The sequence below is a fragment of the Zingiber officinale genome, chromosome 5A, assembly GCF_018446385.1.
Source record: "Zingiber officinale cultivar Zhangliang chromosome 5A, Zo_v1.1, whole genome shotgun sequence".
Taxonomy (NCBI): Eukaryota; Viridiplantae; Streptophyta; class Magnoliopsida; order Zingiberales; family Zingiberaceae; genus Zingiber; species Zingiber officinale.
Window position 1 is genome coordinate 130,720,318 of NC_055994.1, and position 66,796 is coordinate 130,787,113.

General features: G+C 36.8%; 4 protein-coding genes across 19 annotated transcripts; 3 read left to right on the top strand and 1 right to left on the bottom strand.

The window, feature by feature from the left end:
- The first annotated feature begins 17,714 nt into the window (after positions 1-17,714).
- Positions 17,715-33,495, top strand: LOC121981805. 2 transcript variants are annotated; one of them, XM_042534534.1, is made up of 6 exons: positions 17,715-17,959; positions 28,161-28,253; positions 28,595-28,718; positions 29,087-29,366; positions 32,241-32,295; positions 33,093-33,495. In XM_042534534.1, the coding sequence occupies exons 1-6, from the start codon at positions 17,837-17,839 to the stop codon at positions 33,165-33,167; spliced, it is 750 nt and encodes a 249-aa protein (XP_042390468.1). In that variant the 5' UTR covers positions 17,715-17,836; the 3' UTR covers positions 33,168-33,495. The 2 variants fall into 2 exon arrangements, with proteins under 2 accessions (XP_042390468.1, XP_042390469.1); XM_042534535.1 differs by lacking the exon at positions 17,715-17,959 and adding an exon at positions 24,530-25,114.
- Positions 33,496-35,362: 1,867 nt separating this feature from the next.
- On the top strand, positions 35,363-38,317 carry LOC121983244 (NAC domain-containing protein 86-like). The gene is made up of 7 exons (XM_042536196.1): positions 35,363-35,399; positions 35,501-35,690; positions 36,452-36,732; positions 36,798-37,058; positions 37,142-37,519; positions 37,604-37,661; positions 37,747-38,317. Exons 2-7 carry the CDS (start codon positions 35,534-35,536, stop codon positions 38,208-38,210), a joined length of 1,599 nt encoding a protein of 532 aa, XP_042392130.1. The 5' UTR covers positions 35,363-35,399; positions 35,501-35,533; the 3' UTR covers positions 38,211-38,317.
- Positions 38,318-44,501: 6,184 nt separating this feature from the next.
- Positions 44,502-46,495, top strand: LOC121981806 (heterogeneous nuclear ribonucleoprotein H2-like). Of its 3 annotated transcripts, XM_042534538.1 has the most exons (3): positions 44,504-44,598; positions 44,702-44,795; positions 45,565-46,495. In XM_042534538.1, the coding sequence occupies exon 3, from the start codon at positions 45,648-45,650 to the stop codon at positions 46,356-46,358; it is 711 nt and encodes a 236-aa protein (XP_042390472.1). In that variant the 5' UTR covers positions 44,504-44,598; positions 44,702-44,795; positions 45,565-45,647; the 3' UTR covers positions 46,359-46,495. The 3 variants fall into 3 exon arrangements, with proteins under 3 accessions (XP_042390471.1, XP_042390472.1, XP_042390470.1); XM_042534537.1 differs by lacking the exon at positions 44,702-44,795 and having other exon boundaries at positions 44,502-44,598; XM_042534536.1 differs by lacking the exon at positions 44,702-44,795 and having other exon boundaries at positions 44,506-44,598; positions 45,479-46,495.
- A 406-nt stretch (positions 46,496-46,901) lies between these two features.
- Positions 46,902-55,588, bottom strand: LOC121981807 (pentatricopeptide repeat-containing protein At5g13270, chloroplastic-like). 13 transcript variants are annotated; one of them, XM_042534550.1, is made up of 9 exons: positions 55,331-55,588; positions 55,197-55,251; positions 55,029-55,099; positions 53,800-54,365; positions 51,968-52,080; positions 49,037-51,825; positions 47,715-47,829; positions 47,431-47,523; positions 46,902-47,348 (listed from the first exon to the last, which is right to left on the bottom strand). In XM_042534550.1, exons 4-6 carry the CDS (start codon positions 54,317-54,319, stop codon positions 49,315-49,317), a joined length of 3,144 nt encoding a protein of 1,047 aa, XP_042390484.1. In that variant the 5' UTR covers positions 54,320-54,365; positions 55,029-55,099; positions 55,197-55,251; positions 55,331-55,588; the 3' UTR covers positions 46,902-47,348; positions 47,431-47,523; positions 47,715-47,829; positions 49,037-49,314. The 13 variants fall into 13 exon arrangements, with proteins under 13 accessions (XP_042390484.1, XP_042390483.1, XP_042390482.1 ...); XM_042534549.1 differs by having other exon boundaries at positions 47,685-47,829; XM_042534548.1 differs by having other exon boundaries at positions 47,629-47,829.
- Between the last annotated feature and the right edge of the window lie 11,208 nt (positions 55,589-66,796).

Genomic DNA, 66,796 nt, shown 5'->3' on the forward strand with positions numbered 1-66,796 from the left:
TGTCCTTAATCTTGGACACCTCATCCTTGCTATAATTATATGCTACCCTAGCATATTCCTTCTTATTGGCCTTGGATGAATCTCCCTTATCCTTGGTAACACCTCCCATACCAATGTCATGTGCTACCTTAACACTTGACCTCCTTTTGGTCTTGGAAAAGATTTTTATGTTTTCAAAGAGTAACTCCCCCTAAAAATATGGTCAAACTTCTAACATTACACCAACAATGACTTGGGGTTCCTAAATAATTAGGAAAACCAAAACTCGAAGTTTTAAGGTTCAAAATTCAATAATTAACTAAACCTCAACCAAAACTTCACTTTGGTTTTTCTTAACCAATACATACTTGTTTTCATCATGAAAACTCATGTAGACATTATTTAGGGTATACTTTATCAGGGAAAAATAGTTTTCTATGAAAATACTTCCTATTTTCAAAGATTGACACAAATTTGAAAACTCTTGAAAATTTCAATGTTTTCTCCTAGTTTGTGTCTAACTTTTCAATGATGATTACTATCAAAAGATAGTCTTCACCAAGGTTTTTCAAAAGTATTTTGAAATCATTTTTAAAACCAATATCCAACCACTTTCTTTGGGCTCAATGCACATGACTTGTACATTAGCTTTCCCAATGATTGGAAGACACATAACTATATGTTTTGATGAACCTAAAACTCAACAAGATGCACTAGATCAACATCTTGAGTTTAGTTCACCATCTTAACATCTCACTTGTATCTAATGTGTATTAAAACACATATAAGTCACCTTATAGTTCTTTGTGAGATGTATATTTGGTCTTGCCCTAAACTAAGGGATCATGCATCTCTATCTAGACATTGTAAAAATCATGATCATCCATCTAGGATGTCACTTGATATGATCCCTCTTGTTGGGAGACTTCCATACATAATAAATGCCTTTTGTCCTTAATTATAAGGAAATTGACATACTGCATGATAATTAATGACATACATCAAAATAAGTAATTTTCAAAAGTAAAGCATGCTATAGCTACATGATGTATGTATGACATGACATGATATTTTTGTATATTTCATAATAAAATATGAATGCTAAATATGATGTCATGGCATATGATGGGCAAGCAAGTTAGCATAAATAAAATTTACCTAAATTACCTATCTAAGTATTCTTAACCCTAACTAACTCAAAATTTAACCCTAGATTGCCCAATTTCATCAAGAAAATATCAAATCCCAACTTGACATTTCTTTAATCTCTTGATTTATTTATGCCAATTAAAATTAAGCACATTCCTCAAATTTTGACATATTTATCCTTCCAAAGAGGCAATCACCTTATATTTTGAACCCCAGATTTTCCCTTGGTTCCCTAGGAACATACCAAAATCTCAACTTGGTAGTTCATATGATTCTTCAAATTGTGCCAATTTAATTCACACATAATTCCTTAAGATTTGGCACATGTTACTCTTCCAAGGAGTAATTACATTTAATTAAAGCATAGATTTTCTCTTAATTCCTTAAGAAAGTATCAAAGTTCTAACTTGATTTTTCTTATACTTTTCTTAAGTGTGCCAATTTAGATTAAGTTCAACTCTTCAAATTTTGGCGCATATATTACTCTTTCAAAGAGTAACCCCATAATCCTTTTCATTTTCAAAAGTTAACAATAACTTTGAAAATGCTCTCAAGTGTCAACTTTAACAAGGTTGGGTTAACTACCCTTCCAATTTGAGTTGACACTCTCTAAACCTATCTACGGTGTAGAGAATATGTTCCTAGGAACCCAAAACCTATTGGTGCTCCTTGGATGCTCTAGGTACTCACTAGGGATGACTTCCATAGATACCTTCCTAAGGACCTTTCGAGGCTTCTTAGAAGCCTTGGTCACTTCTACTAGGTTACTTCTAGAAATAACTTCCCTTGTAACCTTCTTTGTGACTTTGTTAGACTTCTTAGAAGTCTTAGTCACATTGGTCTTGCCAAAAGTACTTTTAGGGATTCCTTCCCTAGTATCTTTGACTTGACCTCTAAACCTATGATTGGTCCCATAACTATATGGAACCCTATGGAAGGAAGTCATATCCTTCTTGGCTTTAGGTTTGTATCACAAACCTCTATAGCCATTGGATGGATCTTGTCTAGCTTTTCCAAGGTTGTGCTCACTTTGCCCCTTAAGCAAGTTTTCCATTCTTGCTAAGGTTCTCTCTAAGTTATCAAGTCTTGACCTTAAGACTTGGTTTTGTTGGAACCCCAAGGTGTTTTGATGTGATCAAACAAGCTAAGTTAGGTCCTGCGTTTGTTTAACCCTTGTGTTTAAGTGTGCAGGAGCTTAGGAACACAGGAAGTCGAGCGGAAGACGCGGCTAGCGAGAAAGACGGCACGGGGAGAGAGCCGACGGGCTCGGTGCGTCCGAGGGACGAGGTGACCGCGGAAGAGTACACCGGTGGACGAGAAGAATGTGCGCGGCGTTCGAGGGACGAGAAACTGGGAAGGAAGGCTGCTCGAGGAGAAGGCCGGAATTTGGGTTCGGGTGAGTCCTATTCCGGATGGCCGAGATCACCCAAGTTAGCGGAGCCGGAGCGAACAAGACCCGGACCGAGACGAGCTGAGCCGGAGCGAAAAAAGTCAACTGTGTTGACTTCAGGGCTCAGGGCGCCCTGAGCAGTCCAGGGCGCCCTGAGCAGCCCAGGGCGCCCGGAACCCTTCCGGGCGCCCGAAGATGACTTTTTGACCAGGATCGAGATTTGACTCGATCCGACCGTTGGGGGATAAAATTTATCCCCCCAGGGCGCCCGGAACCCCTTCAGGGCGCCCCGACCAGTGCTATAAATATAGCACTGATCTGCACAGCTTAAAGAACTCACTTGTAATCAATTCTTTCTGTGCTTTCAATTCTGTTCTTTTCATTTGTGCTGTCAACGTTGTAAAGAGGCTACTCCGCCCAGAGGAGAATCAGATAGTGTGCTTACTTTCCTTGGATTAGCAATCCCCTGATTGCAAACCAAGTAAAACTCTAGTGTCTGCTTTTCTTTACTTAGTCTCTTTTATTTATTTATTACAAGTGTTCATTATATAGTTAAAATCCGAGAAAGGTTCAAGTTTTACTTTATAGGGCAATTCACCCCTCCCCTCTTGCCGGCCTCCAAAGGGACCAATAAGTGGTATCAGAGCAAGGCGCTTCAGGAGGACTAACCGCCGATCGAAGCAACAAGATGGTCGGACCAAGTATCGTCCCACCAAAATTCGAGGGGAACTTCGCAGACTGGAAGTGTCGTATGGAGGTATTCCTAAAAACAGATTTTGAAATTCGGTTTATTATGAAATATGGTTTTGTAGCTCCAATAGATAAAGATGAAAAAGAAAAAGAAGAGAGCGATTGGACAAAGAAGGAGCAGAATGAGTCGGTAGCAAACAGCCGTGCGGAACATCACCTGCTCAAGAGGTCAACCGCATCGGAAACTATTTATCTGCTAAAGAACTTTGGGAGAAGTTCTTGGAACTCCACGAAGGCACGTCCGAAGCAAAGCTCGCTAGAAGGGACATCCTCCACAACAAACTGATGAATATCTGTCTGGAGAAAGGTGAGAAAATAGCCGGTCTACATGCAAAGGTAAAAGAACTAGTTACTGGTCTCGAAAACCTTGATGAAACGGTAACAAACCGGGACACTATACGCTACGCGCTCAACGCGTTTCCAAGAACTCCGGAGTGGACATCAATCGTTGATGCTTACTACATCTCAAAAGACCTGGAGGTAAGTACTTTAGAAGAGTTGTTTTCTACCCTTGAATTACACGAAACTAGATATGCAGAGATATCAAAGGACACAACCCAGACTATGGCGCTGAACGCAACCAACAAGGATGAACCCGAGTCAGACTCCGAAGACGATCAAGAAGCGTACATGGTAAGAAACTTTAAAAAGTTTTTTAGATCTAATAAATTTAAAATATAGAATAAAAAGAATCAAAAAGGTAGAAGAAAGGTACGGTGCTACCAGTGTCAGAAGGAGGGACACCTAAGGGAAGACTGCCCAGAACTCAAGAAGGTCAAAATGAAGACACCCAAGAAACACAACCTAAAAGCAACTTGGGATGACACTTCTTCATCTGAATCAGAAGCTCAAGAATATGCGGGGATTGCACTGATGGCAAGCCACGAAGGACAAAGTACATCAGAACCCAGCATCGATGAAGGGGGAGCGACCTTAGATGGAAGTAGCGAAGCAGGGGGAGATTCAGGCTTCAAGTCTGATATGGTAAGTGAAGTATGCCTCTTACCCCCCGATGAACTTTACTTTGGTATCAAAGCTATGACTAAATCCATGTATAAATTAGAAAATAAAAATGCCAAATTAGAAAATGAAATTTTAGAAACAAAGAGAATTTTGGCAAAATCATGTCTTATAGAGGATTTTGAAAAATTGAAAATTAAAAATGAAAAACTAAAAGAAGAAATAGAAAGATTGAAAAAATCTAATGGTTCAAATATTTCTACTTTTAGAAATTATAAATGTTTAAATTGGTATTATAGATTTCATCAAAGTCAAATTAGAAATATATCAAAAATCTATATACCTAGGAAATACTTGGTTAATCCTATAGGTAGGAGCCTCTATTGGGTTCCAAAAACCTATTTAATTTAAAATTAAAATTAGACTTAGCATTTTCAACAAGGAAATTAAACAACTAATTTCTTTATGAGGCTTTGTCTGAGGAAGTGGTTGTTGTTCCAATAACCAAGAAGGCCTAGTGCCTCGCCACGACCTGGAAGCCAAGTATCGAAATGAAAAGTTTAATTGACTAACTGAAAAAGTATTAATTTAAATTACTTAATGCTTTAAAAGAGTTATTCAATTTGTGTTAGAAAATATTTAAAAAAATTTTTTTAACTTAACTTAGAAATTTTTTATTATCTTAGAAACTTTTATGAAAATTGACTTAGATTTTTTTTTATATAAAAGTTAACTTAGGGTTTTTTTTATAATATTGCCTTATCATTTTTTTAAAAAAATTGACTTAGAATTGTTTCTTATGAATATTCACTTAGAATTTTTTTAATTAGAATTTTTTTTATCTGAAAATGTTTTACTTAAATTTTTCTCGAAAGAAAAATTCTGAAGAGTGTCTTTACTTAGACATTTTTAATTATTTTACACTCAATGTTTTTTTTAATTTACCTTAGACTTGTTTATAACCTCAATTTTTATGTGATCAAAGGGGGAGAAGTAAGTATGTTAAGTCTAGGGGGAGGTAATATAATTTTTTTTGGAAAATATTTGGACTTATTTGGATATAAATTGTTTTTACTGCATATGTTTACCCTAACTTAACTTGGGTTGCCCACATCAAAAAGGGGGAGATTGTTGGAACCCCAAGGTGTTTTGATGTGATCAAACAAGCTAAGTTAGGTCCTGTGTTTGTTTAACCCTTGTGTCTAAGTGTGCAGGAGCTTAGGAACACAGGAAGTCGAGCGGAAGACGCGGCTAGCGAGAAGGACGGCACGGGGAGAGAGCCGACGGGCTCGGTGCGTCCGAGGGACGAGGTGACCGCGGAAGAGTACACCGGTGGACGAGAAGAACGTGTGCGGCGTTCGAGGGACGAGAAACCGGGAAGGAAGGCTGCTCGAGGAGAAGGCCGGAATTTGGGTTCGGGTGAGCCCTATTCCGGATGGCCGAGATCACCCAAGTTAGCGGAGCCGAAGCGAACAAGACCCGGACCGAGATGAGCTGAGCCGGAGTGAAAAAGTCAACTGTGTTGACTTCAGGGCTCAGGGCGCCCTGAGCAGTCCAGGGCGCCCTGAGCAACCTGGGGCGCCCGGAACCCTTCCGGGCGCCCGGAGATGACTTTTTGACCAGGATCGAGATTTGACTCGATCCGACCGTTGGGGGATAAAATTTATCCCCCCAGGGCGCTCGAAACCCCTTCGGGGCGCCCCGACCAGTGCTATAAATATAGCAATGATCTGCACAGCTTAAAGAACTCACTTGTAATCAATTCTTTCTGTGCTTTCAATTCTGTTCTTTTCATTTGTGTTGTCAACGTTGTAAAGAGGCTACTTCGCCCAGAGGAGAATCAGATAGTGTGCTTACTTTCCTTGGATTAGCAATCCCCTGATTGCAAACCAAGTAAAACTTTGATGTCTGCTTTTCTTTACTTAATCTCTTTTATTTATTTATTACAAGTGTTCATTATATAGTTGAAATCCAAGAAAGGTTCGAGTTTTACTTTGTAGGGCAATTCACCCCTCCCCTCTTGCCGGCCTCCAAAGGGACCAACAGGTTTTCCCTTACTAAATCCATAGATTTGGATTTTTGTTGATTCCTATGAGCATTGCTAGCCTTAGGCTTATATCTAAAGTCCTTAGAATTGTTGCCTAAGTAGTTATCTACCTTCCTAACCTTAGGTATGGTAGATCTAGCATGAGGAGGTATATATTTATCCTTAGGTTTATCATGCATTCTATTTTCATGATAAATAGCATTATAACAATTTAAATTTGAACTAGCATTCAAATTAGAGTTTACCTCCCTTACCCTTGAAGCTCGCTTCTTCTCCCACTTCTTCAAGTGCGCCAATTTCTTGAGCTCTCCTTTCCTTGGGCACTTTGTGTGGTAGTGACCCCACTCACCACATGTAAAGCACCTAATGTGCTTCTTCTCCTCCTTCTTCTTCCTCCTACAACTCACATTAGTTTCTAAATTAACTTTAGTGAGTTTAGGGTTTACCTCCTTTACCTTCTTGAGCGAAAGACACCTACTCTTGTAGTGCCTCATCTTACCACACTCAAAGCATTTGATGTGGTCCTTTGTGCTCTTCTTGGTAGTTGAGGTGGAGGGTTGAGCTTCCAAGATATCCTCTTCTTTGGATTGCTCTTCTTCCTCTTCACTTGAAGATGTGGACGGTTCTACGTCTTCCTCCCTTGATGATGTGGATGATACCTCCTCATCTTCCTTCTCCTCCTCGGATGTTGACCTTATGTCAACATCGGAATGGTCCTTCTCTTCTTGGACCAATGAACCCTTCTCCTTGGACTCCTCTACTCCTTGGAATTGTGACGGGTCTTCATGATAAGCAATGATCTTTTTCCAAAGATCACATGCACTTGTGCAGTCACCTACACTCACAATGATATTAGAAGGTAATAGATTTAACAAAATTTTTGTTACCTCCTTATCCGCCTCCGCTTGCTCCCTTTGTTCCTAGGTCCAATGTCGAGGTCGGAGGGACTTCCCCTTTTTATTCGTAGGAGCTTCAAATGGGTCACTCAAGACAACCCATTGGTTCCAATCTATTTGGAACCATGTCTCCAACCGCTTCCTCCAATAATTGAAGTATTCTTTGTCATACGGAGGTAGAATTCAGATATCCCATCCGAGCGGTCCTTCGGACTCCATCTTCTTCTTCCTCTAGCTTCTTGCTCTCTTGGCGGTTAGTCCGTAGAAGAGCGCCCTCGCTCTGATACCACTTGTTGGGACCTTGACGTCCGCTAGAGGGGGGTGAATAGCGTCTCACCCAAATTGATCGCTTCCTATAATGTTAGTGCACAGCGGAAATACAAAAACAAATACTAACAAGAGAAAGCAAACCTAACACGTTGATTTAACGTGGTTCGGAGATAAAGCTCCTACTCCACGGCTATCCGTAAGGTGGACGATCCCGATCCGTCGGTGGATGACTCCCCGGAAAACCTCCGGCTAGCTCAAGCTCCTTGTCGGTGGAGAAACCTCGCCACAAACACTTGAATACAAGCACACCGATCACACGAGGGCTTGGGAGACTCTAATAGGCTTTAACCAAGTCTATTTCGTCACTTTGCCCGGCCATCCCAAGCTCCTTCTTATAGAGCTTGGAGCAAATCAGTAAGCAGATTTGCCCGTTACCAGTCGACTGGTCCTTGCACCAATCGACTGGTGTCAGCCCAACGGCTCTCTACAGTGCACCAGTCGACTGCTACAGTACTGCTACAGTAACACTATAGTGCTGCTACAGTAACGCTACAGTACTGCTTTATTAAACCATAATTTTAGGATTTTACCTCGAGTACATTCACTCAGCGCTCGTTCTCGCATGATTAACCTAGACCTAGCCTTCTAGCCTCCTTCATTAGCCTTGCGAGGGATGCCTCCCCATCCTTCACGTCTTGCCTTCTGGAACTTCCATCGGCCTTGTCATTATTGCCGGGTCTTCCTTTGCCAAGAGGTCGCGCCTCTGGGACTTCATCCATTGTCAAGTCACACTTGGACTTACGTTGCCAAGACTACATACTTGGACTTACACCGCCAAGACTCATCCTTGGACTTTCCTTCTTTGCCAAGATCACACTTAGACTTTCCTTGTTGTACCTGTATCCTGCACACTCACAATGCATATCAAATACAACAATAAACCTAACTTAAACCTTTGTCCAAACATCAAAACCTAGAGCACCTAGATTGCTCCAACAATTAACCTTGACCGTCACCTTCTCTTGACTTTTGACTGTCACACCATCTATCATCTTGACTGTCATTTCTGTCTTTTTACCGAGGTCATCCACTGTTTCCTACATCAGACTACTTGAAGAGTCTATGTCGGACGAAAGAGTTGTTGAGAAAGTGTTAGTGAGCTTGCCAGTCAAGTTTGAATAAAAAATTTATTATTTCGAAGACTCGCGTGACCTGTCACAAGTAAGTATTGCTGAGCTGCTGAACTCTCTATGAGTAGTTGAATTGAGGAAAGAGAATAGAATTGGCCAAGCGACCGAGATGATGTTGGTGGCCAAATTCAAAGGCAAGGTGCAAGTATCAAAGTTCAAGGGTAACTTCATCGAAAAGAAAGGGGATTAGAAAGGAAAGGAATCTAAATGGAACTTCTAATTGGATCTGTTTTGTTCTAAGTGTAATAGAAAGGGACACTTAGAGAAATTTTGCGAGTAAACCACTTGCAAAATATTGCAACTGCAATAAACGAAGTCATTTAGCGAGAAATTGCATAAACAAATCTCAACCCTAAAATTTTCAAATCAAAAGAGATGATCAAGAGGATGAAGAAATAGTCTTGATGGCTAAACTAGAAGAGTATGGTACTGCTAAATGGAAAAAAGGCACCCGGCTGCTAGATAATGGCTGTACACATCACATGATGCCAAATAGATCTTTGTTTGATACCATTCATTCGTGCAGTTGCTCGAGAGTGAGATTGGGTGATGGAATGTTGGTTGGTGTACAAGGCAAAGACGACATTGAAGTATCGACACTTTTAGGTACAAAACTATTATAAATACACTTTTAGTTCTTGATCTTAAGCAAAGTCTTATTAGCATATGACAATTATTGGAAGATGATTATAAAGTTCATTTCTTTGATAAGAAGTGTGAAATTAAAAATGCTAAGAATTTGATTGATGTTATTAAAATGGTGAATAGGAGTTTTCTTATGAATTAGGGCGAAGTTTTGGCAAATGAAGTAGTTGCCAAACCAGATGAGAGTGAATTATGACATAGACGACTAGGACATTGTAATTATTAGTCGATAGCCAGTCTATTGATAAAACAACTGGTGAGAGGAATGCCTCAGATTAAGGAAAAGAACGGAATTTGTGAAATCTGTCAACTCAGAAAATTACACAGACAATCGTTCGACTCTAGCCAAATCTGGAGAGCTAAGGAGAGGCTCACAACTGGTGCACAGTGATATTTTTGGTCCTTTGAATGTACTTTCATTAAGTGGGAATTAATATTTTATGCTATTTGTTGATGGTTTTAGCAGATATACTTAGATTTATTTTATGAAGTTCAAGTTAGAAGTGTTCGGCCATTCAAGAACTTTAAGAAAATGGTAGAGACTCAAATGAATAAGAGAATTTGCACTTTCAGAAGTGACAACGACGGAGAGTATACCATATGATAGTTCAAATACATGCTGAGAGGAGCTAGAATTCATCACTAGCTAACCGTTCCTTACACTCCTCATCAAAATGAACTAAGTGAACGAAAGAATAGGACTATCCTAGGCATGGCAAGATGCGTGCTGCATAAGATTATAAGTAGTAAACACTACTATCTATTTGCAGAACCAAATAGAGTCTAAAGCTGTGGTAGGAAAGACGCCGTACAAAACCTAATTTGGTGAGAAGCCACAAGTGGGACATCTCAAAGTCTTCGGAAGTCCATGTTATGCTTGGGTTCTAGGGATTAGAAGAGACAAGTTGGATAGAGTAGAAATTTGTATTTTTGTTGGTTATGGCCTACATTCCAAAAGCTATAGACTCTACAATGTTGAAAGCCAGAAGATTATCGTGGCAAGAGATGTCAAGGTGGATGAGAATTCTGTATGGAATTGGGAGGACAAAAAAATTGTCCACACTGTAACATCTGTGCCAAATGTCATGCAAGATGAAGATGAAGAAGATAAGGAAGTAAACCAACCAGAATTAATTTTGGAAGAAGTCGAAGATGACATTCCAGTAAAAGGAACCCGAAGCCTCTAGGACATCTATGAAAGATGTAATATGGTTGTTGAAAAGCCATCTTGCTTTAAAGAGGTGTACGACATTCCTGAATGAGAACAAGCAATGAAATAAGAGCTTGAGATAATAGAGAAGAACGGAACTTGGAGTCTGGTGGGCAGACCAAGCAATAGGAAAGTTATAGGAGTGAAGTGAATATACAAGCTAAAGCTCAATTCAGTTGAAAGCTTGAATAAGAATATTGTCAAGGGCTATGCTTAAAGGGAAGGAATAGACTATTCTGAAACCTTTGTACTAGTGGCTAGGTATGATACCATATGACTTATCTTAGCTTTGGTTAATCATCATTCTTGGAAAATCTATCAAATGGATGTGAAGTCCAATTTCTTGAACGACCACCTCCAAGAACAGATATATGTAGAGCAGCCAAAAGGGTTCTACAAAGAAGGTAAGGAGGAGGTATATAAGCTGAAGAAAGCACTAAACGACTTAAAACAAGCGTTGAGAACTTGGTATGCAAAGATCAACGACTATTTGATCTCGCAAGGATTCAAGAGGAGTTGGAATGAAACAACTATCTACATAAAAAAAGGTGAACAAATACTCATAATCTCTATATATATCGATGATATTATGATCAATGCGCGCTACCAAGTTTAAATAAAAAATTTCCAAGCTGCTATGGAGGAGAAGTTTGAGATGAACAAGTTTAGAGAGTTGAATTATATTTTAGGCTTGGAGATCCAAAGATAAGAAAATGGTATTTTCTTATATCAACGAAAATATCTCTGCATGTCCTAAGGGCGCACGACATGGAGAAATGTAAGACATTCTCCACTCCTATGGTTTATGACCAAACTGATGACAATGAAGAAATGAGTTTGGTTGACGTAACAAAGTTCCAAAGTTTGATCGACAACCTACTATACTTAGCAAATAGTAGGCTGAATATTATATTTGCAACAAGCTACCTGCCCAGATATATGAGCAATCTGGTGCGTGGACATATGGTAGAAGCAAAGAGAATGTCGAGGTACTTGAAAAGTACTAGCAACCATGGAATATGGTACCGTAAGGCCATAGAGAATGAGAAGCTAGTGTTGTATGAGTATTTAAACAATGATTGAGGCGGCTCAAAGGAAGACATGAAGAGCACCTCAGGGCACTGCTTTAGTCTTAGTTCAGGGATGATCGCTTGGAACTCCCAGAAGCAAGAAGTTGTGGCCCAGTCTACTACTGAGGTCGAGTATGTTGTTGCAACAGCTGCTGCAAATCAAGCCATATGACTTAGGAAGATGCCGAACAACTTGAACTAGAATCAAGAAGCAACAATAATTTTGTGTGACAAGAAGTTTGTCATTACAATAAGTCAGAATCCCATTTTTCATAATAAAACAAAACACATGAAGATTAAGTTCTTTTATTTGAAGGAAATGGAGAAGGAAAAGTAGATACATATGGAACACATTTCAACGAAAGAGATGGTGGCCGACGTTCTTACGAAACCATTGCCAACAACAAGGTTTGAAAAACTTAGGGAAAGGCTTGGAATAACTTGCAACTATGATGTCAAGGAGGAGATTGTTGCAGTTTACATCAAACGCTGCATGACACCATCCAAAGTACTACAGTCTAAAGTAAATTGCTACACAACACATTTAGTGGAGATCACTGCATAAAGATAGGTGCTGTGTAGAGATACTGAGCAAGCCAACAAAGTGTCAAATGCACCATCAATTCTAAAGTCAATAAAGGATTAATAGTTGGTGATTTAATTTGCAGTCTCTTGGAGTACTATCATTTGTTAGTAATTGTGTGTTTAATATTAGTAATTATTAAACCTTTTTAGCTTTTGATAACTTAGTATAAATACCACATGAGGGTGCTTGTAATGGATAAATTCAATTCTTGAGTATCAATAGAGAGTTATAATTACAACTTAACTATATTTTGTTCTCTCCTTCCTCTCTACACATCAAAAAGACTTAACCTCAACATCCGTTCCTTCCAACAAACTGGGAATTATGGATACTCAATGAAGGTTGTGATGTTTGATGCTGAACTAGAGTTAAGACTTCTGCAAATCTCTCCATCTGAGATAAAAGGTGTTTATCTCTATAGTCCTGGAAAATCTAACTCGTGATTGTCAGTACTATGAATTCAAGTATGTTTCAGATTTAACATTCTCAATAATTCAAATATAATTAATAGATTTTGGCATGTCTTGATAATGATTAATTGATTTATCCCAACATATTCAACTTTGATGTATTTATTGTTGTTATAGGAGAGCACTAACATGATAATATATTTGCACCAAAATAACAAGTATGCAATAAACAGGTAAATAAAAAAGTAAGATTCAGAAATTGTTATCTTCCGGTTGAAGCGGGCATGCCGACTGTCTTTAGAGAATTTATTGCCGCCCACGGTGCAGAGGCTCTCTGGCAAAATTCTCCCAAGATCCGACAACCACTCGCGTCGTCCGTAGGTGCACTCCAAGATGAACGTCGCACTCAGACTCAACCTCAGATCGCGGAACCAAGCCTCAGGACAGCGTACGCACACACAGAGAGGGAAGAAGGAACCAAAATAGCAAGCATGCAATAAACAGGTAAATAAAAGAGTAAGATTCAGAAATTGTTATCTTCCGGTTGAAGCGTGCCGACTGTCTTTAGATAATTTATTACCGCCCACGGTGCAGAAGCTCTCCGGCAAAATTCTCCCAAGATCTGACAACCACTCGCGTCGTCAGTAGGTGCACTTGGACTCAACCTCAGATTGCGGAACCAAGTCTTAGGACAACGTACGCACACACAGAGAGGGATGAAGGAGAGCTACAGAACGAGGAACAGAGGCGCATCATTTATTCACTACGAAGTAGTAAGCACTGTTTCGCCAGCGAACCAAAGCGTCGGTTCCCTCACACGCGGGATATTGCTTTGCCAGCGAACCAAAGCATTGGTTCCCTCATGCGTCCAGGTCGCCTGTAAGCGTAAGACCCACGAGCTAGGGATTTGCAACCCTTCTTGCACGCGATGATCGCATGCGTCGCGCCCGGTTTATGGATTTCCGGCCCGAACCCCCCGAAATCACCTGATTTGGGCTCGGCCCGCGCATGCGTGTAGGTCTCCTTAACTTTGCTAAGCTAGCATGGAAGGGATCCATATATAAGGTCTTCCAACCTTCTTAGCTTAGCAATGTGAGACTAAATGCATACACATATGCATTACTAGCACAACAACAAAAAACCATAAAAAATAGTTTGAAATAAAAACACAGAACTCAACATTTATTACATGAACATCTCAAACATTTTAGCCTAAATGAGAACTTTTTCTTGCCTTTGCCTTGCTGAAATTTTGCAAAGTTATAGACGCAAGCATCCTGCTCTCTGTCTCTTCATTTTGTTCTAGTTGTTCTTTAAGCTGAGGAATGAATGCTGTCAAAACGGCCAGTCGCGTTCGATTGGAAACCGATGTTGATTCGAATGCATAGCTCATCCATGCCAGTGTCACCAAACTTGTTCTAACAAGATCTTGGTTTCCAGAATCTAAACACTTGGATAGAGCCCCTAGAAAAGATGCATTTCCATCACTAAGAATGACCAGACTTGCTTCTTTCACCCACTTCCACTCTAATTTTGCTTCATCTATCTGAAAATCAGTAGTTTCAAGTAACTCTTTTAGTGGTAGCTAAAGAAGGAATGGTAGAGAGCAAAAGAAAAGAGTGATTGTTCAATAACAACATACCGATAAATTTTCATCAACTTCATCATCGTCATCATCATGATAACTAGAGGTGTTGTTGGTACCATCAAGGAATCCTCCTTTCTCAAGAAGCCACGACTCTATCAAAATCTCTCCAAATGTGGAGAAGTGGCCCCTCAACACGAGAAGAGCTCTTTGAGTGTTTGGTATGACTTTCTTGTCGAACAAACAACAATTCAGAGCTAGAGCAATGGCTTCCATGGCCTCCTCTTTGTATACACTCTTCTTACTTCCTCCAATCTGCTTCCAATCAATTCAAGTATTCTACATCAAATGAAGTTAAGGTAAATGCAGAGAATTAAAATCATACCATAAGATCAAAATGAAGGAGAAGAACAGCAACTAGGGCTTTTTCCTCTGGTGCTGTTCTGTGAAGATACACAAGCAATGCATTCATAGTTTCTGCAATTCTCTCTCTCAACAAACCACTTAAGAATGATAGGACATCCCTTCTTCTGTCACATGAAGAAATAGGATCGATATCAAACAAATGGCAAACCTAAACACAAAAGTCTAGAGAATCATTAGGGTCTGTCATATAGAACAAACCTATCGAGACAAATCAGTTCAGAGAGCAGTTTCACTGCATTGGTTCTTGCATCAACTAGCTTACTGTGGAGCTGCTCAAGGATGCATGAGGCTTGAAGGTTCACTGCCAAATACTTCCTGCAATTGCCATTCGCCTTGATGCAACATAACAAAGATCGAACTACACGGGTCTTTCCGTGTGAGTTTCCTTTCTCGAACTGTTCTACCAGAAACTGCAAACCTCCAATAGCTATAAGGTTTCTAGCATTTTCCATTTGTTCTTCTTTGCTATGGCCTGTAAGAAGCCTATCCACTATGTCTAGTGCCAATTCATCCTTGGATTTGTAGTTTCTTTGCATTTCAATTTTAGCTGTTTGTGCTGTAAGAAACAAAACATGGCCAAAATTTTCTGATACTGAAATATCGATCATTTTCTCTGACACCAAGTTTGTAATTGCTAGATCACATTTCTTAGGCACAGAATCAATCCTTCGGAGTTCACTAAATGGCACCTAGATGCAATTAGCATATTATGCACCTGTTAGGAACCATATAATTTCAGAGTTAAGGTAAATGGGCATTTACTTACATTGTTTTTAAGGTAATCAGTGGCAATAGAGTTGGTTTGGAACTGCAAATCAACATTATTGAGTTGAAATATTGCTTCTGCTAGTTTGTTTAGAGTACACTCATTTTCTTTAACCTGTAGTACAAGAATGATGAAATGAATGATTTTTGATCTAAAATACAAGGTCACACTAATAGTTTCATCTAAATTAGAAAAGAGAGAGAAAAGAAAAACTAAATGACTACTTACATCTGAAGATTCATCCACCATATCGAAGAAAGTCCTTTTACTTCCATTTGCTTCCTCACCTTCATGTTCTTTTTTCAATTGGTCAGTGTCTTTGTCTAAAAGATTTTTGATACTTCTTAGATACATATCCAAATTGGCACCCTTTTCGATCACTTGGCACCCTTCTCGGCCATTAGCCTGCGACTTTTCTCTCCTAATTCGATGAAAATCAGCAGAAGGGAGATCGATCGAGGGAGGGAAAGGAGCTTTTGTCTCATCAATAAGCCATTCCCTGTAGTAGATTGCAAATTTTTGTGTTTCCTTATTCAGTGCACTGCCATACATCTTCAAGAGGATATCCGTGTTCTTCGCTCTACTTGGCACTCGAGAGATGGAATCCATTTCTTGATCATACCATTCCCTTATGTGAGCTAGATTTGGAAGGAATAGTTCTTCCCACAATGCCGGTAGCAAGATCGTCCGTGCTTCGAAAGGCGCAAAGCAGAAAACTTGGAGAAGATGGCTTGCTGCCATTCTGTCCTCCTTGTAAATCTTACAGATCACACTCAGGTAGAGATGTGCACATGCTACAAGACAAGAATTTGGAGCACCAAAATTAGACTCATTTTTCAGAGCAACTGAACTCAATCCAGTCATGATATTAAGTTTGGAAGAAGCCTTCTGCAATTCCTTTGTGCTTCTGCGCTCGACTGCCTTCTCTACGATCGTAATGGCCTTTTCGAGCTCGGCGAAGGCTCCATCCTCACCTCCTCTGTTCTCATCCTTCAGGCAAGCATCGAAAACCCCGCGACGCAATGCCCGAAAGCTTTCATCTACGAAAAAGACCCTGATGTGGCTTACCAAGATCGAAACCAAAGCCTGGATTGCAGCATCACAAACTGAAAATTGCAGGTCTTCCTCGCTCGGAGCATGATCATCCAAATTGAAGACATTGTTCCTGAGCTTGTCATCTCGATGCCGATCGAAATCCCACTCACCTTGTGATCCTCGAGGGAAGAAGTTCTCACACGCTGCTCCCTCCCTGCTTAAGCTTGAGCCAGCTGCGTTGGTCAGCGACCTTCCGGGGAGTACTTGGCTTCTGGATTTGAGAAAGGTGGCATTTTTATTCGTGTTGGTGTCAGAGTAGAGCGGCATGCTCACAGCTCGAGGAGCTGCTGCCTTCGCCTTCCTCGAGCTCGCCTTCCTCGTGAAGCCGTCCTCCGCGAGGAGCTCGCCGAGGGAAGCCATGGCGTATAGCTCCGTGCTGCTGCAGGATTTGCGGATGGATGGAGTTGGGTGGAGGAGATGATGGAGAGGAAGCCATAGAGGGAGAAGATGAAGAAGGGGGAAGGCGACAAATGGAGGCGAGAGACGAAGCCGACAGGGTTCGTTAAGTCTTCCCGCGCCTCCGCCGGCTATTCGTTGTGTCCTGAGCGAAATGGAACCGCGCGGAATCTAATAGAATTATCAAATTTGATAGTTACATATTTGTATTTAGTATTTGATTTCTGACGTATCATATAAAATTATAACTTCGATAAAAATTAACAAAATGCCTCTTATATATTTTTTTTAAAACATACTTTTAAAATTTTAAAGGTAAAAATTAAAAGGATGCCTTATTTTATTAACATCAAAAAGAAAATTTTAATTTTAGAAATATCAAAATAACACTTCATTCCTTTTTTATCCCAAAAATATTCTTATTTTATTATTATTATAGCAATTTTAACTAAAATTATAAATTCTCTACTTGTCAAAATTATTAATATTTTTTAACTCAACAAATTCATTTAAATAAAATTGTTCTCCAAAATGAAAAATAAAATTATTTTAATATTTTTAATTTAGGCATCTTTAAAAGATGATAATATTAAAGCACCAATAGTATTTGTATTTTGCTATTAATAATAAAATATAAATATTTGTATATCAATAAAAATATTTCTAAAAAAAGTTTGAATCTTAAGAATATTTTAAAAATTAGCCTCTGTCCTAGGCACATGGCATGCATGTGAGGAAGGTAGAGGATACGACGTTAAGGTCGGAGTTTATTTTATTTTTATTTTATAAATATAGGCTAAAATATAATAAGTTGGTAATTAGAGGAGCATAATGAGAAAACGCATAGGGGTCAAATTCAAATTTCCCTTCTTTTGGTCATTCGAACCGGAAATGATGCGATTATGAGCCCAATTCGAACCGCTATCAAAATGGTTCGTAGCAATCGCCGCGGTGCGACGAGAGGATGAGAAAGGGTTCCGTCCCGCCGCATCTGCCGCCGCCCCGTCTCTTCGATCATGAACACCGTTGCTCGAGCCGTCCTCGCCGGCCACCGCCCCTCTCCTTTCTCTCCGAACTCCGTCTCGTTTTTCCATTCAACCCCCGTCTTGGAGCGCAAGTGGAGGAACTACGGGCACTCTGTGAGTTTCGGTCGATGTCCTTATTTCCTTGTAGTTTTTATATTTCATTATCGTTATTTTTGCAATTCTGGTACTCTTTTTTTCCCCTTGTTGCTTAGGGATTTCATTGTCCTTCAAATGTTTGAGTAGATGAGTTTTCCATATCGCTTCGAAGAAACACGAATGAGTTCAAATTAGTTATTTTTTGTTGAAATTGAGGATTTTGTTCGATCAGTCTTCTACCGTTTGCGGAATAACATATTATAGGGTTAAGGGTTGAAACATCATTTTTTTGTTCTTTTATTTGAAAAAAAAACGAGTTAAGGGCGAACATAATTCACTGGAAATTGAACTCGGAAGATCGAAACATACAGTCAAAGGCCCACTAAAATTATGCAGCAGTACATCAAATGAGAACCATGTAGAATAAAAGCAGCGAGTAGGCAAATGAATAGTTTAAGAAGATGAGGAGCAGCTTCAATCCTTCGGTGGTGTAGTAAAAGTTGGTGAATTCGTTGAAGCATCTTCTGATACCTTCATCCATGCAGAGGCTTGACACTACAGGAGCAGACAACAGGAAAGAGAACCTAAAAAAACATGATGTCCTTAGGCACATTTTACTGGCCGTGAAATATTTTCTCGTTGCTGGTCTTCCAGACAGGGAGCTTGGCCAAGCCTATGCACAGGTGCTGGAAATCCATTAACTAGGTTTCTGAAGGGTTCAAGTCCAACCATTGCAGCAAAAAGGCGAAACCCTCGCCCCCAGGTCCCCCACCGACCGGACCCACGGTCATTGTGAGGGAGGTAAATCGCAGCACCCGAGCTAACATGGGACAGACCGGGTGGAATACAGGGATAGGGGATTTATTCCCCCGTTGCCACTGAGTTTCGACCCGGTGGCCTCATTGCAGCAACTTCCGCCCCATGCCATCTCGGATGACCCACAGGGTCGGTTCAAGTCCAACCATGTCAAACCTATCATGAATAGTGAGAATTTTTCTGAAGGGTCCAAACAGTTTTCCTGTTTCCTCTCTTTCCTTAATGTGAGTTCTTATCTTTCCTTTTTTCCCCTTTCTTTTATAACAGTTGATCTTTCTCCATAAGTGATCAATTGCCATTTGGAGATAGGAGTCTTTAACAACATGCCCTAGGAGAAAAACATAGCTCAAGAAAGACCACCACTTTGAAAGAGGTACAGCCTAAGTTTAAAATGGATAAGCAGACACACTGCCAAAAGAAATTCCTTCTAAATCAGGTCCATTTTATATATGACATTTTATGTATGAACCAAGACAGTATGGGAAAGACACATAGCTGATATGAAATTAAGGTAAGTGAGAACACTGATTTCTAAGATATGTTACCCACCTAATTGAAAAAAAGGACCTTGTGCCATAATTCAAATCTCTAGGTAATCTTGCTGATGACTCGATCATTATTTTTCCTTGACCACTAGGTATATGATTCATTCCAAATAATTCAATTTGACTGATAAATGACCTTGGCAACTTCAAGGGCTAGAAGTATAGAGATAGTATGCATGCAATTGAGTTCCCAAGGACTCTTGTAATGGGTCTTGAATATCTCAAGCAAGATGGGTTATTTTTCTCTGTTACCTTGTACTATCTTACATGATGCTTATCTTGTATTGCAGAATATGTTTGACTACTCCCTAAAGTCAGTTTACTTTGGTGGAGGAAACTGGAAGGGAAGACAAGGAAGGAGAGAAGGGTAAGGGGAGGGATGAAAATTGTTTTCATGGAGATGATGAATGAAATCATCCTCTTTTACTCCCTTTTTGTGAACTTGATGCGGGTTTGACATAGCAATCTTCCGAAGGGCATAACTTTTGACTCGGGACTTGGAATCAACTTTGTTGGTGGTCACGCATGTAGAATTCAAAGATCTACGTTTATTACTGGGTATTGTAACCGCCAAGTTTTGAGTCTAAATTTCACCGTTTAGACCCATTTCGGAGCATTCGGACATATTTTTTTTACTATTTATAGTAATTTTTGTGTGTCTGATTTTTTGGTTAATTTTAGTATTGTTGTCTTACAATTAGGGTATATGGAGCTGAATGTTGGGCTAAACGCAGTTAGACCTGCTATGTTATATGGAACTGAATATTGGGCTATGACTCGAGTACATGAGCAGAAGATGAGAGTTGCAGAGATAAGGATGTTAAGGTGGATGTGTGGACATACAAGAATGTACAGAATAAGAAATGAGAGCATTATAGAGAAAGTCGAAGTTGCATCTATTGAGGGAAAACTCCGAGAGACATGTTTAAGATGATACGGGCATGCACTTAGACGACCAATAAATACTTCAATCAGACGATGTGAAACTATGACAAACATGCATATCAAATGCGAAAGAAGAAGACTAAAAAAGACTTGGTGAAAAATAAAAAATAAGATAAAATTTATTTAAGTAGAAATGATAATATAGTTGGAGATATGGTATTCATATAGCCGACCCCACCTAGTGGAATAAGGCTTGGTGGTTGTTGTTGTCGTCTTACAATTAGGGTATTAGGTCTATTTAAGGGTCCTATTTCATGTTTCAAGACAATTTTAGTTTAATACTATTTTTAGCCACTATCTTCTTCGTGGAACAACGAGTTTTCCCTTCTTCCTGGTATTCTTTCTTCGAATCAATAGAGATTAGAAGTATCAATTCTGGTATTTGTGCGCGAATCAATGGAGTTGATAGTATTCGCTGTGTCAGTTGATATCAGAACCGAAGTGATCCTGCGAGATCATGCCTCCGAGAAGAGAACCGAAGTGATCCTGCGAGATCATGCCTCCGAGAAGACAACAACGCGTTGACAACATACACAACATGTATGAACATGATCAGGAACAACGGTTTCAAGAGACGATGGATGAACGAGTTGGGGGGGGGGGGGGGGGGGCCGAAGGGGTCATGGAACGACTTGCTGATAGGATGGAGGTTTTGCTCGAGAACCAAACTAGAAGAAATCTAACCCATCATCGTCCTCAACCGAACTCAGATGTGGAAACGGGTAGGAGGCAGCCTATGAAGAGGAGGCTTCCCACAGGCGACGTCAGACAATAGTAGAGGAAGATCGCCGACATCGGGAGTTAGGTATGAGAAAGGAAATTCCTGAGTTTTATGGCAACCTATAACCTGAGGAGTTCTTGTATTGGCTAACCTTTGTAGAGGAAATCCTAGATTTTAAAGAAGTATCTGAAGACAAGTGGGCGCCTTTAGTTGCGACTAGATTGTGCGGGAGAGCGACTGAAATTAACCCGAAACAAGTTGGGTAAGGCAAAAGTTACCAATTGGGAAAAGATGAAGCTTATGCGGGAAACCTTTTTGCCATACAACTTCCAGCGACTAATATATCTAAGATTGCAAAATCTGAAGCAAGGTACCAGTCAGTGGATGAATATATACTTTTGAATTTTTTCGACTAATTGCGAAGAATGAAATACATGAGACGGAAGATTAGTTGGTAGCACTATACATGGTGGGGTTGAGATATTAGATTCAAGACATGGTTAATATGTTTGATCCTATTTTTGTATCTACTGCACCAAAGGGCCTTAGTGGTAGAAAATCATGCACGATGAAATAGTATAATTTTTCCTACTAGTAGCGTGAGTGCTGGGGTTGGTAACAGGAGATCGGATCTTTTGTTCCCAAAATCCCTTGTCCCCGTGTCCTACTCGTCACCTCAGCTTGTTGTCGGCAGCCTCCGGCCGTCGGCCCGATTAGAAAAGTGGGACAGAGGATTTGATTTCTGGTAACAGGGGTGTCAAACAAATTAATAGAGGAAACGGCAGTAGTGGTGGTGGAATAAAGTGCTTTAATTATAGAGAGATTAGGCATAGACAATCGGATTGTAAGAAGGCTATAGCAAAGAAAACACTATTCGTGGAGAATGAAGATTGTGAAGATGACATAGCAGAATTCTCTAGAGACCTTGAGTATGACGAGGAGGCTGCTGACAAAGTGTTGTTGGAAGGAGATGTTGGAACAACTTTGTTGGTTCGACATTTGACGTAGAAATCGGTAGACGATAATCGTTTGCGAAGTAATATTTTTCAATCGACATGCATTGTTTTGGGCAAAGTATGTCGTTTTGTGATTGATGCTGGGAGTTGTGAAAATATCATATCTACTGAACATTCAAAAGTTAAATATTCAAATAGAAAATCATCCCAACCTAGACAAATTAGCATGGCTCGAGAGGGGGGGGGGAGGTATCAGTGTCAAGAAGGTTCTTTTTCTATTGGTTGAAAATATAAAGATACTATTTGGTGTGATGTGGTAGCGATGGATGCTTGTCACCTGTTGTCTGTTGATGATGATGGACGAACTCATACTTATAGTTTTGTGTTTGAAGGAGCTAAAATTTTGCTACTACTTGGTCGACCAACGGTGGAGCAAACGAGGCCTACAGGTGAAGTGTCGATTTTATTGTCCATGGCTCAGCTGAATGAGGAGTTGCAGAATTCAAAAAGGGGGTTTATGTTGATGTGCAAGGAAGTATTTGAACCTAGCACTATCCCAGATTTAGTGGCTCCATTAATTTCAGAATTTGGCGATGTCTTTCCTAAAGAGGTATGAGTCACCTTCTCAACGAGATATTCAACATATTGATTTAGAGCCAGGGGCATGTCTACCGCACAGATTGCATTACCAGATGAGTCTACGTGAGCATGAAGGATTGTGACTACATGTTGAAGATTTGCTGGTTAAAGGTCATATAAGGGAATGTATGAGTCCTTATATTGTACCTACCCTTTTTGTACCAAAGAAAGATGGATCTTGGCATCTTTCTGATTCCCTCTTTGGATGATTTACTTGATCAGATTAGTGGAGCAACTGTGTTCACCAAGTTGGACTTGAAGAGTGGGTATTATCAAATTCACATTATGCCAAGGGATGAATGGAAAACAACTTTTAAAATTAAGGAGGGGTTGTATGAGTGATGTGTGTATCCAATGCCCCTAGTACCTTTATGCGTGTGATGAATCAATTGTTGTGGTCATTTATTGGTAGGTTTGTGGTGGTGTATTTTGATAATATCCTGATAGATAGTGCAACTTCAGAAGAACATCTACAACACATGAGAGGTTTTTAACATGTTGCGCATGGAAAAATTTTATGCTATTATGAAAGTGTGTTTATGACTTCCAAGGTGCTGTTTTTTAGGGTATGTGATTTCTAGAGCAAGTTTGGAAGTTGACAAAACTAAGATACAAGCAATCTAGAATTGACTTACACCAATGACTTTAACAGAAGCAAGACAAATTGTTTGAAGGGTTACAGAATTGTGTAGACTGATGATGCAGAGTCAACTTTTCGATTGCTTAAAGAATGACTCACAGCGGCACCGATCTTAGTCCTTCCATATTTTTCACCACCATTTGAGTTGTGCACAGATGCTTCCAAAATTGGTATTGGCACAGTACTCAGTCAGAACAGTAGATTCGTGGCATTTTCAGTGAAAAACTTTATGGAGTAAAACTTAATTACAATACTTATGATATGGAATTCTATGCCGTTGTGCAAGATGTGAGGTATTAGTGTCACTATTTGGTATCGGTGTCAAGAACGACTCTTGTTTCTTTTTCTATTGGTTTAAAATATAAAGATACTATTTGGTGTGACGTGGTAGCGATGGATGCTTGTTACCTGTTGATGATGATGGACGAACTCATACTTATAGTTTTGTATTTGAGGGAGCTAAAATTTTGCTACTACTTGGCCGACCAGCAGTGGAGCAAATGAGGCCTACAGGTGAAGCGTCGATTTTATTATCCATGGCTCAGTTGAATGAGAAGTTGCAGAATTCAAAAATGGGGTTTATGTTGATGGGCAAAGAAGTATCTGAACCTAGCACTATCCCAGATTTAGTGGCTCCATTAATTTCAGAATTTGGTGATATCTTTTCTAAAGAGCTACCTGATGAGTTACCTCCTCAATGAGTATTCAGCATCATATTGATTTGGAGTCAGGAGCATCTCTACCGCACAGATCGCACTACTGGATGAGTATGCGTGGGCATAAAGAATTATGACTACAGGTTGAAGATTTGTTGATTAAAGGTCATATAAGGGAAAGTATGAGTCCTTATGTTGTACTTACCCTTTTTGTACCAAAGAAAGATGGATCTTGACATATGTGCGTGGATAGTAGGGCCATCAATCAAATCACTGTCAGTGCTTTCCGATTCCCTCTTTGGATGACTTGATCAGATTAGTGGAGCAACTGTGTTCACCAAGTTGGACTTGAAGAGTGGGTATTATCAAATTCGCATTAGGCCAGGGGATAAATGGAAAACAACTTTTAAAACTAGGGAGGGGTTGTATGAGTGACTTGTGTATCCAATGCCCCTAGTACCTTTATGCGTGTGATGAATCAATTGTTGCGGTCATTTATTGGTAGGTTTGTTGTGGTGTATTTTGATAATATCCTTATATATAGTGCGACTTCAGAAGAACATCTACAGCACATGAGAGGTTTTTAATGTGTTGCGCATGGAAAAATTTTATGTTGTTATGAAAGTGTGTTTGTCTTCCAAGATGTTGTTTTTAGGGTATGTGATTTCAGGAGCAGGTTTGGAAGTTGACAAAACTAAGATACAAGCAGTCTGGGATTGACTTACACCGATGACCTTAACAAAAGCAAGACAAATTGTTTGAAGGGTTGCAGAATTGAGTAGCATGATGATGCAGAGTCAGCTTTTCGATTGATTAAAGAACAACTCACAACGGCACCGATCTTAGTCCTTCCAGATTTTTCACCACCATTTGAGTTGCACACAGATGCTTTTAAAATTGGTATTGGCGCAGAACTCAGTCAGAACAGTAGACTCATGATATTTTTCAGTGAAAAACTTTATGGAGTAAAACTTAATTACAATACTTATGATGTGGAATTCTATGTCGTTGCGCAAGACATGAGGTATTGGTGTCACTATTTGTTTCACATAGAATTTATGTTTTATACAGATCATGATTAATTAAGACACCTACACCAGCAAGACAAGGTGTCACTCCGCTATGCGAGATGGGTTGCTTATTTGGAACAGTTCACCTATGTGGTTAAATATAAAGCAAGGGTTGTTAATAGAGTGGCAGATGCTTTAAGTCGCAGGAGCAACTTTATAGTTACTATGTGGGTCGAGGTAGCAGGGTATGATTCTTTTTGTGATTTGCTTAATACCGATCCTTATTTTTCAGTAATGCTGCATGATGTACGAGCGGGAAGAGGATTAATTTTTTCTACATGAGGGATTTCTGTTTAAAGATAATCAGTTATGCATTCCAAATTGTAGTCGTTGCTTACAGATAATTAAGGAATTGCATGGTGAGGGTCATGTTGGTCGAGAGTGAATGCTGCATTTGGTTCAAACCGGTGTTGTCAAAATCGAGAGTTTAGGTATAATCGTTAGAGCAGTCATAAAATCGGATCGTAAAATCGTAAGATTTTACATCATACTTTAAATCAATTTTAAAAGAAACTTGATATATTCTTTTTAATTGATCATTAAATATTTTAATCCAAATTATAACATAAATCTACATATAGAACATTTTAATTCATATAATCATAAACTACTCATAATGTTAAACTTTTAAACAACCAAATACTTGTCATGAAAACATAACATAAACATAAATTCAAGTCTAAAGCTTAAGTCCAAAGATAAATAAAACACAAGATAACAAATTAATATAAATCATTCATAGACAAGTGCAAATCTAAAATCGTCCCCAAACGATATCGTTTTGTCCAAAATGGTTCCCTTTTATTAACAACACAAAATCAATAAAATTATTTCAAAAATCATGTTTTTACAAGTTTAAATGTGATTTTACGATTTTGATCCGATTTTACTTTAATACATGATTTTATCACGATTTCACTCGATTTTCATAAGTAAACTCGTGATTTGTATGAGTTTACGAGTCAACTCGCGATTTTGATAACATTGGTTCAAACTTCCTACTTTTGGCTTACATTGTGACGAGAAGTAGAGAAATATGTGTAGAGGTGTAAAATTTGTCAAGTCTCTAAAGGGGCAGCCACTAATGCGGGTTTATACATGCCTTTGTCGATCCCTTCTCGTCCTTGGTTTGATATTGTCATGGATTTTTTGCTCGGCCTGCCGTGGTCCCAATGAGGTAATGATTCCATCTTTGTTGTCGTTGATAGATTTTCTAAGATGGTTCATTTTCTTCCTTGCAAGAACACTACAGATGCTGCTATGGTGGCACAACTTTTCTTTCGGAATATCTACAATCTTCATGGATTGTCAACATCCATTGTTATTGTTTCGGGTTGGGACATCGGTTCTGTAGCCACTTTTAACGTAGCTTGTGGAAGATGGTTAATACACAGTTGAATTTTAGTAGTGCATATCATCCTCAAACAGATGGGCAAACGGAGGTTGTGAATAGGTCACTCAAAAACTAACCGCGCTACATAGTAGTAGACCATGTGAAGAGTTGGGATCAGAAGCTGTGTCAGGCGGAATTTGCTCACAACCACGCCGTCAATAGAAGTACTGTTTCAGTCCATTCTAGGTGGTTTATTCAGCTCAGCCTCGTCGTCCACTGGATTTGTTGACATTGCCTAGCACAACTCTAGTACGTAGTAGCGCAATTGACTTCATGAATTGTTTGCAGGAGATCCATAAAACGGTACAAGATCATTTATCCATCTCTAATTTGAAGTACAAAGAAAGAGCAGACCAAAGGCGACGACACTTGGAGTTTGATATTAGGGACTTAGTGTGGGCAGTTTTAACGAAGGATTGTTTTGCCATTAGGGATTATAACAAACTATTAGCCAAGAAGATTGGGCCGGTTGAGATTATTGAGAAAATAAACCCTAATGCGTGTCGCTTGAGGCTGCCTAGTCATATTCACATGGTCGATGTTTTTAATGGGAAGCATTTGATTCTCTTCAATGGCGATTCTTTTGAAGATGGAGTAGCTGACAATTTGAGAGTGAATTTTTTCCATCCCGAGGAGAATGATACGGGTTTGACAGGGCAATCTTCCGAAGGTCATAACTTTTGACTCGGGACTCGAAATCAAGTTCTGTCGGTGGTCATGCTTGCAAAATGCGAAGATATATGTTTATTACCGGGGTACCCGTAATCACCATGTTTCGGGTCCAAATTCCATTGTTTAGACCTGTTTTGGAGCATCCAAACATTTTTTTTACTATTTATAGTAATTTTCATATTTTTGATTTTTTGGTTAATTTTGGAATTGTTATCTTAAAATTAGGGTATTCGGTCTATTGAAGGGTCTTGTTTCATGTTTCAATACAGTTTGGTTTAATACTATTTTTAGTCATCGTCTCCTTCGAGGAATGATGAGTTTTTCCTTCTTCCGGGTATTCTTTCTTCGAATTAATAAGGATTAGAAGTATCAATTTCGGTATTCGTGCGTGAATCAACAGAGTCGATAGTATCGGCTGCATCAGAACTACTGAATTAACATCACCACTAAGGTCTTCTGCCTACTCGTTGCCTTACACTGTCACCAAGACCTTCATACACTAAGTCGCCACCTTTGCAGTCGTTGTAGCCGCTGCATGCTGTGCGAACAGAAATGCATCAAGTTGTGTTGGTCCAACTATTTAGGATTGGATCATGGTTTTAGATAAGTGTTGGCATTGGTGGTTTTGTTTCTTCTTAATATCATTCAAATGCAGATGCTGAATAGATTCAAATTTCTGATAGTTCTTGGGGACACCTACTTAGAAATGCCTAACATTCGGTAGACACTTCTACATTTTGACATTCCATTCTGCTGGCATGACTGAGTCTTGTACATTCAACAAAATCAAGCCTGTCCCTGCATATTCTATTTTAGAAATGAAGGAGCCATCAAAGATGATATTGTTTGTTTTTCTCTAGTTTGAGTGTTAAAGAGGCCCTTCAGGTCCAAACTCATATTGCTTATACTCCAAAGTTAGAGCAGAATAAAATTGGCACAAGAAGTTCAGGCCTATATTTTATTCATTATTTGATTTATCATGGTAAAAGGGCATTATGATTTCTTTTGCATATGTGTGGGTTCCATACTCTTATGCAAAAGTTTGAAATAGAAACTTTTGACTGCAAAAGCTCATTGCTGTTGTTTTCTGAGAATTTTTTATATTCTTATTTTTATGGACTATATTGTTCTGGCCATCTTGGTTTCTAACTGAGTTACATGTTCAGCGATTTGATTATTATGCAAATCAGAAGAGATATATGGAATCTAAAAGGAAAGTAGTCTCCAATCTCTCAGAATACGCTGAGTACCTCATTCAGGTAAATTCCACTATTTGCAGTTTTCTGCTTGCTCAATCATGTTGGTGTATTATATAATGGAAGGTATCAGAGTGACATGAGAATGCTTCGAGTAGTTGGGTGCTACTCTTGGTGTTTTTAGTATATCTTCGGAGATACTTATGTTAACCATATGTCTTAGGAAGTTAGGAGGATTGAATTACTTACTGATTCTGACTGTAATTTCCTTCAATCAGTAAGTATATTTCCTCCTAACCTCCGCTACTCTTTGTGCATGATTTTCACTTAAACTCTTTAAGAGGACCTCGTTTCATTTTGTAATATTCTTTTTTTTTTCATTTCTACTTGCCTTGAGATTCTAGAAGTGGAGAGCTGAGGATGAGGACTCATTTCATGAAACACCCTGGTTTAGAAAACACTTCTGGGCCACAGAAGCAAGGAAGAATGGCTTTCGTGAACCTCATCAGGGATCTTATAGGAATAAGAGTAAGGATGCTCATGTGCCATCTTTCACAATCTTTAATGTGGATCTGAGTTACATTACCATATATATATTTTTTATTTCAGTGAAGAATCAATCATTATTATGATTTATACTGACATGTTAAATTACTGAATCCATTACCTTGATTCACACATGACGTCAAAGTGGTATTGGAATATAGCTTTTATCATGTCTTTTCTTATGATCGTGAGCTTCAAAAGTATAGCAATAGGAATAGGTTTTAGAGTAGACTTCAGTTATATGAGTTGAATTATTACTATAAAGGAGAACATGTAATAATTGCTTGTCCATCTTGTGCTTTATTATTTAAATGCCAGTGATTTATAACTGATATAATGTAAATTTACAGGGAATGGAACATTTGATTTTTGTTCAAGTGACGATGATGATGTGGAAACTATATTTCGTTCTTCATTTGGAAGGGCGCGGTTCTCTTATCGGTCATTTTATAGATCTGAAAATTTTCAGTGGAGTTATTCTGGTGATGATTCTCATAAAAGCTCTAGGAATTGGACATATGAAACAGAAGATGAAATTGATGCTTCTTACCAACAAAGTTTTGCGGGTGAAAGGTTGGCTCTTGGATTAAAAGCAACTGGCCCTCTAAAGTTGGAAGAAGTTAAAACTGCGTAAGTTTCACAGCTTCTGACAATCTAATTTTGTTACAGTTTTCCCATATTTCAAGAATAGTTGGTTTTTGCCTCACATCTTTGCATGTGAACATAAATATAATTTTGCAAACTAAAAAAAATTTGTTGGTCAAGACATATTTTTAAAAATATAAAGATACTTGTTTGACCTCCAGCCCGCCCACCTTCCTTTCCTGTTCACACTGCTTCTGCCTTGCAATCGTACTTTTCATACTCGCATTATCTTGGGACTTGTGCAACCTATTGACCTGGAACATGTATTTGACCATCTTATGTTGTCTGCACCATTCTTTGGATCTATGCTATCACAAGTATAGTTATCCCTCATGTTCTCAGCATGCATCATCTACTATCACTATATCTATATTTGTCTTTGGATTTGCCAACGATTCTTTGTAGGTGACATTATCTCAAACTGAGTATCATCCTTTTGTGCAGCCAAACAAGCATTTTCAAACGAGGCGTTGAAATTAATGCTTTGTATATTCAAAGGAAGAGAAGGGAAAGGGAAGGGAAGGGAAGGGAAGGGAAGAAAAGAGGGAGACGGAATTCTAGAATTTGTGTACTTTGGCGAGGGAAGAAAAAGAAGGAAAAGAGTGAGTAAATGGAAAGTTGTGCCATAATCTTCATCTTCCTCACTCGCTTAACTCCCCTTGCACATGACCCATCCGTTGTCAGAGCTTGTCGCGCTAGCCTGCCTTGATCTTCCCCTCTCACATCCGAAATTGCAATTAGTCTTTAAAAAATTTGAATGGATTGAGTGCTAAAAGGGAGGGAATAATTGATTTATTTATTTATTTTCAAAATAGGTTGATTTCTTGCCTATTTGTAATGAGGAGAAACTGGCTAGAGAAATGTTACTTTGCTAGATTGGAACTGCTGGAATATGAGAGAGAAGTCATAGATTGCCCTCAGTGCCATTTATTTGCATTCAACATTAGGAACAGGTAATCTAGCTTTGGAAGAAGAGGGAAGAACGTGGAAGGTTAGGGATAAGGAAAACTTCTCTTCGATTTAGGAGGTTGATAGATGAGTTCATTTGTGGGGTCCTCCTCATGAACTGCTAGAGTAATTAATAAATAAGTTAATCACTTCGTCAGTTGTTTCAACAGTTATTAATTAATAACTTAATTACTGTAATACAAAGAGGGAGCTCATTACCTTTTCATTAATCATCAATATGCTACTATATTAATTTCATTGTACTTTTAATTAAAGTAGAATCTTGATTCATCCCCCATTTTATATTGCTATAGTATGAATTGTATTATGATTAAATTGCAAGACCATTTGAAGTTTCCAACACCATTCCTAGATTTTTGACAAGAACAGATAGGGGTGGCAAAAATTGGCCCGATCTGCCAACCCGATTCGAGTTCGAGTCGGCCTAAAAAATATCAGATTCAGATTGGGGGTTTTTCAAGTTGGATTCGGGTTGGGGGTTTTCCAGGTTGGGTTCGGGTTGAGGGATTTTCGATTTGTGTTAGGATCAGGTCAGTTTTACCCAGGTTGATCTGAATTTAGGGTTTAGTGGGATTTTTTTAGGTTAAATTAAATTTTATTTTGAAAATTAAGATGTTGTTATGGATATCAATATCAAGCTTAGTATAATAATGAAGTATTGAGATAAAAGTAAAAAAATTACATGGAAAATAGCAAAAAAAAAAGTTATTTTTAATCAGATTATCCGGGTTCAGGTTTAGGATTTCTGAGTAAGGTTCGGGTCGGGTACGGGTTGGGATTTTTTTTTGTTGTAAAATCCTTGCTTTAACCTGACCCGAACCCATCTAACTCACCCGAATTGACACCCCTAAGAACAGATACCTATATTATAATAACTAATTTATATAATTATTAATAGTACATTTAGTTTAATGTACTGTTGATTTTATTTAGTTTAATAATTATAGCAGTACTATTAATTCAACGGTTGGATTTTTAAATAGCAATTAATAAGTAGATCATATATAACACTGTTACCACTTATGAAGTATTATATTTCTAATTTTAAGTTTTTTTTAAATCTTATCCTATATATTTAATATTGTTTACCAAATTATTTTGCCAATTCCGATCAGTTGATTTTACTGACCCAATGCAACTGACATTTACATTTTTCGACTGGGCAATAGCATTACAGATTTCTATTACAACAACTGCTCCTGCATAGTAATATTTTTTCTAATAACATTTCTAGTAATCTCACACATTTACGTTATAATTTTAATAAATTTTTGTACAAGCTGCTTTCTAATTGCCAAGCACTGGGATGCATAAAGAATGATGGGTCTTACCACAAAATTTCTCTTTTAGAATAGGAGACACATGGCAATCACACTAGATTCCAACGCTCATCTCTCGTCCAACCAACCATTCTTTGTGTGATATTTCATCAATATTTGCTTGTCAAAGACTTACTTACAATAATATCACATTCATCCATACTCCTCTTTTCTCTTCTTTTTATGAAATCACTTCTCATGCATTTAGTTTTATTTCTACTTAAAAACATTAGTTTCTAATTTTTTCTATAATTCAAGATTTTATTTTATTTTATTTATACTTTCACTGTTTGCATAATATCGCCTATAGTTACCATAAACTAATAACCTTATCTTGAACATTCAGTCAATTTAGCTACACAAACAGCAGAGTGAACATTAAAAATCTAGCTTTTTACACCATGTAACAAGAACAATGGGCTAGAAAAGAAAGGAAAAGTAGTTGATCATGACTTGTGAGGTTAATTCTCCTACTTATTCAAATTTGTCGTTGATTAGAAATCATTGTTTCTCCTTTTTACCTGAAAAGTCTGGGACATCAAAGATTCATGCTTTCACTATTTCTCAACAGATACAGAAGTTGTGCTCTAAAATGGCATCCAGATCGACACCAAGGTTCATCAAAGGTAGCCTTATATTGGTCTTTTCTTTATATATGTTTTCCCATCTATTAATAATTTATAATTGTTTGTTCTAAATTTGATTTGGAATTTATTAGTGTACCAAGTAAAATATGACTGTTGCAGGCATCTAGCCTCCTAGTTAATCCTCTTGCTTCATTGCAAAATGTCATCTTCCATTATCCTGCGTCACTATGATTGCATGGTTCCTTTTTATGTCAGATGGCCCATGCATGATATGTGGTGGAGGGTAATCTCAGGTGTAAAAGTGACTGGTGAACTACTTAAGCCGAGCATATGTTTCTACCTGAAGTGAATTTCTGTCACATTCTTATTAATCTGGTCTACCTGTTTGATTCAGATAGTGCAAAATTTTGGCTGTGCTTCTATGCCATATCAACTCAATTGATATAGCCTCCCAATACAAACCAAATTGATAGAGCCATTAGATTTTACCTTAGGTTGGGTTAGGGAAGACATTGTTTATAATTGTAGGAACATAGTTGAGAGAATGGCCTGAGCTCCTAATCTGCATGGTTCATATTTAAAAAGGTACTGATAATCACAGAGGAAAATTGCAGGGAGTTTAAAGCATGAAATATACATATAGATAGCGTTGGATGGAAAACTTGGTTGCATTTGGCAAGTGGAAACTAGGGCATGATAGACTTTGTCTGAAATTATCATTCCATACTGCTAGTTAATTCTGTTCCACATCTCGCTATGCCTATGTCTTAACTATAATTACGTGGACCAAGGAGGAATGCTGTTTTTGACTGCATGCTAATTTAATGTACTTACAGATAGCAGCAGAGGAGAAATTCAAACACTGCACTGCTGCATACCAGACACTGTGCGATAAATTAGCTATGAACTAATGTGAGGGCAGAGATCACGATAACTATGGAAGTTCATCATGTTTTATCATTCATCAATTTAGTAATTCTGGGTGCAATGGTTCAAATGTAGGCCAAGTGATTCATCGATTCTGTTGGCATCATTTGATGAATTATCATGGAATAATAAAAGTATTTATGTCGTAGCTTTAGAGCTGCTTGTCCAGCTTTGTTGTTTCATTGATTAGGAAAAGAAGGGAAATCTTTTCAGTTTTTAAAAGTAATTGAGCATTGTAAAGTGTACTTTCATATTCAAATGAAAGGACCCATTTTGTCTGAAGAGTCAATGTAACCATTCTCGTTTGTGGTCGATGAGGTTTGATATATCCTATTAAGTGAATCAGCAGGAATGCCGTCTATCTGTTGTATATATATAAAAAAAATCATAGTTGATGGTCGGTTGAGAAAATATTCTTCCCAGCCATATGAAGAAGACCTAAAAGCTACATGGTTTCTCTTCAATTTTTTTAAGGGCAAAGTTATCTATTTTGGACTAGCAAAAGTTTGTGTGCTCCATCTTTCGGTTATTTGATTCCTGGCTCTTATATTTAATTCTCGGACTAACAATTTTGAGCTTAGCAATACATATATTTATTTAATTGGCAGATTTGTGAATTAAAGAACATAAAGCTTGCCACTTTCCAAAGCTATTCATCACGAGAAGACACTCAAGTATCGATCCCAATACCACAACAAATTACAACTCTATTGCCTATTGTTCGACTCAAGTATCTATCTCAACCGTGATATACTTAAATATTTGTTGAGATTCAAATGATCATCCAGATGGTTATAATTTATCATCTCAAATTGTTCATCTTATACTCCCTCAAGATAAACTTTGTTAAGGTGAATGGTCAAGTGTGTTATTTATGAGACTAATTATTTTTCCTTTTTCAGTAAAACGGAACTTGTTGCAAATGTAAGATCATTTATGATTATCACTAGTGTATGTTTATTAAACCGTCGATTAAATAAATATCCAACATCGATTGTGTTTGATAATTTATGAAAAAACATCAAGATAAAAGAACCATAAGCACCAAAGTACAAACATGAAGCCACTGGCGTCAGACCATGATGGTGTCAAGAGCCACAATTCGATACTCTCATAGAGCATGCGTTAATTTGGTGGAAAAGCTTTGCTGGTGGCCTCGGTCGAAGTATCTACGTACGTACAGACAAGATTAGGAGGTTGCCTTCATCAAATAAAAGTTGAATATCAAAGATACAAACATGAAGACTAAGGATACTTTTTTAGTTTCAGGATTGAATTTTAATTTTGACGAATTAAGGGATATATATATTTTTAATAGATGATTATCTAAACATACTATGCTGATGAATAATCCTGAGTATGTTTTAATTTATTCGGATGCTGATAAAAAAATTTTATTAGACATTCTTGAATTAGTAGCTATATATACGGTGTGAACTGAAAAAAAATTCCAATGAAATCTAGAAGCATAAACCAAAAAGGGAAAAGGCACCCAAAGATGCAAGGATTGATCAAAAGGAAAAGTAGGTGGCGGTGGGGGCCACAAGTTTTTTAATTTTTCCCAATAGCAGATCAAAAGGAAGTGGGGCCAGCTGGCCAACCCCCACCCCTTCCTTACTCCTATCACTTTAAGCCACGTGCCAAAAGCCCCCTGCCCGATTTCTTTGCTGCTTGTCGGCGAGCTATTTCCGAATTTAATGAAATATATTTGTCAATAACAACAATTAAACTGAACCTGTTTAATCAGACAAATTATATATATAGTTCGTCCACATATTCATACATTCAATTTGGTATAGTTTTCGAAATCCAAGCCATCATCACCACTTTTGATCTTGCCATAGAGCCGTCTGATCTGTATCTCAGGCCCCATATATACTTTGTAATTAAAAAAAAAAGAAAAAGTTATATCTAATCCAAAAGTACAAGAAGCCAATTAATCTCCCTCTTCCAAATCCAATCCGATCCGATCCAGGGCCCCCCAAAATCTAAGCCTCTGGCTCCGAAGAAAAAAGAACAAGACAAAGCCACACCATCGACAAAGTAAAAGACAAAAGCAAAACCATTAAGGCACACAAAAGCCAACGAGAGCTTCTCTTGAACGCCGACGAGAATCCGCACCAAAGCCTCTATAAAAGCCATGGACAGAAGGCTTTCCCACCTCCCCCCTTCTCCTCAATTTCCCCCCATCTCAACTCACCATCTTCTTCTCCAAGGTCTTTCTTTCTTTCTTTCTCTCTTGATGTAAACTCTATTAGCTATTGGTTTCTTGCCTATTATATCTTAATTAATTACCATATGATTAATGTGATTTCAGGTTTGTCTTCTAATTGCAATAATATTGAAGTTCATGGCGCCTATGAGTTTGCCTCCCGGCTTCCGGTTCCACCCCACCGACGAGGAGCTCATCGTGTACTACCTGAAGAGGAAGATCAACGGGCGAAGGATTGAGCTAGAGATCATTCCGGAGGTCGACCTCTACAAATGCGAGCCATGGCAGTTACCAGGTTGATGAATGATTCTTATTCTTATCCTTCTTAATTATTGTTTAATTTGGTGTTAAAATTTAACACGAGAATTAAGGTGTTTTTCTTGTTCTTATGTCGCACTTCATCTCGATTCCTGGATTACTTCTGGATGGAGCCAGCTTGAGATTCCAATTCTTGTCGTATATATTAGCATGCATGGAAGCTTTTTTAATAAATTATATATATATAATTAAATCTGTCCTAAAAAATAAAGCATTGTTTAACGATCGATAGCTAGGATTACTATCTTAAACCTGCACTTGTTGAAATTTGAGTAGTTTTTAATCTGAAACAAGAGATAATATTTGAGTAGTAATTAATTAAAGATCACGTACCAAAAGTAACCCTGAAACTAGAATATATATTTTATCTAAAGTTAAAGGCCTCGTCTCATATATATATATTTGGTTCTTTAAGCCAATTCGATCTATAGGTCAAAAAGTTACATATATAGCTCATAATTAGCATGCACTACATAGGGCATACGAGAGAGAGAGAGAGAGAGAGAGAATATACTTTGGAAGTACATAAAGCTTCTTCAAAATGTTGGCATATCTAGGGTTTGACGGAAGATTCGCCATGGTCCACAGAAAGAAAGATAGAATGATGCATTCTTTTACTACTTTACCTATACCATATCTCTAAATGCATTCTTCATTTTGACCTAATCTTCTTCAATTCATATAGTGCAACAGTTAATATACTAATTAAGAGTGTCTCTCATGCTCATAATTTATCAGAGAAGTCATTTTTACCGAGCAAAGATCTCGAGTGGTACTTCTTTAGCCCGCGAGATCGTAAATACCCCAACGGATCGAGGACGAACCGAGCCACTCAGGCCGGCTACTGGAAGGCCACCGGAAAGGACCGGAAGGTGAACTCGCAGCGACGGGCGGTCGGGATGAAGAAAACCCTTGTTTACTATCGGGGTCGAGCACCACACGGCTCCCGCACTGATTGGATCATGCACGAGTACCGCCTTGATGATATGGAATGCGAGAATGCTGCTGCGGGTTTACAGGTACGTACGCTCATGATGATCAATTAGTGTCGATCGAAGTTTTAATTAATTTTGTGTGAATTAAGGATGCATACGCTCTGTGTCGCGTGTTCAAGAAGACTGAGCCGGGTCCTAAGATGGTAGAGCATTATGGTGCCTCTTCTCATCGAACAGCAGCAGCAGCAGCAACAACAACAATCGATCTCTCTGCGGATACAAGAGGAAGCGAAGAGGATCAATATTTTCAAAATGGTTCATGCTCGTCGAACGTAATGATACATGGAACTTCTCCTTTTCAAAATGGTCACAGCACTCCGAGATGCTTCTCTTACACTACTCCATGGAAGGTAGACTTTCAGACTTAAAATCAAACAAGAAGAAGAAGAAGAAAAGAAGATTAACATTATTAATTTAACACAATATTCAACAGGTGGATGCCTCATTGCAATGCACCAGGCTCTCCTTGCCGGCTTTGGAGGCCGAGGACTTCCCTCACTTCGACTTCAACGAGTCAAAAGTCTCACTGCATTTCGATAACAACTTTAATAATAACCATGTCGATAACGCCTTAGAAGAGATCTTGTCCATCTCCAACTACACTGACGACGATCACATCTGGGTCGGAACTAACTATTCTCATCTCGACGAGTTCACGTCTCTACTGCAAGGGAATGATGAAGCTGCTCGTGATCAGTACTTTTGCCAAACGAGTACTGAGTGTGTTGTCGGGGAGCCAACAAAAACGGTTGAGATTATTGTTGGGGGTTTGCAGGAAGAGAAGGAAGTGCTGCATTGCGATTCAACAGAGGTACGATCGATCGAGAAGCTTATTGTGTAAGTGTAACAACACCACCTGATGCACTTAGGGTTATATAGTTTCCTTGTTCCACAGATACTTGTGGAAGATGAGAAACTTGCACCGTTGCAGTTCGGAGAGGTTGAAGTTCAAGGTATATATATGAATTAATTACCATGCAAGTGATGCAAATCTCTGCTTAATTATTTCTTACGTTGCTCACGAGCTAAGCTTGACAGGTGAGGGTGACTGCGTGGGCGCAGAGCCGATCTTTTCACAGTGTCACGATGACTTCGGCGTTGGGTTCGTCGGCGGCGGCGAGGCCTACGAGAAGGTGGAGTTCCAGCAGGGGCTGTTCGTGTCACACGCGGTCATGTCCGACACTTTCTTCCACCGGGTGGAGCCTTCCAAGAAGGTCAGCTTTCATTTGAATCCGACGAATAAGAGAGCGCGAGAGGCGGCGGCGATGACGACGTTGGAGCAGGGAGAGGCGAGATCCGGCGGCAACGGAGGCAGAGCCTCATTTTTCAGCAAGTTTAAGGCGTTCGTGTGGGAGAAGCTTGTGGGGAATTGCTCCTCGTCGTCCTTCGATTGCGTCAGCGGGAGAGGCATTTGGAAAATGTTTTTCCATGGGAACTTGCCGCTGCTCGCCTTTAATCTCTCTACTGCTGCTGCTGCTTCTGCTGCTGCATGCGAGAATTGACCATGGATTTTAAATGCAACTTGGATACCATGATTTTAGCTGTGATTATTGTTTTATTTGTATCATGTAGAAACAAATTATACAACTGCTTCACAATTATACTTGGGAACTGGCCCTGTGTATGATAATATTATGAGCTTTAATTTACAAAGTTCTGATCAACTGGTTTGCTTTCACTTTTAAGAGAAAGCAATTCAAAATTGAATAAATCCTAATAGATTAAATTATTTTTTTAATAAATTGAATCAATTGAATTTTATTATTAAAACCAAATAAATAAAATGGATATAAAATGGATTAATTTGATTAATTATTGAATTAATTAATTTTTTTTGTCAGTTGATTGACGATATAGACAATCAAATTAAATAAATTCTATCCAATTAAATAAATTCGGTCAAAATCAAAGGAGCATCCCTTTTTTAAAAAGTTCATCCTCTGTTGATTTATTATCAAATCAAAAAGTTTCCAAAAAGAATTTAAATGATATTTTCTGAAATTGAAACTTGACCATTACGTGTTTCATGTAATAACAAGGTATAGATATCTGAACAAACTTCGATTTAATATATTGTGCATGTGTCATATGGTTCAAGTTATAGATATCTGAACGAACTTGAAACTTGGTCGTTATGGGTTTCACCCCATAACAAGTTGTAAATATCTAAATGAACTTCGATTTGATTTATTGTGTGTTAGCGATTATGGTTCGTAGTTGCTACAATGTAAATATTAAATTGTAAATTTTGAGAGGTTATCAAATCAAACTTTTAACTCGGGATGAACCATAAGACACAATATATCGAATCGAAGTTCGTTCATAGATCTTTGATTTGATATATTATGCTTTTTTAGTTCAATCTGAGTTAAAATTATGACATCTCAAATTTTATTCAACATACACGTTATAGCAATTACGAAATTGTAACTACTATAACTACAAGTTCAACTTTATCAATTCATAACTTGTTATTCATGTTGAATAATTAAACACACAATATATCAATATCAATTTGAAACTCATTCAAGGATTTTTTTTTATTTGATATATTGTGCGTCTTATGATTAGGGCTGTAATGAGTCAAGCCGAGACGAGATTTAGGATGTTCAAGCTTATTTGATAAGGTAACTGAGCCAAGACGAGCTAAGCTTAAAATGAACTATAAGCCTCTGAAATGATTGTTTAAGCTTGACTTTGTTTATTTTTTTTGAGCATGAGCTTCTTTGAAACTTGGCTTACGCTTGGTACGTTTATATATTATCGAGCTTTCAATTTAAGCTTGGTTCGAGCTTGGTTCATTTAGATGTTATCGAACTCAAACTCATCAATTTAAACTTATTTGATTGTTTGAAATTTTTAGTTATTTGATTGGTTATTGTCATAATTAAAACTTATTTGTTTATTTTATTTTATTTTATTTTATTATTTACTTAGCATATTGGTAAGAGTTTTATTAATGAATATGTTTCATGAACATTGTTCACAAACGTTAACAAACTAAACATATATGTATTCAGGATTGTTTGTTTAGTTTAACGAGCTGTTCAAGTTTGTTTGTTTAATTGATCTTGTGTATATTGAACGAACATAAACAAACTCTTACCAAGTCGAACATTAAGATTGTTCACGAACTCTTAATTCATTTACAACCCTACATGTGATTCAACCCGAGTCAAAATTTACCTAGCATATACGTTATAGCAGCTATGAAACTGTAGCTACTACAACTATGTGGCAACTCAGTTACAACAACTATGAAATTGTCACTACTATAACTATAAGTTTAACTTTAAAAGATAATAACTTTTGATTCGGGTTGAATCATGAGATGCAAAATATATGAAATCAAAGCACGTTCATAGATCTTCGATTTATAATATTGTGTGTCCCGTGATTCAATTCAAATCAAAAGTTATGACCTTTCAAAATTATATGACTTATAGTTATAGTAACTATAGTTTCGTAATTGCTACGTCGTGTATACTGGATAAACTTTGAGAGGCCATCATTTTTTCCTCAAATTGAATCACCAAATACATAATATGTCAAATCAAAGATATTTGAACGAGCTTCGATTTGATATATTATGTATTTCATGGTTAAATCTAAATTAAAAGTTATGATATTTTAAAGTTGAACTTGTAGTTGTAACAGCTATGATAAAGTCACCACACAGTTGTAGTAGCTACAAAACTATGCTACTATAATATGTATGCTGCTAAACTTTATGAGATCATAATTTTATCATTAAAATCGAATCAATTGAACTTTATCATTAAAATCAAACAAATAAAATTTGTATTAAATGGATTAATTTGATTAAATATTGAATTACTTTTTTTTATCAGTTGATTGATGATATAGACGGTTAAATTAAATAATTTTTGTCAAAAATTGAAAGGGCGCCCTTTTTTAAATAAATCGTCAAAGAGGCACCCTACATTGATTTATTATAAAAAGGGTGCCCCACCCTCTTGTAATATGATATAAATATCCTCCGATATAAATTAACAACTTATTGTCATTATTATCACTCTTCTATTTTTTCCCACCTAAATAGGCATATTATAGTGGTATTATAGCTACTACAACATGGAAAAAAAAAACTAGGATTATTCGGAGCTTTCGAAAAGGATTTAAACGAGATTTTTTTGAACTTGAAACCTGGTCGTTACGAGTTTTACCTCATAATAAATTGTAGATATCTGAATGAGTTTCAATTTGATATACCTAGATTGTTACACTTTCTTCTTTTGTAACCGAGATTCGATTGTTTAGTGGATTGCCCATCGGATACGTCCCAAAGGGGCATGAGCTCTAGAGTAGGAGTCGTCGAAGATTCCAAACCAAGTAAAACTAAATGTGTTTTGATTCCTCTATTTCTTTTTCTTATTCTATTTTTTCCGCTACACATTAATTTTCAAACTAAAAAAGAAAAGTTTTTTTAAAACATGATTCACCTCCCCTCCTCTTATATACTGATACATGAATGAGCTTTGATTTGATATATTATGCGTCTAGTGGTTCTACCTGAGTCAAAAGTTATAGTCTCTTAAAATTTACAATTTAATAATTACATTGTAGCAACTACGAAACCGTAACTGCTAACACACAATATACACTTTCTTATACAAGAGTTATAGTATTTAACAAAAAAAATGTTACCAACACTTGTAAAGTGTGAAAAGTGTGGCTCGAGGTTAGTGTTGCTCTAACGTCAATAGTTGGACATAGCAGTGTCATAGCAAAGTAAAAGTGAGAAGATGGCACAACATAAAGAGTTTAGGTGCTTGTTAGAAAGTTGGATAGAATTCACTGACTGAAGCCTCCTTTTAAAGGGTATTGGAGGTGCCTCCAATGCCTTTGGAGCGCCTCCATTCGAGTTGATCCTCTTCATGAACTTTGGCTTCTATCCACTCAGAGGTGTCTCTATTCGGCTGAGGGTGCCTCCAACTCTCTAACCCGAGGTGCCTCCATCAACTCGAGGTACCTTCAGTGCTGAAGTTTTATCCTTGATGCTTATCTGCTCTGGGACACCTCCATCAATCCAAGGCGATTTGCCGAGGTACCCCCAATACTGTTCATCTGAGGCTTATTTTTTTCATTTAGCTCCTACAAAAGCGTGTAAGTTCAAATAACAAAATTCTCTATAAAATTGAGTTAGTACATAATAAAATAAAATAAATTTATGAATTATATCTTGTTTTTATCAAAATCAGGACCTAGCCTTGGTCTCAACTTAGATTTTCAAAATAGATATAAGTTGAACTAGAGCATACAGTCGCATTAGGACTCGTTCTCACTGGATCTCTCATCCAATTGCTTATCTCAACTTACCAAATGCGAACTTACTTGACATCTGATCTTTTGACCTACTAGGTCTTCCTGCTATATACCCCATCTGAATTTCAGCTAGTTGTTAGGTCCTGCAAGTCCAACTAAATTTCCTATCAGATATCAAGTCATCTCTTGACCTATCTGAGCTTCTTACCAGTTATCAGGTCCTCTTGACCTAACTAGACTTCAGCTTAGTATTAACTCCTTTAGACCTGTCAAAGTCTACACACTAGGAAAATACATTATATCACAAATAATGTAACTTTAACCTTTTGTCATATATCAAAATCAAAATTTGATTATTAGTACTAACGATACCAACATTTAGAGATCTCGAAGTTCGTTTAGAGATCTTCGATTTGATATATTATATGTCCTGTAGTTCAATCTGAGTTAAAAAATTATAACATCTCAAAGTTTACTCAGCATACACATTATTAGTGGCGGATCTAGGAATTTAAGCATGAAGGGGCGATCACGAGCTAAGCTGAGTGCAACCAATTTTTACACGAAACAAGGGGTGATATCTTCCATCTTCACCAGTGGAGCCCCATAATACTACGGGTTGCATCGTGGTCCGCAACACGTTATAAAAAGAACTATACCTTAAATGGTCCTGCTCAATATACTCAGAGTGTACTAGTGTAATTTTATAGTTAAGATAAACTAATATCAAATTACACTACGACTATTCCAATGGTTTGTTCCTTTCCATCTTAGTCGTAAGTTAATGTTTATAATTTATAAGGAATTGATAACATGCTCTTCTGTGTGTGGTACCACACACCATGTTATTTACAAGATAAATTAATTGAACAACTACACTTAGCATTTAAATATAGATATTTGACCAATATGATTCTTTATTTCAAATATAAATATTTACAAAAAAATAAACTTTTAGTATACATTCTAACATTCCAAAGGCTCCAAATAATTTTAGTCTTAAATTTTAATCATACAGCTATCACTAGATAGCAACTGTAAATTTGTAACTGCTACCTACTAGGAACATAAACTATCTGTATAATGAAAGACAATTGTATCATTTTATTATTTTACAAGGATGGGAACATGTAACAATCATTTAAAAGGGCGTTCTTGTCATTTAACCCAATAATTTTCATCCGATTTAGATATATCAATAATAAATTGTTTATAATATAATAATAGTTTGATTTGACCGATTTATAAAATTTTAAAACAAAATCGAATCAATTTTTTTTTAAAAAAAAACTTATATATTTATATAAAACTAAATTTATAAATTAATCAAATCAAACTTTGATCGATCATGTGCCCATCCTACTTTCGATCAAAGCCAACTGACTCTGTTGAATCGTTGGACTAAAAAGTCCTAAATTAAAGATCTCAATATTGCAGAAATATTGTATAAAAGTAATAGTAAACTAATTTTTTTTTTTTAAAAAAAAGAAGAAGATAAAGCAAATTAAACCAGTGGCGGCGATGAACGCACCGCTAGTGCAGCAGGCCGCCGCCGTGGCAGTCTCAAAGAGCGACGTCTAGTTTCCTCGCTCGCACATGGCGTCGCGCATGCGCACCACGCGGCCGGCGCGGCCTGTCCACGTCACGAGCCGAGCTTCCCGGAGTGATCCTTTTTAAGGACTCCCCTTCTGGCTCCGGCTGTCGTACTTCCGCTAATCCTGACATGGAGCGCCTAGGACGCGGCAGAGGGAAGTCGGCGACCGCCGCCTGCGACGACTCCTGAGGCTGCGACGTGCCGTGCGCAGGCGGCAGCGCCTGCAGGTGCGCGAAGTCGGTGGAGGTGACGCACGCGCTGTGCTCCTGCGGGTCGCACTGCAGCTGCGCCGACTGCACCTGCGGGGCAGTGCCGGCTGACGCCGCGGTGGGGAAGGAAGGCTGCAGGTGCGGCCCTGATTGCACCTGCACCGTCTGCCGCATGTGACGCTTCTCAGTGTTGACGATGGTCTAGTTACACACAGTAGGGAGCTATGAGCTGAGCGTGTAAACGATACATGCTGAAGATGCATATGTATGTGTAAATCTTTTATATATATATATATAAAATAAAGTAAGCTAACTATTTGTCGTCTTAATACTCTTTGATTGCATTGATCCTTTCTTCTCGTAAACAATTTTATTTTATCTTCAATTTTTAATTTTTTTTTTAAAAAAAAATTATTTCGTCCTGTGATCGTGCTGGGTTGGTTCGAACCGGCTGAGTTGACCCGAGCTGGTCTAACCCAGCACGACCCAGCAAAGCTGGCAAACGGATTTAGGCCCAGACAGTACACGGATATGGACTATGGAAGAAGATGTGATATTCTCAACAATTTTTTTTTAAAAAAAAAAGTGAAAGTTTTTAACAGAATTTTCAATTTGGGCTGGGCCAGGTCATGGGCCTTGAAATAACAGGCCTGTAAGCCGCAAGGATCAAGGACTATAAAAACGAAACTAGGGTTCGATTTCTCCTGTTGCACCGGCGGAGCGACGGCGTCTACGCGATATCTTGGTGATTGATTGATCGCCGCGGCGGAAGAGTGCAGCAAACATGTACGGGTCACGAGGGTAAGCAAGAAAATCTACTCGTTCGTTTTAGAAGGCAAAATTCGCCCTTTGTTTTCTCACCCTCTCGTTTGATCTAATCTTTGGGGGATTTATTTTGAGCCAGATCTTCGTTTGCGATTTGTGCGTTTTATTTGGACTGTTATCTTCAGATCCCTTTTTCCTCGAAAGAGATTTCATTATCGGCTTTCTTCATTCTGGTGAGCTTTCAGAGTTTTTAAGAACGGCCATAAAGTTAATCGGAAAGTTTAGATATTAGAATGATATTATGTGACTCCCTTATAAGATTTTGAATCAATTAATTTGATGTTTAACTGGTTTATTGCTGTAACATATATGCCGTCTGTAAAATTAGGTCTGTGATTGCATAGGTACTATGTGTGTGAGGCATGGAATCCCTTTAAACGTGGAATACAAAATTACTAGAAGTAATTTGAGTTCTCGCCAGGCGGATCCAAGGCACGCGTTTCGTTAGATATGTACTTATGAAAATTAGTATTATTATAAAAAAACTCAGAAAATTCATCAACATCAGCTGGCTTAGTTATCATCCTATTGATTTCATTGCTTGTTTCAGATGAAAAATAGCCAATTGTTGTATGTTTTCTCCAAGTCTTGCATGTTTTCTTATCTATTCTTTATATCCATTTTGTCAATTGTTTATTGGTCAACTTTTTCCTTGATTTTTTTTCTTGGATTTATTTCGGTTTCATGCTTCCTTTTTTTTTTTTGTTGCATTACATGTTCATGTTGAGTGGGAAACATTTTCTGGGCGATACAATAATAGAGTAAATTTTATTATAAAGTTGGGTAAGGCCTTTAATAAATATGGGGGATTGAGCGAGGGGGGTTTTGTCTCCTTGGGTTGTTGGATTATGTGAAGGGCAATGTTGGGAAGCGGGGGGTTTTCAGGCGGGTACGATGGGACAAAGAGGCCGAGAATGATGGAGTCAAATCCCTACTTCGCAGTGAACAGCAGCTTCGGCGGAGCGGATGGATACGAGGTTGGCTCGAAGAGGTTGCGGATCGTGGAACCATCCCCTTTCTTGCCGATGGGAGGCATCGGAAGCTCCTACCAACCCCACGACAGCAGTTTCAGCAGAGGGTTTAGCAGCATTCCCCCCTTCCCTGTGGTCAGACTGAGAGGCCTTCCTTTCAACTGCACTGACTTGGATATCATCAAATTCTTCATGGGTCTAGATATCGTGGATTGCCTGCTGGTTAACAAGAATGGGCGTTTCACAGGAGATGCTTTTGTCGTCTTTCCATCGCCCATGCAGGCTGACTTTGCCTTGCGGAAGGATAGGCATAATATGGGCCACAGGTACATTGAAGTTTTCCCGTGCAGCAAACAAGACTACTACCGGGCAGTGGCTGCAGAGGTTAACAGCGGTGGCTGGTCCTTAGAAGATGATTACTACAAAGATGCGCCGCCTGTTCATGCGAGAAAGTCATACGAAGACAAGGATAAGTTGGAGAACGAGGTCCTGAAGCTCCGAGGTCTTCCCTACTCTGTGACCAAGTCTGATATCATCGACTTCTTTGGGGAATTTGAGCTGAGTGAGGACAAAGTGCACATTGGCTATCGCTTGGATGGGAAAGCCACTGGTGAGGCCTTTGTGTTGTTTCCGTCTGAGGATGGGGCAAGGAAGGCTATGTCTAAGGATAAGATGACAATTGGCTCAAGGTATGTGGAACTTTTCCCGTCAACACACGAGGAGGCGAGGAGGGCTGGATTTAGATCTAAAGAGTTGAATCTATAGTAATGTGTTCTTTTAGGCCTGGTATCTCCTTTTCACTTAAGTTCTGCACTTCTCAAGTTCTCAGGACTGGAGCTTTTATGTTGATTATTCTGTGATGACCTACAACCTTAAATTAATGCTAAACTGTTATGTACAAAGTTTCTTGTTGGTCACTGATCACTGCGTTTGTTTTCGTATGGTCATCATTTTTCTCATTTGTTGCAAGCTAAATGTTTTTACTCAGTAGCTGCGTACTTTCTTAAGCTTGACTATTATAACTCAAGGAAGCTTGTCGCATTTTGTGAACTCGATTTGAATGATTCTTATTTCATGATTTGTTAATCTGCAAACTAATTTTTCCGTTTTATATTAAAATTTAGAGTTTGAAATTCGATTAGTAAAGATATTTGTCCAAATTTGATATCCTTTTGACTAAGTCTAAACCGACTTCATTCCATTTAGACATCATCGTCAACATGCTGTCGATAACCATGACTCAGTAAAAAGCTTCCTTGCTATCAGCTAATCTAATGGAAGCTGTCGTGAATATTAAAAATCATAGGCTTGTAGTGACCGTTCTCAGTATATTATAGAAAGAAAAAAAAACATGAGAATGAAGTACGCCTTGGCTTTGCCTTCAGACAATGAACAATCAACAATCTATACATTATTAATCGCCATGATTATTGAGTAGCAACAATTTTTTACATCAAGTTATCTGGTGTTACCAAGCAGTTCTTTGTTCTGGCCAATCTTCATGACATGCATGAGGCAGTTTGCTGGTGATACCATCTAACATGGCTTCCGATAAAAAAAATTGTTGAACAACGCTGGGTAGCCACTGTAGAGAATAAAGAATACGAATCTGGATTTTATACTTACAATAGCATTGTCCCTCAAGAGGCTCTCCTCGTCCCTCTGTCCAACAGACTTGTATTTCAACCCTCACCGTGTAAAGTCTCATGTTGGCTTGTAGTCAAATAATAAGGTGTTTGGTTGAAGGCATTGACACTAAAGGACAATCGGGACCTTCTCAATAGGAGTTCAGTCCAAGGAAAAGAAATATGATCCATGTTGGTTCCTGTTATTATACCTGATCAGAATAATTTTCCTCATCATCAGATTTGTTCATCCCGTCTGCCCATTCTTAAGCTTTAAATCCCTCCTAGTAATGCTGTTTGCCCAACTGTCAATGCCAAACCAATGAGGTCTTGCAGATTAAAGACAATGAGATGACATTCAAGTATCAAAAAACATATTCTGTAATTGTATGCTCTTTTCAAGTCTTCACCAGTTCAAAAACTTCAATAAAGGTATCATTTCATGGTGGTGGAGCTAGAAACTAACAGTTTGGGGGTAACCAATGCTTTGCTATACCGTTTCTCTGAGCTCTTTACAAGTTTTCTGGCCTTCCAGGAAGCTGTAACTCACAAGTTCAACTAGATATCATCGTCCCAAGCAAGACCCTATCAGATGATAATATAGGCATTGCCTGTGTAACAAAAGTAACTACATCAGCTAATCAGTTTACTATTGGATATTAGAACTAAGAGGCCTCTTCTTTATGCTCATTTGTGAAAATAGAAGCAGAATATAACTATTGAAATAGAGAACTATGTTCAACTGAGAATACTAAAGATGATATCAAGAATGAAAACATCAAGGTAGATCAATGACTGAATATTTTGCCAGTGCCTGAATAAGATAGCGTAGCCATTTGCAGTGTCAAAAGTCAAAACCATTAAGTTATGATAATGTCGTGACACTGGAATTTGCATCAGTGGAGATGTATTTTGATGAATAAGATTATGCTGATGATGGAACTGGCAGCCATAGCAAAAGATTAAAGATACACAATATATACTTTCTTGATTAATGGTCTTTAAGTCAATATCAGAGGGAAAAACAACCTCCTGCGACTCTAGAAAATTGCCATTAGATTCATCATCCTGATAATATTGTCTCATCATTTAACTCAACTCTGCAACTAAACTATAGAAGAGATCACATTTGGGAAGCTTACAGAGAGGAGCATCAAGCATCATTTCTAAGAGCAATTCATCTAAAAGGTAGATACGCCCAAAAGAGCAGATAATGACAAATAAAATAGCACACTAACACCAGGAAAAGCAAATATTCTCGATGAGCAACACTCTTTTGGTATTGGCATGTGATCATGTAGTCAGCTTACCAAGGAATAATTGTTCATTACAACAGATGCAAAGGCAATTTCAAAGACCACTGGTAGACTTTGATATGTTTTTCTAGTGCTTACAAGCTCCATTAAAAGATGATTATATTCATCCTAGCGCCCCTAAGAGCTCGTCCTCAGGTTACATGAAATAAGATAAATCACGAGATCATCTTATAACCAACCACTAAGTTGGCTAGGGGTTGGAAGAGATTTTTTTTCCCGAGAGCATGCGTCCACCAATTTAGTGCTTACAAGCTCCAGAACTATTAACAAATAACAAAAATTGGGATTATCAGCAATATGAATCTTGCCATTAAAAAAATAATGATCTGTATAGCCAACCACTAAGTTGGCTAGGGGTTAGGAGGGATTTTTTTCCCGAGAGCATGCGTCCACCAATTTAGTGCTTACAAGCTCCAAAACTATTAACAAATAACAAAAATTAGGATTATCAGCAATATGAATCTTGCCATTAAAAAAATAATGATCTGATATCTGTTTTTACCTTAAATATAACAATGATGAAAACAGAGAATCAAGGAATTCCAGACATCCACTATTTTCCAAGAGGAAGAACTGTCTAGCCACGGTTGGGAATCTTGCTCTTCATCTGGCTGAATAATTTAAGAAAAGTAGACATCATTTTTTACATTCAGTTGATGAATTAGGATCTTTATTTTCTGAATGGCTGATTCTTTTCAACTGGATGAAAACTTGATTTCAGAAGGTTGTTTTAGTACTAAATAGATTCTGATGACTCTGGAAGGAAAATTTGCACCCTAGTCACCAATAGTCATCACATGAACACCTTCCACCTCTGAAATGATGGAATCGATTTGAATCTCTTACGATTATCTCACGTCCAGTTACTTTAGAAACCATCTTTGTAAAAGAATGACAATCATTACAAACACGAAGATTCTTAAAAACTGTAATTGGACAGCGTGTAGGTAATGACATAAGCCCAAAGGCAATTGCAAGCCTCTCACTATGGTCAAGAAGTTGCTCCATTCGCTGCTTGTGTATGATACTGACGTCTTCATTAGTGGAAACCTGAGATTCAGAAAGCATTACTAATCTCTCCAACTCATGCAGTTTGAAATAAATATGTTTAGTCAAGGGGTGGTGTTTATCACCCACAATAAATCTATGAATGGTACCCCTAACGGTTATCCAACTGCAACTAACTTCCTTTCTAATTCCTCTTTCATTCATCATTTTTCTAACAAAGGCTGCCTCTTCCCATCTTCCAGCTCCAGTGTACATGTTGAATATGAGGATATAAGCAGCAGTATCATTGGGATCAAGTCTAAGAAGATTCTCACCTGCAATCTTACCAAGGACCATGTTTCGGTAGGTGGTGCACCCACTCAACAAAATCTTCCAACTCATAGAATCAGGTTTGAAGGAACCAGAGCTGATCAACTCATATGCAGCCTCCAGTTGGCCAGCACGACAGTAAACATCCACCATACAGTTGTAGTGATCAACAGTAGCTTCAACACCATAACCCACATACATTGAATCTAAATATTCTTTTGCTAAAGAAACCAAACCAGTGTGACTACAGGCATTCAGAAGACCAATAAATGTGATGGCATTCGGCTTAACATTACAACTTATCATCATATCAAAAAAATCCAAAGCTTCTGAAGCCTGACCATGATAAGAGCAACCTGTAATGATAGCTGTCCAAGCAACAGTATCTGGTTCTGCTATCAATTCAAATGCTTTCTGTGCATATCGCATGTCACCACATCTTGCATACATAGTGACCAAAGCACTGTCACCAACAAGATTGGAAATGAGACATCTCTTTATTGCATCAGCATGCAATTGACTACCAGAACTTGAATCAGTTAATGCTGAAGAAGCTTGAAAAAGGCTAGAATATATGAAAGAGTTCAATGTAATGTTTCTACTCCTCAAGAATTTGAACATCCGGAAGCACTCCTCATGTCTACCCAATTGTGAGTAACCAGCAATAATTGCACTCCATGCAACCTCATTGGGTTGAGAGATCCTATCAAAAGCATTTTGAGCTTCGAGAATATTGCCATCATTGACATAGAAGTCAACAATAGGTGTTCCTGCTGAAACATCAGAATCCATTCCTAGTTTAATGATGCAACCATGAATCTGCTTCCCTGCCTTCCAATTTCCCGACTCAGAGCATGCCTTGAGGACAATTGAGAACACAAATGGATCCAACTCTGTGTTTTCCAACATCATATGCTTAAACAAAACCAGTGCTTCAAATTGTCGACTAGCCTGGGTATATCCAACCATGAGACTTGTCCAAGATGTGGCATTCCTCTCCACCATGTGATCCAGAACAAGAGCAGAACTATCCAAGTACCCACATTTTGCATACATATTAACAAGCTCTGTATCAATAGATATATCATTTGAAAACCCAATTTTAACCATGTAAGAGTGGATCTGCTTGCCAATATCAACATTCAAATCTATTGTGCACCCATGCAGCAAGCAAGCAAAAATTTTCATATCTGGGTCAAAGCCCTCGTCTTTCATCCTCAAGAAAAGATCAAGAGCCTCTTGAAGGTGTCCATTGTGAACAAAACCAGAAATCATGATGTTCCAACTACTCAACATCTTATTAGACATTTTATGGAAAACTCTATAAGCATCATCAAAGCCTAAACAACGAACATACATCTTAAGGAGGCAATCAGCAATAGATGTATTAAGGTCTTTACTTCCAATTTTCTTCATCATGTGATTGTGGAAGAATCTTCCATCATTTATGGATTTCGAGATGCCACAGGCTGTAAAGAGAGATTGGTACACATGCCGTTTTATACTGATGCCAGAAGAGTCCATGAAATCTAGGAACTCTCGAGCTTCATTGAATCTACCATGGTTGGCAAGGGAAAGAAGGTGGACACTCTCAAGGCGGCCATTTTGGTGTTGACCTGGCATGGATGACAAGCTGGAGGGGGATGGATGCAAGGAGGCCCACGATGGGATTTTAATAAAGGGAGAAGGATGGTTTTTTAGTTGTATCACATTGCTATTGTCTTTTATAGTTTCATCCTGAGGAATAACATGGTTACCAATATTCTTGTCCATCACGGGGAGGCTAGATCCATCAAATAAAGCATTTTCCACAGGGGCTTTTGTTGAGGAAGACACAATGTGTTCCACGTTCCCTTTTGCTACTACTAGATTTGAAGCACTTGCCTCACTTTCTACTGTTCTCCTCTTGTTGGCCTTATCAATTAGAGCAATTATCTTGTCCCATAGCTCCTTATCTCTTTCAGGTTGATCAGCCTATTTAAAAATAGATGGGAAAAATTATTTTCATATAGAATATACCAAAAATCACATCCCTATCAAAACCTATATAAACTGATTCTTCAAATATAAGTCCATCAAGTCTGGATCAACTCTTCAAATATAAGCTGTTATTTACCTTATTTATGATGCCTGGATCAACTCTGAGATTCTCCAGTTCAGAAATACTTGCACTTCCACTCTCACAAAGTAACCCAATAAGCAGGTGTGTCATTCCTATATAGTTATGACCTAAAAATCAATGATAATTACCATCACTGACCAAGAGAAAGCAACTAAAATATGTGTGGATATATATTATCATTTATGATTGTGTTGCTTTGTACAGCTGAAATGATGTAATGATCACTGCTGAAAAGATTCAGCAACCAAACCCAGTATAAGAGTGTCACTATAGTTGCAAACCAGATTAACACAGAAAAGATTCCCGGTTACCAGTCAAGCAAGAATATCAATAGCCATTTTAGTCATTAAAGCAAACTTTAGGAGTAACTGTTCTTGCAAGTTGCAACTGCTATGCAATAAACAGCTTTGCTTTTTGAAACTGGTAGATTGCTTGATTGAGATTTGAGATAACATTATAAAGAGAAATACTTCAAAAGCATCTCCTCGTGACCTCAAGGACTCAAGATAATAGTACACAGGTAAGATTTCAGTCAAGTTTTGGCCCAGATCAGGCAGATGTAAGCCAAAATAACCAGGTCATTACTCAAGGAAAAAAGTCAGTCCCACATAAATCAGGAAATAGAATGACGTTTGTGGATCATATGACTAGCTCCTATTCCACTGAAATAATATGTCCCATATTATAAGGCCAGATTTTGGCATATTTCAATGTACAACTTCCAACCCATATTTAGAATCAATTTCAATTACACAATTATCATTATTAGTACCTAATCATTTTCTATATTTTATAAAGAACGTATAAAGTAAATGATTTGCATTCCTAGTATAACAACAACAGTTCTCATATTTCTTTTAACTATAGAAATAACTAAAAGCATCCTTTTAGGATGAAACATTTAATTTCATCTAGTATCAAAGATACACGGAGAATAAAAGAAATTAATCTTGTTATAGCTATAGAAACCTCAGATATGAGTGTCTTGAAATCTGAATAATTTGATCCTTCAAGTCCTCTGTAATTATATGGGGAAAATTCACAAATAACAAAATAATTCCAGTGCTGAAATGTTCCTTGTGCTACTTCCAACACCGCCATTTGAACTAGGATGAAAACGGTGATCATAAAACTTTACCAAGGACCCAAAAGATCACACTTATTTCAACAACTTCCTTACTTTCTTATCCAAAATGACCAAAAGGGGAATCAAAGTTGAGTGTTTTTTCTGTGTATTAAAATGTACTGCAGAAACATATGCAACTCAAACTTTGGCTTGATCACTATGTATCATTAGTTGAATAAACACAGTGTGTACTTCAAATGGTACCATTTACTGGCTTCTCTTGAAATATGTATCAAGAATGTGCTGCTTTCTATAAAGAATTACATGAAATTGCACTGTTCAGCTGGATTATATTCATAAATGATTGAAAACACTCTAATCACTTGTTTGAGAAGCAACTAATTGAGAATAAGCATAGTTTGCAACACAAAATTTAAACAAATCCTTCAAATAAAGATAGTGCTCAAGAATATTGGTAGCTAAATAAAAAACTAGCAAAAATCTAAACAAGTGAACTAACATAAGGAAGCTTAGAGAGTAGTTCTGAAGAAAATAAGAAACAATCCAAGGTAGAGTTACCACTTCATTAGCACAAATGGTCAAATATTTGCCTAATGAGTCAAATGGTCTCAAGTTGAAACCTGATAAATGCACTTTCTCCTTCATTTAAGAACCTCCATGTATTTGTGTAACTAAAAAAGAGAGTTGAAAATTCAACCTATAAAAAAGTTCCAATGATAGTTTCATGTCAAAAACATACCATGTTTATGAGCTTCTTTCAATGAAAGTTCTAGAACATGTTTTGCACGTGGTGAAAAAGATATCTCAGTAACAAATTCACTTTCACTTAGAGTAATATCTTGTTGATCGACATGTTTTGTGGTGATTCTCATCAATTTAAAATCATTTGTCACAATACTATCTTTGTCACCCGTAAGAGCCAACAAAATATGTTCTGGCTCGACAAATGCATGGCCCAGCCCTTTTGCTTTTTCTTGTGCAATAGTGATAAGCTTAACTGCTTGCTCTGTTAAAAGTTCAAACACACTGACTTCCAGACTAGCTTTTCCATGTGGGATAAAGCAGTATCCTGAAGCAGAAGAATGAAAATCATGCAGAGGTCTTGACAAAAAACTTAAGCTAGCTTCCTTTTGTAAGCCCGCAAAGAAGTGAAATTGCAACATCGCCCTATTATCCCTCCTCAAGCACTGAAGCTGACTATTGATCCTTCTGACGTCCTTGACTGGAAAAATAGCAAATTGGGCCAAAGAAGTGGGCATTGTTCTTACAATTGAGACAGCTATGTAAAATATTATTCACTTTCACCTGCATGAATGTGAAGGAAAAATAATAACTAGATAACAGTGTTTAACACAGCCTGTCAATCTCACCAATAAGTATCTTACTTCTATTCTAATTCATTCATCTTATTTATTTTGGCAAATTTTAAACGAAAAAATATTATTTATTTATATTTATTAGATGTTTAAATTTCATTTCATCATTTTTGTTTGACTGGGACCAGTAATAGAATGGTGGAATTAAATTCCTTCATATCTATTTTGTGAGTACAAAAACTGATATTATTATCTTTATCCTGTAGTTCTCTTACTTTTGTTGAAATAAACACAACATTTAACTATCACATCTCAGGGTGTACTTCCATGTGCAAGGAATTACCTCAGCAGGTGACAATTTGCAAGACAAGGACATCCATAACAAGGATAACAAGAAATAACATAGGATAAAGACTGTATAGCAAACTACACATTGTATCTATTTCTAAAAGATCGTATAATATTTCAGATTATGAACAAGAACATCTCATATAAATACTAAATCTAGAAACACACAAATACCAATCATTTTAAAAAGTAAACACCATACATTAATAACCCGCCCCACATTCCCCCTAAAGTTATCTGGTAAACAGGGACATTAGCACCAAATCAATCTTAAAACAAAAATAAAATAAGATAGAACCCTTACCAAACCACTTCCTTAACCAAGGAGGCGATAAAAAGGAGGTACGCAATGGGGAAAATCCGAATCAATCCAGTCTGGATGACCAATAGGTGTTAAGCTTTGAAGGTAACAGCTAAACATTTTTGCAAGCAATAATTGCACGCATAGAACTAGGAGTTAAGGAACCCTTACCTGCACTTGTTTACCGATTGAGAGACCCGACAAATCGGATTGAAAAATCAGCCCACTGCACCCCGACAAGATCAACAAAGGAATTAGCAGGGGTTAACATGAAGATAAGCGATCAACTTACCTGAGAAACTCACCTCCAACACAACGATCCGGTCTCAGTGACGTCACTGCCACCATACGGATAGCACGAGCGAGCGACAGAGAGATCGGAAGAAAAATGAAAAAGAGCCGGAAGATCGCCCCTCGTTTCCGAGGGGAGGAAACAAGAGAGAGGACCTCAGGTTTCCGAGGGAGAACAGCACCGCCGGCGGTTGCTTGGGGGTCGTCGTCCCGCGCTGCTCGAAACGGGAAGGGGAGAGGTCGCTGCTCGCCAGTGGCTTCGAGCAGCGCTCCATAATAAATGGATTGTCTCATCCGGCCCAACCGTAACTTGTTGTAGCTAAAAATTAGACTCGGACTCGGTCCGGCCCAGGGCAAATTTGAATTATAAATGGGCTAACTCATCCTATCCATCCAACACTGTTAGTACGGTGCATTAAGTAGACTCTAAAGAATCCACGATGTATATATATATTTTTTATAGTGGGATGTAGTTAGAATCTAAATTTATTTGAGATTAATCATCGGCCGATGTTAGCATTCTGGCAATGGTAGTCGCAGCTGAATCGTGATAACATGGCAGAGTTGATGTCACTTACGGTAGGGAAAGCAACGATGATGAAACTCTTGAGAGAGATAGTAGTGAATGTGATACAATATAAGGAGAGCAGTGAACATGATGCACTGGTGGTCAAAAAGGAAGAAAGCGATGGTAGAGCTGAGAACAATAACTACGGTGATGATCATAGAGATACCACACGTTATTTGAAAGAAGGGATGTCATAGTTATACTAGTCGAGTTTCAGTCGAATTGCACAAAACATGAATATGAAATATCAAGTGAATAATAATATAACAATCTTCAAGAAATAGATAGATTACACTATTGACAAGAGCTCAAAGAAAATACATTATAAAGACAAACAGATCTACTCGAATCTAATGAAGTAAAAGGACAACGAGTATTTAAACTAGAATTTTCGCACCTGCGACTCCGCGACTACGAGGGAGAATAAGGCAGCGCCATCGGCTTCTCATGCGACGTGCCGCATATGGCAGATAGAGCACATCACATGGGAGGGGGGTTGGAGGTGAAGCGCGTGAAAAAAATTAGGTTTAATTATAATTTTTGACAAGAAATGCAATAGAAAAAAAAAAGAAGAGGAAATTAATGTTACTTGGAGCTGATTTTTTTTTTTTTTAAAAAAAATGGGTATGGTTGGGATCCACCCTAGCCCACTGGTGGCTCCGACCCTAAGTGGAATGAAATCATAATTGTTATAACTATATAAAAGCTATTAAATAATAATTGTTACAATGAAATTGTAATTGTTACAACGTAAATATTAAACTCTAAATTTTAAGAGTTATAACTTTTGTCTTGGGTTAAATTATGAGACGTACAATACATCAAATTAAAGTTTGTTCAGATATCTACAATTAATTAATGGATATAACTCATTTCAATCTCAAAAAATATCATTTAAATTTTTTTCAAAAATTCTAAATAATTTTAGTTTTTTTAAATAATTATATTGTAGCAGCTACAGAACAGTAATCACTACAATTATGTGGCAACTCAATAACAACTAAATCATAGTTGCTATAATTATATAATAACTATGATTTTATTATTATTACAACACACCCAATTTAGATAGAAGACAAGATAATAATGAGAATAATACTAAATATAATTATGTCATTTTATAAGGATGGATGAACTTTTTTTGATAAAAAAAATTAATATAGGAGGTCCTTGATGATTCTTATTTGACTTAATTAGAATTTATTCAAATTATTTCAGGCTGTTAAACTTGGGCTTTGACTGTAACGGGCCCTGCTAATGCATCCCAAATGCTCCATTTTTCATCATTACTCTTTTGATTTCATTTTTTTTTAAACGGCCTTTACTTATGACATTACATAAATTCTTTTCGTCACGCTCACTAACCTTCTCTCTGCTTGAGCACCATGAAGCGGCGCAGCATGTCTACCAACTTAGTTGAACAACCACATGAACCACTCGCTGAGCCGAACCTTTCACCTTCTCTTAACTACTAATTCAGTCACGATGTGCTTATTCATTCATTCATTCACATCTTTAGTTTGTTCTTTTATTGTCAGAGGCGTTGAGCTACCACCAAGGACTGTACATGCATAATTTCTCTTATTTAGTATCTTTGAAAAAAATTCTGTATAAGATCGTGAAATTTATGTTTGAAAGAGATTCTATTTTTGAGATATTAAAAATAATACTATCTCGTTAAAATGTTTTATTCTTTTTCAACTCCATTTTCTTTTTAGAAAAGACTTCGTTTTTTTTCCTACTTTCCATATGGGGCATCCTTATTGTTTGATTTTAATTTTTATGTTTTTCATCCTTCAAGATTTTGTTATAGTAATTTTTTATTTTTTATGATGGTTAAAGATCTTTTCTCCGAAGAGATGAATTTTTTAGAGAAGTGTTCATAATTTATTTTTAGATTTTATTTACAATACAAAGATGGCTAACAAAAATCGTAGCTATGTATTTAATTAGTGAGAATTGACAATTCAGTAGAAGGAATCATCATTTCCGTTCTTATATGTGTCCATAAACGTCTTAAATCAATCTCCATCCTAAAGTCATATTGTAGTTATGTAATTAGATGGGGATAAATTTAACTTCCAATTTGCATCATATTTTAATCCACTCTTGATTAGATATATGATTTTGTCATTAAAATATTCAAGACTCAGTGTCACTTTATGCTTACTTTATTCTAAAGCACGGATGAAAAAAAGGAAAGAAATTTAGGATAGAAAATGATCTTCGGATGAGGTAGAGAAGAGAAAGGATTAAGAAATTCTTTTTTATGCTTGTTTATCTTGATAGAGAAAAATAAATACATGTAGCATACTTTTATAAATAGAAAAAATTATATGTCTCATTGATTTTATGAGTTAAAAAAGGATATATGCTTTAATTTTTTTTTTACATAGTGTAATTTTGTGAATGAAAAAAGGTGTATGTGTCATTTTTTTCTATCTATTATTTAATTTTGATTTTAAAATTATTCGTTGATGAATTATATATTTTTATTTAAAAATATTAATTAAATAAACGACGAAAACTGTGAGAATTTTTTTTAAATTTTATTTTATACTCTCTCAAATAAACTCGCATAAGGCTTAATCAATCACTCCTTTAATAAATGTATGATTTCACGATCGGGAAAAAATATAAATCAAAACAGTTCGTGATTTGGATTGACAATATGTAACATAATAGTTTAATGATGGCCCCAAAAATGGTACACGATGAACCTCAAAACTTAATACTGTGGATCAATTAATTAATTAATCTTAATTCAAATTTAATTTATAAATTAATTAATTTTTCTGCAGCAGCGACAGGAATTAGAAAAAATATTTTCTTTTTCCCATAAACTTTAAAACTTTGTTTATATTCCCGTTAGAAATCATCATTCTAATGAAAATAGTTAGTGACCTAATATAATCAATCCACTACAGAGAAAATTAATGTTCATTAAAGCTAATTATACACTACCATTCAATTGTTAATGTTATATGCACTGCAATATAGAATTAACTAATAAGTAGAAATGATTAGAATGGCTAGAAATAGGACGGTAAATGAACCAAGCGTTAATGAATAAATTTGATGTTCGACTTAGTAAGAACTTGTTTATGTTTGTTCAATATACATAAGATTAATTAAACAAACAAGCTTGAACACATATATGTTCAGCTTGTTAACGTTCGGGAACAATGTTCGTGAATAATGCTCGTGAATAACGTTCATGAATAATGTTCATGAATCATATTCATTAATAAAACTCTTTTCAATATGCTAAACAAACAATAAAATAAATAAATAAATAAATTTAAATTATCAAACTCAATAACCAATCAAACAACTAAAAGTTTCAAACAATCAAACAAACTTGAATTGAGAGCTTGATAACATCTAAATAAATCAAACTCAACCCAAGCTTAAATCAAGCTTGAATTGAGAGCTTGAACAAGTTACAGGACTAAGAACATAAATTAATTCATAACATGACTAAAATTAAAAAAGATGTAAGTTATAGTACTGAAAATATAATTTTCTCATTCAATTGTTAATGTTATAAGCACTGTAATATAGAATTAACTCATAAGTAAAAATAGCTTGAACACCCCAAAACTTGGCTCGGCTCGACTTTTTTACAACCCTAGCTAGGAAATGAATTTAAAGGATTTAATAAATGTATGCCATCTTAGAAATTCAATTAATTAATAATATAGAGCGATAATTTTTAAAAATTAAATATAAAAATAGATGAGAAATGATATAATTGGCTCATAAAATATGAAATTACTTTGGCACCCTTAATATAATAATCTTAAAAATTAAGAAAAAAAAAAGTATTATTAGATTCTAATAATTTAATACTGTCCTTAAAATTAATCCATAGATTTAATTTCATCTTTCAAGCACATTATCCTATTTAAGCGTCACTAAACTAAAGGATTAAAAAATAGTTAAATTAAATAAATATATAGATCATTCGCTATCCACATAATTATGGATGAAAAAGGACGTATATATCGAAAACGATTACTGATTGGACAACCCAATTGTTTTTTTAAAAAATAGATCAGTGAAGTAATAGGATATTTCATAGCCAACAACATGCACTTGTCTTATTAAAAATCTATATATTTTGATGGAAAATATTTATTTAATTCTTATTTTTTAGATGACTTTTTATATCAGACAAATCCATTTTAATCTCTTCATTTTCTACTTCTTTTGTCCCTGTATCATTTTTCAAACTCGTATGATCGTATCCTTTTCATATCCTCTATGATTCTACAATTTATATCTTTGCTTTCCACTTGAAAGGTTCAATAACTTGATTAAATCATCCAACAAACAACAACAAGCATGTAGACTGATTGTGATACAAACCACCAATCAAAATGAATTAGAAGTCATCAAAGATTGCGACATAGATGGTATATGCATGGCAGTTAGATTAGATATATACGAGTAAATTTATCTATTTAATTTTAATGTATATAAGTATGTTTTTTTAAAAGGGAGTTTCGATAAAATTATTGAGATGTGATCAAGATTTTTATGTCAATCTAATAATAGTTTTTATTACTTCTTTAGATATTATATCAAAGGATAAAATCCAAAGATTTTACACAGTGCAAAAATTTATTAATTCTAAAGATTATGATTTCATTATAATTCTTGTCAACTAAATAAAACTATCTGTTTATGTAAATTCACTCTTTGGAATAGTTGAATAGTAAACCCATTAACAATAAACACTGTTTCTAAGTCTTTAACATAGTGAGCCAAGTAAATTTCACTATGACAAAATTGAATGTTTTAAAAATATATCAACTATAATCACTAAATAAAATAAATTTGACTTCGAAATATAAAAATGGAAACTAGCCAAAATAATTGTAGAGGCTGTTAGATTTTTGTGAATAAAACACACATTATCTTTTTATACATATTTTAATATTCCTCACTAAATAAAAGATATATACATAATTTTATCATCAATATCTTAAAATTTCCATAAAATCTCATTGATGTTCCTGTGATCACACTTTATGTGTCTCATAATTTTAGTTGAACATTTATATTATCATCTAAATAGTTCCAACTCCAATTATAATATATTTATAAAAAAAAATTTTCAAATGGATATGTAACTAAAAGAAACTGAGTTTCTGGACTGGCTGTCGCGTGTACTTCTTAATTTATCCTGATGATCGATAAAAATTTTTTATAGGACCGTACCAATTATCACAGGAGTAATCAATGAGAATAAATAAAATTATGAAAATTTAAACTAGACATGTTTATTAGATGAGCAAGTTAAATAAGTATACAACTATGATGTATAGCTCCTAGAACTCATCCGCCCGATCCAAAATTTAAGCTGGGCATAATAATGGGAATACGATTGGAGAAATTATATGAATTATTAATGAAGTGATAAAAAATAATATAAATAGAAGGTCTATATTCCAAAAAATAGAAACAAATATTTTTTTTTTTTGCCTAACAAATTTAAAAACTTTGTTTATATTCCGGTTAGAAATCATCATTCTAATGAAAATTGTTAGTGACTGATCCCGTCTGAAAACTGAGTCGAATGAAGGTGGACTACGCTGTTGTTGGTATTGACGGAAAGTCGCTGCTAAACCTGGTCGATCCGGCACATGCCGAAAAAGCTTACACGAGCGGATGACGGGGGGTGATGATAAAGAAAGGATCCTGCGCACACTCGGACGAGCCCACGAGTCGTTAGAGACCAGAAACTAGGGAAAAGGTCCCCGGGTCAGACCCTCCTACGGTCAAGTCAGGTATTTTTTCCCCATAAACACAGAGAAAGGACTAAAAGTAAAGACGATAATGAAATGACGAGTGAGTGTACCTGCGTAAGAGACAAAGCATCCCTTTTTATACTGGCATGGATGCTTCTGGAGTCTGACGGGTGTCAGGGAATGTCGGATGTCAGGCTTTGTCTGGTGGTGAATGACACGTGGTGTCCTCCTATAGGTCTAGGAAGGAATCAACGGGTGGTGAGCACCAGACCGTTAGCATATTCTCTGACATGTAGAGATTATTCCCTGATAGGTTGTTACGAATCCCTGACTTGCTTGTCGTATAGTGTATGCCTACGCCGCTCTGTTAACCCTGGACTGGATCCTTGTATCTGCCAGCCTCGAGCCCTCGACTTGTGGGTGTGGACCTACCTTTTCTGAGCTGCGTTTGTCGCTTCATAACTCCATACCTATATGTCCCTCTCTATCTTGCGTGTCCTGCTTTGTGAACTCCCGACCTGCCTTACCTTGTAAGTTGTGACCTGTTTACGCCTTCGTCTAGTTCTGCTTATTCTGAATCCCGATCTGTACATCTCAATTTGCTTCCACTTATCTTGAATCTCGACCTATACGCCTCAACCTGCTTCTGCTTATCCCGAGTCCCGACCTGTACGTTTCAGTATGCTTCCGCTTATCCTGAGTCCTGACTTGTACGCCTCAGCCTGCTTCCGCTTATTCTGAGTCCCGACCTGTACGTCCCGGTCTATGTATCTTATGCCGTAAGGCTATAAATCCTAACCTGTATTCTTGGTTTGCACATCCCGACATGTGCGCTTGATCCATGTATTTTGAGTCGTAAGGCCATAAATCCTGACCTGTATCCTTGGTTTGCACATCCCGACCTGTGTGCGCTAATCCATGTATTTTGAGCCGTACGACCATAAATCCTGACCTGTATCTTTGGTTTGCACATCCCGACCTATGTGCGCTGATCCATGTATTTTGAGTCGTACGACCATAAATCCTGACTTGTATCCTTGGTTTGCACATCCCGACCTGTGTGAGCTGATTCATGTGTCCTGTGCCGCCAGGTTATAAGTCCTGACCTGTGTCCTCGGCTCGTATATTTCGACCTGTATGCGTCGATCCATGTATCCTGAGCCGTAAAGCTATAAGTCCTGACCTCTATCCATGGCTGGCCCATCTTGACCTATACGCCTCTGTCCATGTGTCCTGAGCCGTAAGGCTATAAGTCCTGACCTGTATTCTGGCCCCCGAGTTCCTACTTGACATGTAGACCTAGCCCCGGAACACCACTTGTGCCCAACTCATCCCATCCTATAACAGGGTCCTTTGAACTACACGTAGATCGAATTCTTGACCTCTAGGTAGGTCAGACTTTTGACCACCACGCGGGCTTAACTTATGACCGTCATGCGAGCTTGACTTCTGACCGCCACGTGAACTTGACTTTTGACCATCTCACAGGCTTGACCTCTGACCACATCATCTCTCCGACCCCACGATCCTGTACTGTATCAGTGACCTACTACAATCACTATGCTATAGTGAAAATTAATGTCATTAAAGCTAATTAATGTATTTAGTACATTACCATTCAATTGTTAATGTCTAATATAGAATTAACGTACAAATTAAAATTAATGCATAAAATTATTTCCATCTTTCAAGAAAACGATCTTCAGTGTCACTAAAATAAATAATAGCATTTGACTAAATAAAAGATTAAAAAAATAATACATATATCGATCATTCACTATCGATCAGAATGAGTCAAGTTGCTACAGACTTCAAACCTTATCCACATAATTATTGATGGAAAGGTTTTTTATATAGAAAATGATTACTGATTGATCAACCATTATTTTTTTAAAAAAATTGATTAGTGAAATAATAGGATATTTCATGGCCAACAACATACACTTGTCTTGAATAATCGTGTAAATCAAGCTTAATTAGCTTTTTCGTATGAATAAAAAACTATATATTCTGATGGAAGATATATTTATTTAATTCTTAATTTTTAGATGACTTTTTTTTTATATCGGACAAATCCGTTTTAATATCTTCATCTTCTACAACTTTTGTCCCTTGTATGATTTTTCAAACTTTTGTTCTTTCACTGTCATTCTACCATTTTTGTCTTCACTTTCCACTTGAAAGATTCGATAGCTTGATTAAATCTTTCTTCAAACAGCAACAAGAAAGTAGATGGATAGTGATAGAGATCGTCAATATAAAAATTAAATGAATCACAAAAAACATCAAGAACACAAATTTGTGATCCAGATCGTCAATAAAAATATATCACAAAAATCATCAAGAACACAAAAATAGATATCTATTGTGACCATAGATGATATATGATAGCTAGATTAGAGATGACAAGCGAATTAATGTATTTAATAGTATTACTAAAATACTATTTTTATAATATTTATTATAAAAATTCTAATTGTTTATTATTTTTAGATTTAAAAAATATAATTTAAAATATAAAATATAATTTCTGTCCCATTGACATCTCAAGAGCTGCCCTATTGCCATGTCCCTAACGCAAATACATTTTTGACTAGTTGTTATTGATCACATGCATAATATAAAATATATATGATATATAAAAGAGATAAAGTTGATTAAGACTGTTTACCCAATACAACAATTATTAATTTTAAAGATTATGATTTCATTATAATTATTGTCAACGAAATAAAACGATCTTTTAATGTAAATTCATACTCTTTAGAATAGTTGAATATACATTATCTGACTAAAATAAATTATTTAATTTAATCCATTTAATTTTAGTATTTTTCGCTTAGATTTGTATTGATATACTGATATAAGCATTTGAAGTTCAAGCAATAACTCTATGCATCTCACATCGTTCTAAATTTTTGAATACACAATCAAAGTTGACCTAGTATATTTGTAAGATGCTCGATACTTAAATCTATAAGAACATATTTTCTATGAGTTTGATTTAGTTTAAGGCCAAAATAAATTTTGAAATATTTGAAAAATAATTTTTTTTAGAAAATATAAGTATTTTTTTTTTAATTTACAAACCATTTGAAAATTATTTTGAAAATAACAGTCTTAGTTTATCTTACACATTCCTAATTTTTGTCGTAAGTTACTAAATTTGAGTTTTGATAATAGTTTAGTAAATATGTCAGCCAAATTCAATTTTGACTCGACATAGTTAAGTTTAATATCGCCTTTGACTACATAATCTCTTACAACATGGTGTTTAATTTCTATATGTTTGGTTCTTGAATGATATACTGAATTTTTAGTTAAATTTATTGAACTTATGTTATCAATAAAGATTTTTGTATACTTATAGTTTAAGTTAAAATCTTGTAGTGTGTGCATCATCTATAATAATTGTGCTACATACTCACCTTTAGCTATATATATATTTTGCCTTAGTTGTAGATAAAAGCAACACAATATTATTTTCTACTAAACTAGTTGACAAGTGATTGTCCAAGTAATTGTCATCTACCACTTGTACTTTTTCTATCTAATTTACAGTCAATAAAGTCTGAGTCAGAATATCCTAAAAGGTTAAAGTTAGTTGTCATAGGGTACCATATTCTTATATTCTTGTATCTTTTAAATATCTAAAAATTCTTTTAATAATTTTTAGATGGGATTCCTTAACACATGTTTGATATTTAACATACATACTAACTGCAAATAATATGTAACTAATTTGATGTCCATTTGGAAGAGCTTAAACCTAAAAAGAAAGTTAACTTACCTACTAGACTCATTTTAAATTCATGTTCCATTAGGTTTATAAATTCTTGTAGAAAGTCTGAGTTTGTAGATCCAAAGATTATGTCATCGACGTAAACTTAGGAGATAAAAATATGAGATTTAAAGGTTTTTGCAAACAAGGTTGGATCAATTTGACATTGTTTGATTTTTTTTTTTGAAATTAGATGAATGGATAATCGTTCATATCAAGTCCTATGTGCTTATTTTAGACCATATAGGGCATTTTTAATTTAAAAACACAATCAGGGTATTCTAGGTTTCCAAATTCAAGTGGTTGACCTACATATACTTTTTCTTTTATTAGTCCATTTAAGAAGGCTAATTTGATGTCCATTTGATAGAGCTTAAACCTTTTATGAGCTACATAACTTAGTACCATTTTAATGGACTCAAATCTGACTATTGGGACATAGGTTTCATCATAGTCAAGTCCCTCTACTTGACTAAAACATTCAGCTACTAGTCTAGCTTTATTTTTGATAATTGATTAATTTCCCTCTTTTCATTAACTTATTCCTAAATACCCACTTAGTCTCAATGAATTTTTTATTCTTGAGTAGTGGAACTAAGTCTCATACTTTGTTTTTATTTTCAAATTGGGCTAGTTCTTCCTATATGGCAATAACTCAGTCTGGATCAAGCAATGATTCTTCTACTATTTTGGGTTCAACCTTAGAAATTAAGGATATTTGACTTAGGTTTCTAAATGATGATCTAGTTTGAACCCTTAGTTTCGAGTCACCTATTATTTGGTCAAATGGGTGGTCTGAGCTTACTCTTATTATTCTAGGTTCAGTTTGTGTTTGTTCATTTTCTTGTGGTTGATTTTGTTCATCTTTGTATTCATTTATTGTGTTTTCACTTACTCCCCCTAGATCAGTGCTAGCTCAAATGAAATCAATTGGTTGATATTGAGGTTGAGTTGAGTTAGATTCTTTAGTAATTTCATCAAATTTTATATTGGTTATTTTTTCAATTCTTAGAGTAGTCTTATTATAAACTCTATATCCTCTACTGTTTAGGGAATACCCTATAAAGATTCTATTTTATACTTTTGTGATAAATTTTCCTAAGTATTCTCTTGTATTTAATATGTAAACATGACATCCAAATACCTTAAAGTATTTAATATTTGATAATTTATTATAGTAAATTTCAAATAAGGTTTTATTATGCTTCTTATTTATTTTTGTTCTATTTTGTATATAACAGACTGTACTAACAGCCTCTGCCCAGAAATATTTTTATAGTTGGTATTCATTAATTATTGTCATAGTGGCTTCTTGGAGAGTTGTATTTTTTCTTTCAACTATTCAATTTTGTTGAGGTGTATTAAGACACAAAAA

Bases quoted from the DNA above. Each gene is read 5' to 3' on its own strand.
- LOC121981807 (XM_042534543.1), bottom strand. From the start codon at position 54,319: ATGCCCACTTCTTTGGCCCAATTTGCTATTTTTCCAGTCAAGGACGTC. The intron at 52,081-53,799 runs GTATGTTTTTGA...ATTGATTTTTAG, and splicing joins GAAAGAAGCTCATAAACATG to GTCATAACTATATAGGAATG. The intron at 51,826-51,967 runs GTAAATAACAGC...ATTTTTAAATAG, and splicing joins ATCCAGGCATCATAAATAAG to GCTGATCAACCTGAAAGAGA.
- LOC121983244 (XM_042536196.1), top strand. From the start codon at position 35,534: ATGGCGCCTATGAGTTTGCCTCCCGGCTTCCGGTTCCACCCCACCGAC. The intron at 35,691-36,451 runs GTTGATGAATGA...ATAATTTATCAG, and splicing joins CGAGCCATGGCAGTTACCAG to AGAAGTCATTTTTACCGAGC. The intron at 36,733-36,797 runs GTACGTACGCTC...GTGTGAATTAAG, and splicing joins ATGCTGCTGCGGGTTTACAG to GATGCATACGCTCTGTGTCG.
- LOC121981805 (XM_042534534.1), top strand. From the start codon at position 17,837: ATGAACACCGTTGCTCGAGCCGTCCTCGCCGGCCACCGCCCCTCTCCT. The intron at 29,367-32,240 runs GTAAGTTTCACA...ATTTCTCAACAG, and splicing joins TTGGAAGAAGTTAAAACTGC to ATACAGAAGTTGTGCTCTAA. The intron at 32,296-33,092 runs GTAGCCTTATAT...ATGTACTTACAG, and splicing joins GACACCAAGGTTCATCAAAG to ATAGCAGCAGAGGAGAAATT.